The following is a 72,089-nucleotide window of genomic DNA, read 5'->3' on the forward strand; positions in this document are numbered from 1 at the left end:
ATTTATTAGCACGTCATTTAAAGAGTAAATCTCAAAATATTGGGCAATTATATAGTTTATGGTCCTTCGCATTTTATTCTAGGAAATGTAGTTTAACAACTTGCGCCATCTGAACAATAATTATAACAGAAATAGCAAGACTACAATCCTTTCAATATGTAAACCTTGCCATGTAGCTATACACAATCAAATTGTGCAGATTACATATCATTAGTTCCACAACACTTATGAATTTTCTTTTTTTTTTATAACAAAATATTGAATTTCTATTACTTCAAACTGTAAACTCATTACAAAAAAAACCCATGTCAAAAACTAGAAGCCTGCTTCAACTACATATAATCACAAACTTTGTCAGCACAACGCCTTAATTTATGAGTAACTTGATCTGCCTCCCTACTAGTCCATTGAATCTTTCTAATTTACACTTGTTAAAGTTAGGCATAAAACAGGTAATAAACTCCTAGTTGAACGTTAACAAAGTGTTGCAAGATTCTAAATAAATATGATACATTGAAATAATAAACTAAAATACACCGACCTAAAAATGAAAACAAGAGTGTGATTGTCTTGAATAGAGTACAAATTGTTAGGGCTGGAAATTAGCCTTAACAACCCGGATAGAGGTATGTTTAGGATTGGTTTGTAGTTTAAAAGAATAATTTGAACTTGGCTTGTGTTTGAAAATTTTTAAAAAGAAAATAATCAAGTTTGGTTTGAATACAATCAGAACTCATTTGATAACTTATAGTTTCTAGTCTGTTTTTCCAAAATTTTGAAGATAAAAGTTGCACAATCTTCTAAACTTACAAGTTAGAATAAACTGTCAATTTGTCTGCTAATCAATGATCATTCACCCCAATTTGTTGCTTTTTTCCCCTTAATTTTTGGACTCTAATATTCAAGAAATCTATTAGAATAAATTAGGGATGTGATTAAAATCAATTATGCCTATTGATGAGACAAAAGTATGATGTGCTTGATCAAAGATAAGCAATTACAATGAATCAGAGATGTGATTAAAATCAATTATGCTTATCCATGAAACAAGAGTGTTAGATGCTTGTTACAAGATAAGCAATATAAGGGAAGAAAAGAAGTGGAGTTAAGGAAGGAAACTATAGGTATATTTTTATGAAATTTACTTGTCCTACATGTTCCTGAATTATCGAGTCAAACAACATTAAAATCATGATTGATTAGTTAATATTTTCAAATTTGAAATCATGTTGATACTATTAGTTTGAACAAGTTTGATGCGAATCGAGTTTAAGCCGAGTATCAAGCTGTTTGATTCAATTTACAGCCCTAGAATTGTGTTAATGCTTCAAGTACTTCAACCTATAGTCGTACGAGGCCAATCACATCTCATGGCCAATAAGTATGTTTATTTTTAAGATATTGCTAGTCTAGATATGTTTTGAGTCAATTATATAGTTGGCAATTTGGACTAGTTCAACTTTTCAACCTTATGTAGCATAAATAAACATTTTTTTGAGGGACATAAATAAAGAATTAAAATGAGTATTGGTTTGTTAGTTTGGCTCTGATTTTTGGATTAGCTCAATTTATATAAATTTAACAAAATTTAGAGTGAGGTGTAGGTTAATGCACAAAAATAAATGGATTTGCATACTAGCAAAAACTAGTTCATTAGTAGTAATAATTGATAGTCAAAGGAAACTATGTAGTGAATATCAATTTTTTGTTAGAATCATAATAATTATATGAAGTGCCAATAATTGTCAAACACAATATAAAGTTAATAAAATCAGACAATATTAAATTTTTAAAATGGAAAAATTAATGTATACTAACAATAAAATAGGAAAGTGAGATCATGAAAAATATGTTAATATTGTATCTTCTTATACAATTACTTACCAAATTACTTAAGTATAGAATCATGGATATTATGATACGGCTCATAGTTTCATTAAATTGACTTGAAAGACTAGTAATAAATACATTAATTGATTCTTTTACCTTCTCCAACGTAAATATGAATATCACCTTTTAATTTTTTTTTTAGGAAAGCACAATTATGGTTATTGAAACAAATATTGAAGATTTTGCCAATTTGAAATTTCACAAAGATATTTTTCCTTTTATGAACAGTTGTATCTCAAATTTTCACTATATATATGTGTGTGTGAAAAAGTGTATGATTTCATCACATTATACATATATTTTTACACACAAAAAGAAAACTTTCGAAATAGCAATACAATCTAAAGGAAGTCATGAAGAACCATTCTCTTGTTGCTGCTACAATTCTTATGTTCTTCATCACGTTCGGTAATACATCTCATAAGTGTCCCTTTCTTAGCTTTCTTTCTTGTTTCATCAATAGTGGTAGAACTATACTTTATACTGAAACAATTATTCTTCTTATTTCTTTAAGAGTTGCTAATAAGTTACAATGCAAGATAAAAGGAACATACAATACGTACAAGGAAAAAAAATGTATACAGCTATTGACTTTTATAAAGTTTTTGCACACATTTTAACTTTTTAGCAATAACAATTCCTTCCTCTGGGCCAAATCATTTCTCAATAAAATATCCTTATTCCTTTAATCAAGAATTATATTACAATTTCTCAATTTTCAAACATACTCAACACCACTTCCAAAAAAAAATAATAAATTTAGACGCAATTCTAAGTATAGATTTTAACTCTTGTTTTAAGATGTCTATGTATAACCATTTTTCATTTTATTTTCCTATAGGCTATGGGTCAATTTCAATGGTTGATGGAAAAAGACAATTCCGAAGGCATCTACATTAGTGGAGGCTGCACCAGTGGCTTTTGCATTTCAACGTGTCTGCAGCGACGTGGCGGTAGAAAAAGAGATGTTGCCGATGGAATATGCACAGACAATGACATTTTTTTTTTTTGTCAGCAACGATACATTTGTATAACCTACTCTATCCTAATCTAGGGGAACCTAAGAAGGCTGTGGTAGAGGCTAGTGGGTATACAGATTCAACTAAACCAAGGGAGTACTATAGCACAACCCTTAGATTTTTTTCGCTGTTGGTGAGGGTTCAAGGAGGGATTTAAGTCCCTGGTGGCCACTGAGCCATTGGCCCAGTGGTTCACAGACAATGACACTTGCACTTGCTTTTATTGTTGTGGACATGGTTGTGTTTAAATTATCAGAAATTTGGGAGGGGGCAGCAATGGGGATAGAGTGCAAGTGAGAGACCCGAATTCGTGACTTTTTATTTACACTACGCATAAAATAGATCGGATTAATTTTTTATGCAATGACTGTATAGTATTTTTTACACTAGCACACTTATGAGTATATGTCACATATGTATGATTTGAATTCATGTTCCGTGGCAGACGATCCAAACCTGCTAGTATTTAAAAAAAAGTTATATGTTGTCAGTGTATAAAAAATTATTCTAAGAAATTTTATATTGAACTACATCTATGTAGCTTTTATTCGAATAAATGATGCATTTGTATAAAGTAATTATCTTCTTATTAGTATGTGTGCAAATGGGTTGAATTTTACAATCCGCATCCGCATCCGCATTTATTGAGTCTAAAATGTGGATATATATCCACTTATTAGGTCAAAAATGCAGATATCCAATATATATTTGGAATTTTAAAAAATTAGGTTTGTCTAACTTTTTTTTAGACAAATATAGATAAAATTAACTCGTTAAAATCACTCGGCAATAAAGAGTATCATTTAAAAGACATCATGCTAAATTAACTACACATTTTACAATTTTGCTAATTAAATATAGTAACCAAATTCTTTAAGCGAAAAAAAGTCAAATAAACTACAAACAACATATCAAGAGGCCTAATATTTTCGTCAGTAAAAGTATCCTTATGTATATAAATATTCAAATACTTTGATATCTTAAAAATTACACTAAACCCCAATATATAAGTATGGATTGGAAATCTGTGGATATCCCAAAATGAACCTCATATTCGACTCACATATGATATCTCACTTAATTGGATCACATGGGAGTTGGAACCGTGGATCTTCGGATATATAGGCCCTTATTTATCGGCATTATGGGTTTGTTTGGATTGTAAGTTATTTGAGATATTTTTACTGTAGCACTTTTTGTGATGTGATGTATGTGAGATAAAAAGGTAATTGGGAAGGTAAAAATGTGTATTGAAAATTGTAATGATGATATAAGCAAATATATTTGGGAAAATAATGGCCAATCCAAATTATTTATCTTTGTTCTTTTTCAATTTATCATATACAACGAGATAAAAGTTCTAATATTACGTATCAACTGTACCAAAGTGGTTTTAAAAAATTGTGAACCACTCTATGACAAAAAAAGGTTCTAATATTACGTGTCAACTGCATCAAAGTGGTTTTAAAAAATTTAAACTACTCTATAAAATAAATATTAGATGTGAGATACTTATATAATTGTTATGACATTTTTGTTAGTGCAAATGGAAAGACTCCGACTCTGAGCTCTCACTTACACTCACTTCTTTCGAATCACCCAACCCATCTCTCCCCCCTATAATTGTAATGATTGAAGAATGAAAAATTACAACAAAAAAAAAAGGCAATGTATGTTTGCCTAAATTGAAAATGGTATTACACCAAATTCAACGATTTCGACTTCTCCATAATATATTTTTAAATGTAGTATTTGAACAAGATAAATTACAGATATCACAGTTGGTTAATATATTACATGAAGGTGAACTATGAAAAAGAAGGAAAGTATCTCTTCTTTGAAATTGATCGGTAAACTTTACCTGTATTTCTAATTTGGTTCCAATTGACACTACTTCACAATTCATTGGCCCATTATCAAAAAAAGAAAATTATTGGCCCAAATTGAAAAATCGAGGCCCTTTCGACTATAACGGACAAAAAGAAAACATAAACGGAAAAGGATTACAAAAAAAAGTTCTATAAAGAATAATTATTCCTTCCCCGACGACACTACCATTAGCTTTTTTTTTTTCCCTCAAAAACTCTTCCCGAATTCTGTCCAAGAAACTGAGCAACTGCGGCCCTCTCCACCACCATCATCATCCTCTCCAGATTATCTTCATAAGCATCCACCGGCCGGCAGACGCCTCCGGTAGCCGGTAAGCTCCTGGCTTCATATAGGATATCTCTAGAGTTGTAATGTGAGCTAGTATAAAAGTTGTATATATTGTCCGCCTGGTTGCCGATTGTGTATGCTAGTTTTTACGTTGATCAGGAGCTTTACTTACCTGAATTTAATAGAAAAGGAAAAAGTGGTTTTTGGATTCTAAAAGGTTGAATAATGTTCAGTACTTGCCACTTGGTGGGTTTTTCTTGTTTTGTGGGATTGAGTTAAACTGTTCATTGATGATCAAAAGTTAAGGCTTTCCTTAATTCTTGTGGATGTTAACATGAATTAGTTGAAATTAATAATGTCTGAAACAGGGTAAAGAATGGGATAAAACCTATTTAAATGTAAGTCAATTTCTTGACTTGATTGATCTCATATAGCTAATTATCGAACTGCTATTGCCCAACTTTGACAGACTGTTATTTTTTCCTTTTTTGTCGCTTATTTGTGTTCCCTCCAAAGACAGTAGACTTTTTAGTAGCAGAATGATGGTTTTATGTTTGCTGGAGTTAAACAACAGGATAAGAACTAATCTTCAAGTACAAACTTGCCCCGTTAATGAAATCTCTAAATATTTTGTCCAGGTTGTATCGTGGTTGGATTCGTAGATAGTTGCTTTTTGAAAAGCAGAGTTTTAATCCCTATTTGAGGAAGGTAGCATACAAGCATTATGGATCACGAGTCCAAAGGTAGAACATGGATTGGGAACATATACCACAAGTTTGAGGCTATCTGCCAGGACGTTGATGATTTTGTGACTAAGGTACTGCTTTCCTTTATTTTTTTTATTTGCCATGTTGAATTTTTTGTAATTGCTTTCATGTAAAAATTATAACAATGATTATGGCTATTGATAATGGAGGTCTTAGAGTAGCCTGATTCAGCATTGACATCATGTCTCATGCTCGAGGAGGACTGGAGCATGTGGTCTAATGTTCTAATTGTTCTAGATTCCCTGTTTCATATGCTACAGATGATTATCTATATGAAGATCTTTCTGATTGTTGAATTGCTTGCTCTTGCAGGACAATGCTAAATATGTAAAGAATCAAGTGCAAACAGTTGGTGAAAGCATGAGAACATTATATTCTAATGTGGTGCTTGATTTTCAATCTTCTTTGGAGGATATTAAACAAGCTAAAGTTCAGTCGGGGACCATTGCACAAAATAATGCTCTAGGGAACAATACTAAATATATACTAGCTGACAAAGATAAGCAGAGACATGCCAGTGAAAGGGGATCATCTAAGGAGCAGGATAAAGTTGATTTTGGAAGTTGTGATCCAGATGAAGTGGACCATCTGGGACAGCTCAGCCCTCCACCTTCTGCAGATTTTTCCCAAGTAGTAGAAAAGGACTTGCACAGGAGAGAAATGAGTGATGCTGCTTTCCACAATAAAATAGAGATGGTTCTTGAGGAGAATGTCAAAAGAGAGGATTATTTACCAACTAGTAACTTGAATTATCCTACAGATGAAAATTCATCTGAATTACCATTATATTGGAGGGAGCAGCATCAACCAACTGATAATTTGGAGTTTCCTGTTGATAATTATTTATATGGGCCATTAGACACTTTTAATGAAGGAGATCAGAGAAAGAGCTTCCAGGCTGAGTTTTCTCCAAAGGTTTTAGTTGAGGATGTGGAGCTTAGAACATCTGGGGAGGACTATATGAAATGCAATGGTACAGATGTTTCTGAAGAAACAGAAACTTACTTGGTTTTTGAACAAGATGGTGAAAATGCAATCAGCAAGGAGTCAAAGATATGTGCTGAAGACAATGACACAGTTCAGGAGCGTCCAGCCTCTGAGCATGCAACTTCTTCTGAGGCTAAGAATTTGTGGGAGTTATTATGGACACAGGAGCAGCCAGATTGTTATGATTCTTATGCTTTGAAAGACAGAAGTACACCCATGAGATGTTCAACTGATGATGATAAAAAATCTAGTGATCTGGGGAAATGTTCTCCAGAAATTTTGGTTCCTAATAATGTGCTTGGAATTGATCCAGTTGAACATTTAGCAGATAGTAATGCAGATCCTGCTGAGGAAGCAGTAAAAAACCTGGCTTTAGATCATAATGGCTCTGTAGGATCCACAAAACATGGTATGGGTCTTGAAGAGAATGGCAGAAAGGAGAATCTGGTGGTTGATGACAGAAGTTACTCTAGTTATGGAAGTTCATTCGATTTTTCATCACATCCAAGGGAGAAGCATTCTAAGGCTGCGGACTCAAATTCTCTGCTGGATAAAGGTTTGTGTGAATCATTACATGCTTCCATGAATGATGAATATTGGCCAACCATTCAGGCAAAGTCATCACCAGAAACTTCACTTAATGATGAAGGGCTCAGAGCTTCTGAAGAAGAAGAGGGAGAATGTAATAGGCCGTCTTGTTCTAATGAAACTGAAACTGAATCTGACTTTTCTTTAGATGGATACTGCTCATGCATGTCCTCTAATTTCGATGTTGAGGAGAATGGCTTTGGGGAGAAACATGCAGCTCCAGAAGTTTTAGGGTGTCCTGGACATAATAGTATATTTGAGTCATACTTATGTTCAAGCAAGCTGCAAGTGGAAAATGACGACTTCAGTTCTCAAAATGGTGAAAGTTCACCTGGATTGTCACCAATTTCTAGGAAAGAAGACCATATAATTACAAACTCTGCCAATTTTTCACCCATTAGTTCAGTTAATGATGCTGGGGTTAGAGCCTTCCTGAAGAATGAGACAATATGCAATTCACTTTCAGATGTTTTGAGCACCAACCTATCATCTGAACTGGTTTCTTCAGATACTTGTTGGGAGCTTGAAGTAGCTCAGACAGAATCTTCAAATTATACTGCATCAACCGAACTTTTGGATCTGCTAGAACTTCCACAGGCAAATTCTAGTCAGAAAATAGAGGAAGTCTGTTTTGATGACACTGATTCCACTGATTGTTCGTCAGCACTCTCCAGCATTTCCTGTGCATCCTTCTCTGGTTTGACCTCTGGTAACACAGCTGTAAGTGGGATGCCTGCTTTCCCTATGACTACCTATCAACAACCCTTCACAGGTGCTTATTTAGAAACTGGTGTCTTTGTATATGATTGAAATGTGTTCAAACTATTTATATTTTTGTTCAATTTTCATAATTCTATTCTAAGAAAAGGGGGGGGGGGGGGTCTTGGTTCAAAGGGTGGATGGAAAGGAAGTATTTAGCTTTTTATGCCCATAACTGCTAATATTTACATCGTCTGAATGGCTTGTCTGTTGTTCTTTTCAACAAGAAGGAACATTGTCCAGTTGGAACACTGTCATGCTTTTAGACAAATGCTTTACGAGAATGATACATAACACATGGTTCCTGACTTTGGAATGGCTTTAACAGGGATCTTTGATGACTCTGTTAATGATATTGATGATGCCGAAATGGAGACAATCGATCTGTCTGATGAAGTAAAAGTTGAGGACAGTTGTGTTGTCATGGATAATGAAATACTCCATGCTGTCTCATGCAGACCAAGAAAATTTAGATCATTCAAGGTTCTCTCTCTCTCTCTCTCTCTGTATGTGTGTGTTTGTGTGTGCGCATTAGGTGGTATATGTGGATGCATCATGAGGGGTAGTGTGGTGTTTTTTGTTGATGCCCATCAAATACTTTAAATTTTATGATTGCATCTTGTCATGGCTCATAGTATTAGTTACATATTTGAAAAGTGCACTGTTTTGATTACTCTTGTTTGGCCTTGTTGTCGTGCATGCCTGTACAAGAGTAGTTAAAGTAAATTGTACCTGAGCTAAAGTTTATTCGAGAATTCCTTCTAAGCATTTAGCTGAGTATGATTTGGAATGATCGCTGCTTGAACTTTGGTGATAAGCAAACTAATGTTATGTATTGCTGAAGTTTATTTTGACCTTTGTGGTATAGATGATAGATTGCCTTTCTCAAATGAGTACCTGCCATAATGATCAGTGTCATAATTGTTATGATCATAACAGCCCAAGAAACAAACTTTTCTGCCTTGTGAAAGGTAGAAAGTCTTTCATAGCTAGGAATAGTTAGTCTTGTACATGTAGGGATTTGTCTGGCTCTCCATATTTTTTGTACTATTGGTATTGCAGTATCGTTATCACCTCTTGAGCATGTGACGATAGGCTTCATGCTTTTGGATTGGATATTCGAGCACAACTGATCCTTCTTCACTTCATCTTTTGTTTCTTCCCTTTCTCAGAAACTGATTCAGGAGGCTTTTGCTTCGAGAAGGAGATTAATCAAGGAGTATGAGCAGTTGTCAATTCGATTTGGTGACATTGAGGCAGATACCAGCTTCCATTCAGAGCTGTTTCTTTCACCTTACATGCCATCTGCATCAAGACCTTCACAAGCACATGATTTGGGTGAGTCAGAGTGGGAGCTTCTGTAAGGTTCATTGATCCTTGGTTGCAACTATGCAGCCAAATGTGCTCTACACATTTCTTCCCTAGGCAGGTCTCTGTAATGAATCTCAAGCTGTCCTACGTCAATAAGGGGGTTCAGATTCTTTTAAAGTCTGCTGAAGCAACTAAAAGTAAATAACACAATCATACATTTTCTCCAAACCATGAGCTGATGGTTTTTCTTGCAATAGCCCAGCATTGACAACGCCTGAATCATATAAATGAAAATGTACGATTTTTGGCAGTAATTGGTAATCTTTTTTGAATTGGGCATTCAAATTGAGCAAGGTTTAAGTACTTTTTTAACATCGAAGTTAGAATGGGCTACTAATTGAAGTGCATCAGATGAAAATTAGAGCAAAAAGATGAACCGCCATTGTAAATGCAGCCTATATGGGATCCATGCCGCATCCTACAGCAAAAACATACACATTTTCTGCTACAGCATTGCATGCATCTCAACACTGATTTGCAGAAATTTGTAAGTTTTATCATGTTGGACTTGTAGTCTGCTATCCAAGTCACATTCTCATTCCTAGCATAACAGAGAAGGCTCTCGATCGAATATTCCTGAAAAGATGGATATTGCTCATTAGTTATTCCTAGATATCAAAAGGTTAAAGTTGGCATATCTAAGAAGATGATCAATACTGTGTCAACCATTCAAGACAGAAGAATTTGAGGATAAATCCCGCAATCATTGATTCATTGCTACAATCCCTGCAAAAGCATTGCATAGCAAATCTTATTCTATGCATCTGGGATGCCTGGCACCAAAGACTGAAGTATGATCTTCTTTTCTGTGCTTTGATAATCCCAGTTCTACAATGAAAATCACGAAAAAACAGTAGTATATAACTGGTGTTTTGGTAAAAAAGGATGAAATAATAACTGATCTATGTTACAAATTGGGCAAGATTGTTAAAGGGCCTACCACAATACCAAGCCAACCTGTTCAAGTGGCCTAAAATCTGTTGGTTAGGCTTTCAAGTTTGAACACTACGGATCTTCAGTAAACTAAAACTCACCATATATGTGTTGGGGACAAGGTCACAAAAAAGACCTTTTCTTTGTCAGGGTTGATTCTGGCCTCCATCCATTTTGCTAGGTTTCCATAGCCAATTTATATGCACTGGTCCGATAAAATTCTCTGACATTGTCCAGAGATCCATAACTAAACAAAAATGGTCATAGAAATGTATACGCTGAAATCCATCTGCAGCTATATTAACTCTAGAAAACTGAGGTGAATCAACTGAATAAGAAATATGGAGTACTTAAAGTTGCATTAATCACAGTTTTGTACGAATATGTCAATTTCCTCCCAATCTTTTCTGTTCTTATCTATGGAATCAAGCTTGACCATACGTTTTAGTATAGTGTGATTCGTTGCATGATCTGAAATAGGCTCAAAAATGAAGGGATTCCAGTAGTTCATTAGTCCTCGATTGATGATGCAATAAGCTCCTGGAATCAGATGCCAAATGAACTTGACTTGGGCTGGAATGTTGGCTACAAATTATAAAACGACTTTAAACAAATTAAATTAACCAAATCTTTTCAAGGCATGCCAGGCTTTTTATTTATATTCATCCCATAAAATCCATTGTTGGTTGGTAATGAAATGGATAGACAATTCAGTATTTGAAATGGTTACTGTTGATTATGTCTCAGCATTATTCAATTAGATTGAAAACCGAAATACTTATAATTAAATTTGAATGAGCCTGATCTGTCATTGATTGGTAACTTAGTTCATGCTATTAGAGCACTCATGACTACTTTTGATTTTATAAGTGTTAATTATGTGAGGAGGACCAACAATGTTCCTACCCACATTGTGTCTAAAATGTCTTTGTCTCTTGAGGGAAGTAGAGTTTGGTTTGTGGACTTTCCCAAGGCTGTTACGGACGCTGCTCTTCAAGATTTATTTAGCATGAATGGAGGTATTTGATTTTTCCAAAAAAAAATTTGAATGATCCATTTGAACTTTTCTTTCTTACTTTCTCTTCTTTTTGTAAGTGATGGATTACTTTAAGGGATAATTTTAGAAACCTCCCCTGAGATTTCCGACAGTCTCACTCACCTCCTCTGAACTTTGCAAACTATCAGCTACCTCCCCTAAAACTAAGTAGAGTGTATCAAATCTCACCCAATTCAAATGCACAAACAATTTTAAATATGTATCAGGAGAGAGAAAAACACTTCATCCCACATCTACCCTCAACATTATCATTAGTGATGGCCTTATTTGGCACTTGAGTTTTTTGTCAAGTCTGTCTGCTACAAGTTTTTTGAAAACTTCAACTACAGTAACCTCAAAAAATTTCTCAAAGTTTTTAAACTATACACTTCAAAATATTCAAAAATTTACACACTTCAAACAATTTTAAAAAACTTTTGTAGTAAACTATAGTAAAATTTTAGACAAACACCCAAAAAACTCATTTGCCAAACGGGGCTTAAATTTTTGTTAAACAGTACAAATCATCTAACAACAATGAAATTTCAGGGGGTGTATCTGAAATTGATGGAAAAGGCAAGGTACGTATTGCATTTTGGAAAGTAGAAGCCAATAGCTCTTTGTGCATAGCTAAACCAACAATAAAGAGCAAATAGTAGATAAGTTGGTTAATCATTCACTATTAGTTTTGCATCCAAATTATAGTTAAGTTGGTTAATCATTCACATTACTCATTTAACTAATTCTGTCAAAATAGTTTCGAAATATATCATAAGTTATGAGGGTATATCTGTCAATTCATCATCAATGATATCACAAATAGAGCCCAATAACCTGACGGGGGAGGTATCTGATATTTTGTAAAGTTAGGAGGAGGTGAGTGAGACCATCAGAAACCTTAGGGGAGGTTTCTGCAATTATCCCTTACTTTAATGAGTGCTTCGACTGCTAGAATAATAGGACATGAGAGTCAACTCCACGTCCCGGTGGTTAGAATACCGGCACGTATTAATTCCACTACTTTGGACTAAATATGGGATTTGACTCCCCTTTAGTTATCCCAGCGGAAAACCTGGTTTTATGTTTTTTTTTTTTTTGTTTAACGGGAAAATGTAGGATAGGGGTGTTCACACTAGAGGTGGCAATTTAGATTGAAATCCATCTATCCATCAATATAATCCATAATTAAACGAATTTAGATTATCCATTTATGGTATTGGTTTTAAATGATTGACCCAAGTAAAACCATTAAATTAAATGGATTTATATGGATTATCCACAAAAATCACATATATCCATTTCCCTAAAAACCAAATAAAAGAAACGGATAGATCCCTCTAACTAGAACCAACTGGGAATGAAGGACCACATGTGACAGCTGTTGAATGAAGGATTGAGTGGGAAAATCTTAACAACTTAAACATAACTAATTTCCAACGCCCTTTGCACGCTAAAGACTTGGGGCATGTGGTTGTTAATTGATATCTCAGATGCTGTAGAATTATTAACGGAAACTTGCAGAATAGATCCACGTCAAATTAATGAAGGTGAGAAAAAAAGTGATTAGGACGTCCAGAAATTCACGATTTAGACTAGTCCAAGATTATTGTGTTTATAAATACTCCCGCTTTTTCTCAAAGCTATTCATATTACAAGAAATGGTAATACAAAAACAAAGTAACCAAAATATTTAAATGGATTATAAATGGATAATTGGATTTTATTTAATCCATTTAGATCCATCCATTTAGATCCATTTATTAAATGGATCTATATGGATTGGATAAATTTCATCCACCATCCATTAAGTCAAAACTAATTATGAACCATTTATCCATACTGCCACCTCTAGTTCACACTGTGGAAAAGAGTAGCCGGCCGATCCAATTTGGATCTGTAATCGGATATCAGTAAAATGGAATTCAGAAAAACGGATTAAGATCCAATCTTAAAATTGAAATTCGATTACCGAATTCCAAAATGAGTTACCGAATTTCATATTTTAATTAAATATTTTATATATTTCATGCCTACTAATATAGCATATTATAGATTAATGTATTAATCAATAATTTTATAAGTTATAATTTATGCTTATAAACAAATATGTGGCCTAAAAGTATATTAGTTAACAAATTAATAACTTTACATTGTTAGTTACAAATTAAATACTCTTAACTAATCTATATTAGAAAAACAATCTAGAACTTTGGATAGTTTACCGAAATACCAACTATCCGGCCCAAATCCAATTACCAAATAAAAGTTTGGATGGTAATTGGACATTGACCTTGTTGAAAAAAATTGAATATTTTTTCTCTATGGTGGGATTTGTGGGGAGAGGGGGGCTCAGGAAGTTTAGATCCAGGGATCTTAACATGCAAAAACCTAGTTAGATAAAACTGTAAATGAACTGAGCCCTTAACAATAGTTTGGGCTCAATTAGTTAAGGGCTCAATTCGATTTTCATTTTAAACGAGTTCAATTCGAGTTCAACTTTTAATGAGTTTGAGTTTGAATTTGAACAAGAGTTAGGATTTAATTAAAGTACTTCATCAAGTTTAAACTTGCATATATTAGTTTCGTTATAGGTCAAATAATTTTTTTTTACATATTTATTAATATTTTGTATAAGCTTATGTATTTACTATTTTGTTATATGAATATTATATATGTATTATTGATAAAATAATAATAAAAATTAGAAAATTAAAAAAAAATTAACTCTTGAGTTGAACTCGAAACTATTAAATATTAAATCAAATCGAACTCAAACGTCAAATTTAAGCTCATATCAAATTTGAGTTTGAATTTGAGCTTGAAGCCAAAAATTAGGATCAAGCCTAGCAGCTCAAAAGTTTGATACGATTTGATTCGTTTCCTTAAAAAAAATAAAGGTCGGTTAAGAGTGAGATAGTTGCCTTTGTTGTAAAAAGCAAGTACATAAACATCTATAATCTATACTATATATAAAGTTTGAGGAAGGGGCTTAGGATTAACATTTATCATCACTTTATGAACTTCTTTTTTCATCCTTATAAACACTACTTGTACTTTAACCACCTATAACTACTCATGACTAATTTTACTTTTAATTATTTAAATATATGTTTTCAACATAACTACCCCAAACATTATAACTACCAATATAAAATTATTTTATGACAAATATTTGAAAGATTAAAGTTTGTTTCAGTAATAAAAATTTTATTTACAATATATGATTACAAATGTTATGTATTTTTTTATTGCATGCATATTGGGTGTGCAATAAACACTATATGACTATAAATTTTATTTAGAATATATGACTATAAATATTATGTATTTTTTTATTGCACACATATTGGGAATGCATCAAACACTATAAAAGGTAGGTTTAGTTTCCTTAAAAGTTCGATATGATTTGATTCATTTCCTTAAAAAAATAAAGGTAGGATAAGAGTAAGACAGTTGCTTTTGTTGTTAAAGCAAGTACATAAACATCTATAATCTTTACAATGATAAAGCCTGCGTAGTTATTTAACTTAGTATTGACTTTGTTTGTTTTCAAACTCACCTTTATCTCTATTATCCATTAACCTTATTTCTATTATTCATAGTTATTAAACCCGACCTGGGGAGGAACCCGATAAAAGAAGGGGGTCAACGGATTACTGGTTCAACCAATGGGTCACTAAATATACTTAAATATTATATTTCATAATTTTTAATATAGTTGAAACTATAATAAACTATGTCATAGTAAATACTCAGTTAGTCCAATTTATTTTAAAATCATTAATTCTTATAAGAATTAACAAAATCTAAATTTAATTAGCAATCCATCAAATTTCAAATATAAAATTTTATCTAAGTGTAGTTATCTAGTTTACTTACGAATTTTAAGTGCAAAAAGTTATTAAAAATAATATTTGTCTTTAAAATGAATTGTGTAATATGCTATTTTTTAAATCCATTCATAACTTATAGAATTTGGGGAATAATAAAATATTATCAAAAGATTCCAAACAAATTTTGTTTTGAAGAAATAAAATAAGAATAAAAATCTAATATATAATATAAGCACAAAATGATTTGCTGGTTCAGTGGCGAGCGCGCTTCACTCTTGTGGTTGAGGTTCGAGGTTTGATTCTCTATTGCAACATCTTCTAAAAATTTTTAACACAACAACCGGGTTCTTACAAAACCGTTCGATTCAACCGAGTTGACTGGTTGAACTGCCAGTCCGTTGACAAGACAACGGTTTCTTGCACAAATGATCCAATTAACAATCCAACCCAATTTTATAGCCGGTTCACCGGGTTGATCGGTTGAACCATCAGGTCGGATCGGATTTAATAACTATGCTATTATCAGCTGACACACAAATGTTACTCAACCAAAACTAACTTGCTCCGATTCTCAAGTTCTCCCTCACCAACAGTTTTTTTGCTTCCAATTGTACATACTTCTGTATAATACACTTTTTATTACATATTACATAAAATAGTTATATTGACTTGCACTATTTTATGATTCATTCAATTAAAAATAATTTTTACAAGTCCTCGAACATCTGAAAATGTAAGCGTGATGGGCCTTGTCCACCTTTATCTACTCACATTAAAATACGGTCTTGAGTTTAAGGATAGCCTAATATATATACTATCTATATTATATATAAAGCTTGATTGCTTAAAAAAGAAGTTTGGGGTTAACTCCAAACATTTACCGTCACTTTATAAACTTTCTTTGAAAACTACTTTTACTTTAGTTACGTATAACTACCCATGATTATTTTTACCTATTTAAACATATGTTTTCAACATAACTATGCCTAAATATATTATAACTACCAATTATTTTTTTGATTGCACACACATTGAGTGTGCATTGAGCACTGAAGAACGGATTTGGAGTTTACATTGGGTTAACACTTTATGAATTTTCTTTTTTGCCCTTATAAAAACTACTTTAACTACCTATAACTACCCATAACTATTTTTACTTTTAACTATTTAAGTGTATGCTTTCATCATAAATACCCCTAGACATTACAACTACCAATATAAAATTATTTTATGAAAAATATTTAAAAGATTAAAGTTTGCTTCAATAATAAAAATTTTATTTAAAACATATTAACATAAATATTATGTATTTTTTGATTGCACACGCATTGGATGTGCATTTGAGCACTAGTATATATAAAGGGAGAGCATTAGATTTGGTGTAATTTTTTTGTTACTTTTTACATTTCCAATTTTACCCCTACAATCACTTAATTATACCTTTACCATCTGATTACATATTGCCCATATTATTAACCATTGTTACCACAACTGATTTTCAACCATAACTACCCACAAACATTGTAAGCACCAAGTTTGGGAGGGGTTCAATCTATACCCCCTACGGACTAAATACAGACCTCATACATATATTAGACAATAATGGCCTTGCTTTTAAGTTTATTTGACATTTCTTATAATGTAAAGAAACATATATTTACATAGCAAAAATAGAAAAACAAATGCTTGCATTGAAGTAGAGATTATTTTCAAACATTTTACAAGTGCATAAGAATATTAATTTCTAATTTAAAATCAATTTAGCAATCTAGAACTTTTCAATTACTAATAATGATGTAAATAACAATGTCTATATATATATATATATATATATTTCAATTCTGTAAAATTAAAATATAAATAGTTTTTAAGGTGGAATTGGTAATCTTATTGACCTAATATACAAACATCTCCATTTGGTCACATTTATTATGTGTGAGTGTAAAAAAAAAAAAGTTTAACCAAATAAAGTTAGTAGGTCATAATAGAAAAGAGGAAAATTTTAAAGCAACTTTAAAGAAAAATGAATGTTGAAGAAAAGAAAAAAATAATAGAAATTTCTATAAAACTCACAATAAAGATTAGGGTGTGAATATTTTCCTTTAGAAAAGATATTATTATAAAATATTTTAATTTGATGTTGAAAAGGTACTGGCACAAGTGTCTAACACATGTATAAGGTGTGGATTTAGGATGGAGGGGGGGTGGATTATCCCATCTTAATTAATATTCTATTAAAAAACTTTAAAAGATCAAAGTCTATTTTTTTATGTATGAAACTTTCATGCTAAATTCTTCTATATAAAAACTTTAAAAGATCAAAGTCTATTGTTTTTGTGTCCTTGAGTAAGAAAAGGATGCGACCCCTTCTGGCTACTACTACACTAACCCATGCTTCCCCCTTCTAGGACTTTATTTTGATATAAATAAGAACTAAAAGAAAAACAAATTCAGGACAAAAATATTGATCACTATCATCTTGCTTTTTGTCACACATATGAGAGAGGTCTGGTCAATTGAAGAGAGTTCCAGCTGCGGCAATTATTAACAAAAATACACTCAAAATAAATGTTGAGTTATATGTTTTATATAAGTGTGGAACATAATCTGACATTAAACTCCATTACAACGTGCAACTAATTGAACTAGCAAGTTAATTAAGGGCATTAAATTGTAGGCATGGTGCTATTAAACGCGTTTATACAGTTGGATGTTGTCAGTTTGTACTTCTGAGTAATGTCCCTTTGGCTCTAAGATTAGTAGATTAGGTAATACTCACTTCTCTTGTTTTGTTAAATGTTGTCTTTATTGATTGATTCTGTTGTGGGTAACAAATATGATACTCCCTCCGTCCCACTTTGACAGTCTTGTTTTCCTTTCTCATCTGTCCCAAATTGTAGTCCACTTTCCAATTGAAAAATGTAGCTGTATTTTAATTTTTCTAAAATACCCTTATTCAATGTAAATTATTGTTACTATAAATCTACTACATTTAATGAGAGTTGACTCTTTTTTTACCATGAATTCAAGTTCTCATAAAGTTGTACTCTATTTAATGTGAGGATATTTTAGGAAAATAGCAATCTAAATTTACTTTTTCAACAAAATTAACTACTTTTTCTTAAACTGTGTGAAAAAAGAAACATGATTATCAAAATGGGACGGAGGGAGTAGTATGTCTTTAATTCTTCGAGCTTTCCTAACGTGTGTGGCCAGTGAGCATTTGTTAGTATATTTGAATCATACTAAATCTGCGATATGAATGCATATGTTAACAATTATTATTTTACCGTACATTTATATACTTATCCTATCTAATTTTATTTTTTTTCAAATTTCAACATGAACTCTATATAGTCTATAGGCACAGAGACTTTCTATACAACAAAGAAATTTTCATAATAGATGAGGCAACTATAATAAAACCTTTCAACATAAAATTTTTATGACACAATACACATTCACATAGCTTCTCTTCAATTGTGAATTATGATCATGTATAACAAAAATTTTTTTGCCCAAAACAAAGAAAAAGAAAAAATGTTCAAATCAAAATCATGAGACTTTCTTTTTGTTTTTCTGGTTCAAATCATGAGACTTTCAAGCTTCTAAAAGACACAAGACATAAGAACAAATGGAATTGAATTCTCAGCCCAGAGTTAATCCTTCCAGATGACTCCGATTTTGGCTGATATTTTGGCTGAAGATGGAGAAAGCTACTTTTTGAAATAAAAGTAACTCCTCTTAAAATTTATATATGCTTTTCAAACCGATATATATTTCTTCACACGTTTACCAAATTAGATGCGGGAAGAATACCTTTTGCCTATGATAAATTACTAAGTATGTTTGCAAAAAAATGAAAACCATGCGGTTTTTAACCATCTAATTAAGTTTAGAGTAGACCTCGTGAATTATACGTACTTTCATAAGGTTATAAATGCAATCACAAGCTAATACAAAATTTATACGCACATTTTTTTTTCTAGATATGTTGTATTATAATCGCACATCACTTTGTGTTGATAGGGCAGAATTATTTTCCTTCAACAAAACAAAAAGAAGGGATGATCAGTTAATCATTACACGTAATTCACATAAATGGACTGTTATATACTCCCTCTATCTCAATTTAATAGTCATGTTTTCTTTTTTCATTCATTTCAAATTATAATCTACTTTTAAATTGAAGAATATAGTAAACTTTTGATTTTTCTAAAATACCCTTATTTAATATACTTCGTTATTAGCAAATATAGCCTACCTTATTTAATACAATCAACTTTTTCACGAATATTGCTTTGTTATATATTCCCTCCGTCCCACTTTAATAGTCCCGTTTTCCTTTTTCGTCTGTCCCAAATTAAAGTCCACTTTCCAATTGAAGAATGTAGTTGTATTTTAATTTTTCTAAAATACCTTTATTCAATGTAAGTTATTGTTACTATAAACTTACCTCATTTAATGAGAATTGATTCTTTTTTACCATCAATTCAAGTTCCTATAAAGTTGTACTCTAATTAATGTGAGGGTATTTTACGAAAATAGCTACCTAAATTGATTGTTCCAGCAAAGTTAACTATTTTTCTTAAACTATGTGAAAAAAAAAATAGAGCTATCAAAGTGGGGCGGATGGAGTATCTTGAATGGTGCAATTAATGTAAAGATATAGTAATTAGTGATACTCCTAATATTAATATAAGGGTATTTTAGGAATACATTGGGTTAGATTTACTTTTTCAATAAAATTAACTAATATTTCTTAAACTGTGTGAGAAAAAAAAATCAAAATTATTAAAATAGGATGAAGGGAGCACGTGAAACTTTTGAGTATCTTGTCTTAACAAATAGACTTGCAACGTTAATCTTGTCGACCACCTTGATGCTCAAGGATTTGAAATGAATGTAAGAAATCAGATGTCGTGCAATAATTTAGATGATAAATATGACAAGACAAGAAATAAATGTGTTAAATACGTTAAATATGGCAATAACAGAAAAGGAGCGCTAACAAATATTAGGAGTATGTAATTACTTTTCTAACTGCTAACTACTTTGTCTTAAAAGCACTTATGATGATTGCTGATTCACCAGACTAAGCACTTCTGTATTTGGTACAGATCATTACTCAAAGAAGTCCTCTGAAAATGCCAAGACAGAGTTGTATTTAATCTGCTTCCTATAAAATCAATTTCCGCTCTAAGGATAGTAATCAATGGTTTTCATGTTTTCTGAACTATTTTTTGGGCTTCCAACGCAACTGTCCCAAACCATGCCTGCCTGCTTGCTTGCTTTCAAAAGGCAAACCTAAGCAGTATGAGTTTTAGTTCCCTTGAAGAAGATTATGATCCAAAGGTTGCCACGTTTATTGAATAGTTATGGACCATTTGTCATTAGGCAAGTGCACCAGAGTTAATGACAGCCACATGATCACAACTACAGAATTGAATGTTATCTTACTATCTTTGATTGGAAGTGTCAATTGTTACTGGTTGATTAGCTTTACCTGCAGGCTGCAATCAATTGATTTAGGCCAAATTGTTTCATCTTTGCATAAATTTAGTAAAATTTTATTTGCACCTCCCTTTTCTTATTTGCACTTCTACTATCATTTTTTATTATATAATTTTTATTTGTTAGACAATATGATATAACAAATGGTGGGAGCTATCATTTTTATTATATAGTTTTCATTTATTAGACTATATGATATAATAAATGGTGGGAATGCAAATAATAAAATATAGAGCACAAAGGACATTTCCTAAATTTAATATATTATTTATAAAAAGACTACTATTCTTTAATAATTCTAGGAAAATTTCGTGAAAAAAGAAAAGAATAATTACTACGTCTAACCCGACAAAAGAGTTGGTCAATGAGTCAGTGGTTTATCAGTGAATCAACTGGTTGAACCAATAGGTCCAATGATATAATAAAAGAATATACTTAAATTATTAAAAATACTATAAAGCAAATAAACTAGTCCACTAAACACAATAAAGGCATTATATAAATAAAAAAAACACACACACACACACACACAATAAAGGCACATGATCCAGTAGTCGCTACTTACTTTGTAAGTTTTAGCATTCTACCAATGTGTTCGAGCCTCACTAGCCCAACATTGGAAATTTTTCAAAATTTATTAGGTCACAGTGAAAACTAGTCGAATTTCTAATTTTTGCTGGTTAAACCTATGATCCTTAACTTGTCAACAAGTTTCTTTTTTATCCAATCAAACTAGCAACCCAACTCGGTTAAGCGGTCGGCTTATAGGATTGACCCGAAGAGGGAATTCTTTTTAACAATAATTAAACAGAATATGTTGGTCACTGTTGCTCAATAGAAATCTTCGGTTACATAGAACGGTTAAGTTCATTTATTTTACTTAACCAATGTGGTAGACTAAAGTATCTGAGCTTTCTACATTGTGCTCAAATAGTAGAAAATAAGAGCCAGCCAAGTACATATACAGTAACTATATAGGATTCTTTGGGTGCTCTTCTTAATACTTTTAGGCAGATTGAGCTATCGTTTGGATTAGCTGTTTTTGAAAAATTTTACTGTAACAGTGTATTTAAAAAATTTTTACTATAAAATTTTTTGAAATATTTGAAATATTGTATGGATGAGATGTTTTTTGAATTATTGTCGTGTATTGCTATAGCATTATATTTAAAAAACTTGTTTTTGAAAAAATTGTCAATCCAAACAGAGTTATATAGTGAAAGTTGCTTTATCTCTCACAGGGTCCATACACAAGAAGTTTTGAATTGGGGAGGAAAATAAAAAGATAAGAACCAACTACTTGTGCATGATTTAACATCGCCTTCATTTTCTCCACCTAACTCTTTTAATGTATTCTTGCGGGCTGGTCCGAAAAGCCACAATCAATTTGGAGTCACATCTGTTTTGTCACTTCACTTTCCTGCACTTGTCCATTTAACGACAGTTCGTTCTTAATAACTAGAGAAAACCCTGTGGAAAATTACATGCATCCCACTAACGAAATTTGATATTTCCTCTTCTTGGGGGGGCCTTCACATCTGCGAATTCGGACCGATTATAGAGATGGATATACAAATGTTACATCATAAATAAACATCAAACTTGAAGAGACAGTAGCTTGAATTGAAATGACCAAATTGTGGATAAGCTACATCAATTTTTGCTATTACCTGCATTACAACTACTTCAATAAATTTGGGGTCCCAATTGAAATGTTTTGTATTTTTGTTCAACTTACAAAGGTCGACATCTTTCACAATTATGCAATAATGGCTTGGGAATTTTATCAAAGAATTTTATCCATGTCAACTTCTTTAAAAAATCAGAACCCTGAACCTTTTTTTTTTAAGATTAAATTCACTTTGAACCCTTAATATTTCTATGAAATCTCAAAAAGTTACATCAAGAATCTTTACTTGAGAGAATTGAAATTGGCATTTCATTCAAGGGATGCAACACTTAACTTTTTTATACAAGAATTTCATCATGGCAGTGCAATAGGACGGACACACAGCCATTGCTGATGGCCCTGCTGTACTTTTCGTGAAGAAAATGGCCCAGCTGTTCTTGTCTCTTTGGGTTTTTTTGTCCATTCAAACTGCTGTATAATCACTTATGTAGATTAATATAATTACCTTTATAACTAGGTGTCACGGGTGAGGAAAAAGTTCTCATCACGGTCACGTTCTGCTTAATTGTAGACCTAAATTAACCATCAGGGTTCACGGGCTTTGCTAACTCAAAATTTTCTACACATCTCACATCTCGATCTGTAGCCTGTGCACAGACGAGCACAAGACAAAATATCAAGGAGAATTTTATGTAAAGGGAGCATTAAAAACCTTCCTAACCTAGGTAGGCTCAATTGGAATTTGCGAAAGAGTTAGGAAGTGAGTAGAAAGGTATCTCACATGGCAGCTCAAATTTGGAAGGAAGATGATAATAATGTTTACAAGAACGAGTTATGTAGCTGAAGAAAAGGAGAAGTTTTAATGCAGCCTGGACCAAACGAACTACTAGATTTGCTAACTGGTTGGTCCGAACCTTGATAAAATTTCTCAAAAAAGAAGTATTACATTGATTGCGGATTCCGTTTAATCAATTTTGTTTCCTTTAAAAGCTCATTGGATATTATTGATTGTACTATATACTTGCAGGACATCAGACATATCACTAGCAAGAAATAAAGAACTTAGTTGTGTTTGGCTCTCCATGAGAGTTAAAATTGTTTGACACAGAAATGTAAATGAAACGTTAAATTGCAGATATTTTTAATTGAACTGGATTTGGACCTGCATCAAAGATTTTATTGTGCCAAGGGTTTCAATTACGGACAAGGGCTTTTGGTTTCATAATTCATCTACTTTTGTTTTTTAACAAGGGAGTCTGCAACAGCAATCCGAGAATGCGCATTGGATAAATCCCGCCCTATATAATAGCCTACCAACTATACAGAGGGATAAAACGCACTAGAGAAGCCCCGTGCGATGAACAGATATTCTAGGAGAGATTCGATCTCAAATTAGTAGAAAGACATGATACTAACTCAGACCATCTCCACCAACTCTACCATCTGTACCATATTTCATCTACTTTACTAGCTTGGCCGTTAATCTAGATTCCATAAATGTGCATTAAACCATATGTACCTCTGCATTGCGACTATTGAATGATTTGGACAAGTGCTGGCAAACTTATCATGGACAACAGTTTCTTTACAGATTTTTCATGCTATCTGGCCATGGTCACACATTTATGTGCACTGGACGGTTCTGATCTGTTTAGTTTGGCACGATTCTTATACATATAATTTTTCTTCTGCAAATATATGATGTTACTGTATTGAATATATGTCAAATATTTAATTCATGTATACTAATTTTTCTTTAGATGAAATATATTGTGATTGTAAATAATGTAAATCATACATCAACCACATAAAACTGGGAGAAAACACAATCGTACTGGCCGTTATCCCTCGAAGCAATCGAATTATACCATTTACTTGATGATATTGCAGCCTAATCAAACTTATACTACATGGGGTAATGTGAGATTTGTCCACCACAAACTTTGTTCGCAATTATTGTTAATTAACACCACTCATCAATAAACCAACTGTGCAAATTAATTTGTAGACTTTCTGGTGTAATAACCACAATAAACAAAAAAAATTTATAATAACAATAATAATCTGATCCACCAGCTTTGTCTGCTTGTCTTGCTGTCTTAATCCTCATTAAAGAACTATCAACTTGTCAAGAACAAAGCATAAAAGGCATGGGGCATCTTTCCATGCCACCCTCTTCTTCCACCTTCTTCTCCTATTTTCTGTCCCTCATTAATGGATCCAACATATGTCCCTCGTTCAGTCCCATGCATGTTGGTCTTACTCTTGATGTTCTTCAGCACTTTCTGTAACGCAGATTTGAATAAGGACAGAGAAAAATGTGCAAACCAGCTCGTAGGTTTAGCAGGTTGTCTTCCTTATGTTGGCGGTGATGCGAAATCTCCTACCATTGATTGTTGCAGTGGACTCAAAGGTGTCCTGCAGCATAGCAGGGAATGCTTATGTATCTTGGTTAAGGATCGAAATGATCCTAACCTTGGTCTTAAGATTAATGCTACCTTAGCACTTAGCCTTCCTGACAAATGTCATGCACCAGCTAATGTCTCAGAATGCCCAGGTATGTATTACGTAGTATTATTTAGGTTCATAATTTTCATTTTTTATTTTTTTAGTAGGGGAGGAATGAAGTTTAAGAAGTGAAAAGGGGATTTAAATCCAAGACCTCTAATTCTTAAGGTCTCAATTTTAGTTATTAGATTAAATCCTCTACAACTAACTTACACTCGTACAAACATTAAACTCCATAAAAAAGTGAAAAAAGTGTGAATAAGATGTTATAATTATGATTTAAGGTAGCTCCCCAGTACATGTAGTACAGAGCATGGATTTGATCTCCAGATTATGAAACTAGTGAAAAATGAGGCAAATTTGACTATGATTGCATTTTGGATGAAACTGGACATTTTAGAAATTTGACTACGATTTGAACCCTCACCCCCACAAAAAAAAAAATTTTTGAAAATTTTTCCAGAGCATGAATGTTGGTTTTTTCATGTAATCATGCGGTGTTCTGTCTTTCCCAGCCCTGCTACACTTGGCACCTAATTCGCCTGATGCTAAGGTATTTGAGGATTTTGCAAAGAATGGAAACGGCTCTGCAACTGCTGAAGGTAAGAAAACATATAATAAGTACAGAAATTCTACACAAGTTGGATGCCACTATCAAGATTATCTATTCTAAAAATCCCTTTTGTGTTTTTGTATATACTTACTTGTATAGTTGTTCAACCTTTTCCAATTTGTTTGTGGTTTTAGCAGGAGGAAGTTCCAGTACTGACAAGGGATCAACTGGTGCTGCTATTAAGAGTGATGGAGGAAAAGGGATCAGGCGGTTAAGAATTGAGATGGTTTTAGGGCTCTTGATCATTGTGGTTCTTGATGTGATCTTACCCAATTTTTAGTGTTTGTTGATCAATAGGATTCCATCAACATACATAGTTGCTTTCACATTTTCTTTCCCTGTTTCCCTTTGTATCCCCACCCCTTTTCTTTGTGCTGTCTTGGTCCAGTGTGAAAAGGCATATACCAATTTTTCCATGCCAATATGTAATGGAAATTTCTACAATTAAAGAGGTTTGTATGATGAAATCTTATAGGTAATCTTCATTTGATGTACAAATTTCAATCGGTTTCTAAGACTTCCATTGCCAAAACAAGGAAATGCATTGTTAAACACTCTAAAATCTAAATACTATGTTGTGTTTGGTAGTATAATACTGAATTGTCTTAATCTTGCAATTTGGGTCCTTTTTTTTTATTTGTAAAGTGGTCCAACCGATGGGCATTTGCAATTTGATAATACCAATTTGACAAGATAAACATGGGAATAGTAAATGGAGAACTTGCTGAATTTTATTATTCAATTAACTTTATATATACTACTAGTATATACACTTTCACCGTTTGATACTTGACAACTAATCTGAATTTTAAATTAAAATTCAAATTTTGCATAGTTATTAGGCATCCAACCGTAATGATGTATATACTATTAGTGTATATAAGGTTAACTCTTTTATATTTCTTCAACTTTTAATTTTTACTCACAAAATTCAAAGAGATGCATTTCTACCATGGATTGTTACCAGCCAATTTGGCAGAGGTAGGATTTCGCAATTAGGGAAGCGAATTTGAAGATAAAAAATTTATAGATAAGTTATATTACAATATGAAGTTAATTTAAACTTTCATACAATTGCTTTTAACAAATATATTGTCAATCTGAAATGTGCATTAGAAATTAATAGAGTTTAGCCCCCCAAAAAAAAACTTTCAATGTTTTAATTCTGTCATAATATGTGCCACGAAATTTTAAAGACGAATTCTTTGCATAAATTTAACACGATTTAAATGCACTTTTTCTTGCTTTGGCATATGGCTTTCAAATGGGACAAATTTAATGTTTAGTAAATAATATAGTATCAATCAAACTTATTTTAGATGTTATAAGTTAAAATATACAATAGTAGTCAATAAATTTGTTCAAAACTAGTCTCTCATTTTTTTGTGGTGGATCCAAAAAAGTTTGGGTAATTTTAGTTTCGGTCACCTTACAAGTCAAGAAAAAACCTCCAGGACCATAGGTCTCTTATGAGAGTATTTACAAATTACTTAAGAACGCAATCTTCATATCAACAGCGATATTCAAACAGATAACCTTTTTAGAAAAAGTGATATCTCTATACCAATTGAGTCAACATACTTTGACAATATATCTCCTGTTATTTCTTATTCCTACAATATGTAAATGAGCAAATACAAAGCACAAAATAATTCGTATACGTATAGTTTTATTGCTTAATTATACTTTAAAAAATTTAATTTTGTAATTCCATTTGATCTTAAAGAATGTTGATAAGAAGTAAAAGCACATTGATGCCACTACACAGATGATTGTAGCAAATAAAAACTGTCAAATGCTTTTTTTTTTGGAAAAAAATTACCAAAATTGCTCTAAATAGTAGGATGATATTTATGGATAAAATAAAAAGGAATAAAAAGCTACAAAAAGGTATTTTAAATATATCCAAACAGGACAATGGACTCATAACCTTTTGAGGAAAAGTCATCAAAAGGAAAGGGGTGGCAAACTAAGAAGTTTTATGAAAATTACATGAAAATGTATAGGTTAAAATCATACATTGCAGAAGATAGAGGGGCAATAGCCATTATTACTGTAATTTATGAAACTGGTCCCCCGCCACCATCACGTCAGTCAAACTCTTCAGTCTTCATGCCGTTGAACTCCTTTTACGCTGTTACAACTTACAAGGCACTGAGCTTTCATGGAAACAAACACACGTGAGGAGGGCTTTTATGGAAACAAACACACGAGGAAGGCAAAGGGCAGGGATGGTTGCCATTTGCCAAGGCAAATCTCTCATGTGGCATTTGGTTCGTACATCAGAATCGGATTCGAATTCGGAATCAGATATCCTGAGTTTGGAATAAGATTATTCATTCCAATACATTTGTTTGGTTCAAGTACTTGTGTATCATTACTATAGTTGATGTTTGGTTCATCGACTCTTTCGGAATGGAATATAATAAATATATTGTAAACCACATCGTAAATGATAGTTATTGGCTCTTTATAAATGGGATATAAGAAATTTTTACTAATTAAATATATTAGTATAAATGTATTAATACATTTAGTTTAACTAACTAATAATTTCTATTAGTAAACATGTATAATTATTAGTATAATTGATAATATTAAATATATTACATAAATTAATATACATTATATAATACATATAACAAATAATAATATTATTATAAGTTTGTAACTAATTAAATTAAAAATTATATATATAATTAAATATAAATATACAAATGTTATAATATAAATATAAATATATAATTATATAATATATACAAATATTAATTATACAAATATTTTATATAAATATAATATTATATTTATATAAAATATTTGTATAATTAATATTTGTATATATTATATAATTATATAACTTATTAATATTACATACATGTATATATTATAATTATATGCACATGTAATATACATTTATAAATATACATATATATTATAAATATATTATTATATTATAATAATAAATTTATAATATATATTATATAAGTATAATTATATTTAACTAAATAATTGTAATATATAATTATATAATATAATAATATCATTATTATAAGTTTGTAACTAACTAAATTAAATATTATATATATAATTAATTATAATTATTCAAATGTTATAATATAAATATATAATTATAATTATATAATATATAAATATTAATTATACTAATATTTTATATAAATATAATGCATATTAATATTATATTTAGTTATTATTATATATTATTATATTTAAAATAATAAATATAATTATAATTATATAATTTATTAGTATTATATACATGTATATATTATAATTATATGCGCATATAATATACATTTATAAATATATTATTATATAATATTAATAAATTTATAAAATATATTATATAAGTATATTTTATTTAACTAAATAATTATAATATATATTTATATAATATACTAATATTATAATAAAATATATAATTATAATAAAATATTATAATTATAATATATTATATATATGTATATATTATAATATAAATACAAATATAAATATATATAATATATTAATTATACTAAATATTATGTAATTATGAGATTTTGGAATCACACTTGGGTTTTAGCCAAAACCCACCCTTTTACTAAAAAATGGAGGGATGCCAGAAATCATTCCAAAATTTCAATTCCCATACCAGTGAACCAAACACCAATTATGGAGTTCATTCCATTACTTCATTCCGATACCCTTTTACCAAACGCTCTCAAACAATCTATGGTCCGGATTCAATCATTAATACAAATTTTGAAAATGTACGACTCATATTCCGGTACATAATTATGATATAATTGACATGTACAATCCTACGTGAACAGTAATTAATTATAATATGACTGTTACGAAACTATACAATTGATTTGTGATGAATTATAACATGTTCGAAAAGCGTTACTGTAAATGATTGTATCGACAATTTGTTATGCCCCTCCCCCCCCCCGTTTGAGGATCCGAGACACCTGTGGCTATAGGTGCAACCTGACTGTATTGTGAATAGCTCTAGATTGTGTAGTTGCAATCACTCGATCTGTTTTGTAAGTTTCCAAATCTTAAAATTTTGAAATCGGAAAATTCAACCCTAATTGACTTAGCACTTGTACGATAAATATAAATTAAAAAATGACTAACATTCTGATTTTTAGGAGTTGTATATCTATCGTTGTTGTACAAATGTATCATATTTTTAAAATCGCTTTTGGTAAATAAACTCTTTGAAATCAACAATTTTATTGGGCGGATAGGAATGTTTGACGCAAAACGTAGCTGCAAGTATACCCAAACCTTTTATTCCCAAAAGTGTGACGCCCCCACTTCTCCCAAGGGCGAACCCAAGGGTATCCGCGGAACGCCTGCCCAACTCTCGCCAGGTCTCAAGACAATTCAAATCGAACTTATCGATACATACCAAATACCACAAGTCAAAATGAAGAAAAATCGCTTCCTTAACTAAATATTCAAATCTTACATCATGTTCACAAAAAATACATCAAGTCCCAAAATACAACTATTAAAAGTCGACTAAACATTTACAACCCAGATTCCAATCAAAAGTATAATCTAGTCGGTTTTTCCAAAATCTTCCAATCCAACCTGTTAAGGAAAACAAACTAATGGGATGAGCCAATACTCAGTGAGACCAAGAAACACACATGCAAACACATAATCCAAGTAGCCACAAATTACATAGTAAGTAAAGTTATAAAGTTAGAATAATTTACATTTCGAATAGGAAAAATAAACAGAAACAATTCAAGATACTGTAGCTCTCAGGAGCTAAATTCCACGTAGTCGAGTCGAAGTCTTGATCACATCTCACGTTGACACTCCGTCAACCACATAAGTATCAAATCTGTAGATACACCACTTTTCTTCGAATCCCGTCACCGTTACACCCCCTTACCGGGCCCGCTCATCAAATTTTTGATTATACTCGAGTATATCATGGCAATACTACATGAGTAATGCCGAGCAAGATCTCTCCAATAGATCATGCTCTACGAATATCTCATGGTTTGCTAAGCTTATCGATCAAGTCCATGCTGGCTCGATTCGCAAAGTTAGCCAACGAGTTTGGGCGTCCTCCGAATACGAATACAAATACAAATACGAATATAAGTCGATGAGCAACGCTCAAATCGACGATTCCAAATAGGAATCATAAATACGGATCACATATACGAATCACATCCACATTACCATGTACAAGTCGGATATGAATTCACATAGCAAAATTCGAATATAATTTCATTTGAAAGAGAACAAGTGCGGTGAAGTACACACTCGTCTCAAAATTTGAAATTCATATGACGGATAAGAAACAGTTAACCACTTTAGCAACAAATTCATGCACTTGGCACTCACCAATCAAAATATGAGAATGAGTGCGTAAACAAGCCTTTAGGTGGTCCCCTTGAAATCCTCGTGAATGTCTCCTTGAGTTCCTGAGCAAACAATAGTTATCTATTACACACTTATCACTTATAAACCCCAATTATCAAAGGAGATTGTACTAGGGTACAATCTAAGAAAATCTCATAAAGATGAGCCTTAATTTTTCGTAAATCGAGGCTCAAAGATAGGGTTTTAAGACACAAGAGCAATCAAGTTTTCATCTTTGAAATCAAGTATAAAACGTTCAAGTAATATCGAAGGAATAAGGAGAATTCGAAAAACTCCATTTCCTTAAGATTCGGAAATTTTAGTTTTGATATGAGATCTTTGAAAAATTGTATCTCACTCTCTACAAGTCCAAAATTAGAAAACTTGGTACCGTTGGAAACTATTTCCAAAGTACTAAAAGTTCCTAGAATACACTTTTCCATGATTCCAAACGGAAGATATTCAAAATTTTGCTCAAAGTTTCTGTTCTAGACTATCGAGGCAGTTTCGGGGTTAGTTTTTTGCCAACTTTGAAAATTCAAAAAAATTCACAGAATTGGACCTAGCCTCTGAAATTTGGAACTCTATTAGAGTTGTAATCCAAGTTTAAAATGGAACAAGTGGGGCGAGAATTGAAGTTTTGAGAACCGAGATATGGTAGCTCAAAGTTACCCAAATTTCCTTGTTAAACAAGGGTTTTCCAAAATCAAGTCATGAACTTTGGAAGTTTAGTTGAATAGCAAAATGGATTCGGAATGGCACCAAAATTAGCAGTATAATACTACCATATAAGGATATTTCTCTGCCAAATTTCTTGGATAAATAAGCACGAAAAGTTGATTAACCAAATCACTAAAGTTCCAAAATTTCCAAGGCCAATCTGCCTTGTGAGTTCCGTTTTCCGTTTTCAAAACGTTTGGCTTACAAAGTACCTCAAACACGGTCCATTTGCATAGAAAATGTCTAAGAGGCATCCAAAACAAAATTTGCAGGTGATTAACACCAAGAATTTCGAGTACAAGTCCCAAACCAAGATTAGTTAAGGATTTAGCCCAAAATGAGGAATTTCCTCATTGAGTCAGTTTCAAACTTTGGTCACAACTCACTCAATTGAACTTGGAATTGAGTGTGGTTGGTGGAATTGGAAAAACATTCATAAAGCTACAATTTCTCAGAAGAAACCATTTTCAAAATCTATCCACAACTAGCCTACATTTGAGCATCAAGTTGTAGTTCATGTTCTACCCTGTAGTGAACCAACGAAACAGGACAGCAATTTTCAAACGAATGATTTGGCTCACTCAGGTGGAACCTGAATGTGCATTTTATACCAATGGAAATCTTGGAATGTCTAGTTTCTAGTTCCACAAACGGTACTCAATTTCGATATCGGAGCAAAAAGTTATAACCAAAACAAGATGACTGCATGGGCAGTGACGGGAACCAATTCCAGATTTCTAAGCTTCCGAAATTCCAACATTTGGGTGACCAAATCAAGTTATTTTTCAATGAAACTTTTTACACACTCAATATAACATGTAAACAACATAAACAAGCCATAAGAACCTCAAAATTTCGCACCAAAGTGCTCGAACAAGGCAGGGGTAAAATAGTCACTTTTGGTTATTGCACCATCCTTGAGTTTCTATCAACAACCCAACATTAATCCACTAGTTTAGACACTAAATAAACATTATTACCATCAAAACACCACAAATCAGTCCATTTATCCAAGGTGGGAGTTCATAGAGCCCATACAACTATTTTTCCACCATAAACAAGCTACCCATGAACATGCATGAGTATATAAGGGCACTAGAACTTCCATAAATTAAGTTTTAAAGGTTAGATCGTTGCTTACTTGTTTAGATGAACCAAACAGAAATTTCGGTCCACTAATGCTCAAGAAAACCCGCGGATTGCAGCTTCTTTTCTTAGCTAGATGTAATCTCCAAGTGTTAGGCTAAGTGTGGTTAAATTTTGGTGGAGTTTGGTGATGTTTTGTTGAAGAAATGAAGATGGAATTTGAAGAGCTTTGAGTTGTTTCTTTTGTTCCCTTGGCCGGCTGTTCTTGGAGTGAGGAGAGAGAGTGGTTTGATCAAATGAAGCTTCCAAAAGAAGCTTTAGTGTGTGGTCCAAAGTTGCCCAAAAGTCAACTCTCCCTCGCGCACGCGCGCTCATTTTGTGCTCGATTTCTCTCGAGTTTATTTCATTAGTGCACTAAACCTCTAATGCACTTATATTCATATAAATATTATTCACTCTTAATTGTCCCAAAATAAGGTCTAAAGTCCCTCAATTAAATCGTGCGTGTGAAAACGCGTATTTCCAATTTAAGCGCAATAAAGTGAAATCTCCAAGAAATTCTTATAATAATGGTACTAATAACTATCACTTGATTACTTAAGCACAAAAATACCTATATCAAGACCACTGTGCAAGCCTCTAATTTTCCAAGCTTATTGTATCCTTGAATCGATTATTGACTCCAATCGCGTATTCGCTATTTTCACTTAATGAGCTTTCAAAAATTAAATTTTGAAACAAGTCACTTTAAAAATATAATTAAGCTATAGATCCATGTATTTAGGTCTAAAAAGGTTAGAAAATAATATTCGGAGTAAATGGGCATTCAAATATTTAAATAAGCTTGTAATAGGAGGTTAAAATAGGAAATTTTGCGAGTCCTCGCATGAATCGAGTTTTAATTCCTCAAATCTCTAATTGCTTTGTATCATTGCGTCTTTCGGAAAACTGTCGACGCGCGAGCTGTATATGCTTAACTAAAACCCATTCACCTCTAATTTCCTCAATTAACCTTTCTTAATCTACTATTGATCATTCTTAATTCTCCAAGATAAATGCACTCTCAGTTCAAATATAGCCTCGAAAAACGTGTACTCGTTGTCCCGAACTAAACGAGTTTTCGAAAAGTAAATTTTCTTAACAAAACGCTTTAAAAACATAAGAGAGGCGTTTTTCCATATAAATGGATTTTAAATAGTCGAATTAAATAATTCGGAGAAAAGGAGTGAATAACTATTTAAATAAACCAGTGATATTCAATAAAATAAGAATTTGTTTTGGGTCCTCACAAAAAGTCAATTTGATTGATCGCAAAAATCCAATGGTACAATATAGTAGCTTGATTGGATTATATATTTTTGACTATGTGTCGCCCCTTTTTTTTGAAAAATAAAATAAATCTAATATTTAAGTGTTAGAAAAATGAATTTCTTGATTTGAAAAATGAGTTCTTTATTTTATAGAATAAACAAAAGAAAAAGGGCCTAAAATGGGACTTAAGAAGAGCGACGGTTTTGATCCGAAATAATAGTCTAAAAAGGATTTTTAGGAAAAATAGGAGTCGCCACTTGGTATTGAGTTAAAGTGTACCAAGTCACACAAAAATATATTTTTAAATAATAAAAAATAAACAAAACCCATTTTAGACGACTCCAAGTCTTCAAAAAACAAGAGAAAAGAGTTCGGGAGTCACAGTTGAAAAAAGGGAAGACAAAGATTTGATCTAAGGCACCCTTTCAACCTAACCAAGGCTAGTTGCGTGATTTAGTAAAAAAATTTTCTTAATCTAACCTATAAAACTTATCACATTTGGATGTTTCTACATAAATGCAAATCTAAACCTAAAGGACATTGAGAGGGTCGAAATATCTCTTCAAACTTTAATCGGCGCAAATCATATTAATTGTGATGTCGAAAAGTGATTCTTAGAAGAGGTCACAAATATGCAAAAATGAGACTCAAAGAAAAGAAGAATTATAATATAAATATATGTGACCTAAAAGAGAGAAATGCAATATAACAGATAAGGGGAACTAAAATTCGTGACTCAATTTTCCTTTTTATAGAGGAGATACGAGCATGTTAAGGTTAAAAAGCCATACTCGTCTATTTTCCATATTGGAAGGGTGATTCCCCTAATCTCATCAAGCAAATGAACTAACCTACTTCTAATTTCCTAAATAAAATGCAAGTCTAAATGTCATGTTTCGCACACATAGAGGTAAGAGAGATAATATATAGAGGAAATAACATGCAAGATGAGACAAAGACCCTAAAAATGAAAAAATATGCATGAAATGCAATGAATGTCACGCAAAAAAGTGTGAATCTAGCGCGAAAACGATCTAAAGGGTCTTGCATTGAACTAACCTATTTCTACAAGTTTTCACTAGTGTTGGACTAGTAAGAAATCAGGGAGAAAATCACAACTAACGTTGGACTAGTGCGGTGATATCATGCATTTATTATAACTAAATAAATCATATAAAGCATAATTAAAACAAGTAAACACATAATACACATAGAGCATATAGCACATAAGCATAATATCTATATGCAAAACCCTAATGAAAATGAATAAACATATGAACACACAAGCATGCAAGCACACAAGCAAATACACGCAAATAAAAGTTTAACTATTACATTCGGGGCCCTAATTACAATCTAAGAAAGGGAATTTAAAAAATAATAACCTAACTATTACATTTATCCAACTAAATACATTTTTGGCAAAATTAAAACCTATCTATTACATAAGCTAGCTAAATACATGTCTTGAACACTTATCTATTACAATTTGACATTTTAATGCCTCTCAAATAATCACCAAAAATTAAATAAATGAAACTTAAAATGAATAAAGATAAATAATAATAAATAAAAGAAAAACAATCAAAACATGCAATTGCACATAACAACACATTGGAGCACATAAGACGATTTAAAATAATAAAAGAATGTACCTTCCTTGAAGTGGTGATTAGATGGGGTGAAATTTGTCCTATTTATACTCCAAAATCAACAAAATGGTCAAGGCACCAATTTAATTATAAAGAAATGGAAATAATCATGAAATCTACCAATTAAAGCACTTAAATGAAGTATAATTAATAATTAAAGAAGAACAGTAGCTTGTATTTATGAAATCAAAACTGTTAGAGATCTAATTACAAAATTAAGAAAGATTTAGGGTTAAATTACAATTATTATAAAGATTAGGGGTAAAAATCAAAGGAAAAATAAAGTTCAGGGATCAAAATGCAATTAAAAGAAGGACATAAATGAAATACATCAAAAGGTTGTAGGATCAAAATATAATTATACAAAAGCATAGGGACTGGACTGAAATTGTTGTTATCAGATTGCTTGATAAAAAGACCGTTGGGCCATTTCTTTTAATTTCTTTGGGTTAAGAATTCCTAAGCCCAATAAAAAGTCCAATAAAAACAAGCAGGCTAGCCCATTGTTTTCACCAATCAAGCCCAACCAAAAGGAGGGGACTTCACCTTCTGAAGCCCATGTGAACAACCCAGAAAAAATAATCACGACCCATGTGCTAAAACCCAGACAAAATAACCAAATCCAACTTTCTCTATTTTACTGAAACCCAACAAATTAATAAGCTAACTAAAATTTTTAACGTCTAATTTCATCCCAAAATCCATAATTAATTTGTCTAAAAATCTATTTAAAATATGAAAAAGAGAATTAGGATTTAAAAGGAGCAAAATTGATTTATTGCAGGAGTTTTTGGGCCATAATAAAATTATTTAAAAGTTTGGGGATAAAAAACCCAAATGTCCAGATTGTTCATGCAAAGCTTCGAAGGCTTCTGCAACTCCTGGGTTCATCAGATGCAATCTTCTTTTCATCCAAACGCAACTAATGTCTCAACCAATCAAAATTTGGACCAAAGTAACAAGATCATCAAGCCTTCTTTTTCACTTTTCAATATAAAACTTTGACATCTAAACACAAAGATTCAGAATAAGAGCATGCGATGTGCTCACTTTCTTTCCATTTCATCTCACACAAACAACACCTCAACCAAACACCAAGATTTCGGATCAAAACAACCAAACGATGCAACTCCCAACATCAACCAAATCAAATACTGTAATTTATCCCAGGATTATAGCAGAAAATCTGAGTTAATGACCACCAGGGATAAAGTAAATAAAGCAGCAAAAGAAGAAGACAAAATGCAGCAGGGATTTCATGAATCTAGTATAGATCTATGCTCATGTAACAAGAAGAAGGATAAAAGGGACTACCTTTTGAGCTTCAAGGAGTGAAATGAACAAGGAAAAGTTGGAAAAATCGCTTTCGAATGCAAGGTTCAAAGCAGCTACGGTGACCCAGGAAAATCCAAGAGCTGCTGGAGTAGTAATTTCGAGCCCGGATTAGGTAATCTTAGAGGCATTTTGCTCGCAATTTTTGTGAACAAAGTTCATCCCTCTACTGTCGTAGATTATGTATCAATAAATAAATCCTCTAAAAAACAAATTATGGGTTTGGATTTTGCTCACCAATTAGGCCAGAGGCTCAACCCTGGCTCAAGTTTTTCCAGAAAATTTCTGCACTTTTTTCTTCTTTTCTCCCTCTGCTTTTCTCTCTTTTTCTCTCTTTCTTTCTTGCTCCACCGTCCCTCATTTTTTTTTTCCTCCGTCCCTCCTTAGGGCAGAGTTTTTGGAGCCTTTTTATAGCAACAAACCCCCCCAAAACCTAACATCTAAGGTGCAAATTTTGCTGCACTTTTCTTGATGATTTCTGAGCCATTAGATGGCTTTTGTCCTGAGATTTTCTTGGTGTTTGGATCAATGCCAAGTGGTCCTATACTAGAGTCATCGAATGGAGGGGAAAATGCAAGAAAAATGCATGTAAATGGCCAAGAAATGGCCTCTGCAAATCAGGTACAAAGCCATCTCCATGGCTTCTGGTACGAAGCTATGGAAGAAGCCATGGAGATGCCGCGCGCGTGCAGTGAGGCTCCACCCCTTTTTTTATACAAAAATTTGATTTTGTTATTTCTTTTCTTTTCTTGTTTTTCTAATTTTCTTTTCTGCCTAATTTTTCTATAATGAATTGGAAAAAGATGATTCCGTTAAGAAAATGAACGAAATAAACTAAAGTAAGATTTACAACAAAAACAACTAAATAGTAATAAAAATGAAGAAAATAAAGTAAAATTAAATTAAATATATAAAAATTAAATGGTAATTTTTTTTTCTTGGTAAAATTTTGGTGTCTGCAGACTTTGATTGTTCTTAATAGATTTAGGTTAAAGGATTTAGCCCATGTTAAATTTAAGAAACTATTAATTCACTTCTAGGGTATTCTAATGAGAGTTTTCTTCTCTCTTAAGCCATTTTAGTGAGAGTTTTGTTTAGTTATTTTTTCTTAGATCTATATGTTTTTGGGTCTTATTGTCAAATCTCAATATTAGTTTTGAATTTGAACCAGTTGTTTAGCAGATCTAAGAGAATAGACATGCATAGATATCTGTGGAGTAGTTCATTCAATTGGTCATATTTGATGATTTGTGATTGGCAGTGTGATCTTTTATATTTTATAGCTCTGTTAAACTGAATGATTTTTCAGATCAAATATATGTGTGACATGTTTAATGTATTTTCTGCTATTAGTGCAGTTTACTTTGTCATGTAAACTGTGCTGAATAATTTCCATAATTTATTAATAATATTGACTTCTGTTTAAATAAAAAAAAAATCCACTTCAAACTTAAACTGCATATGCTTCATCTATTAGTTCTTTTTATCTTTGAAAATAAAGATTACGTTAGGAGTAAATAAGAATGACTTAAGAGTCAGATTGCCAATATCCCAAGTTTAGTACGGGAAAGAAGGTTGGTGAAAATGCATCCTCTCATATTTCTGTTCTTTTCTTTCTTCCAGCACAATATTTTTTTTTATTGAACTATTGAGTAGCTGCAAAAGAATAGTGGGATAGTTAAACTCTGTCAGTATCTGAGTTTGATGCAGAGGCACAAACTATGGAGAGACCTCTGTAGTATAACGGACTTTATAATTTCTGACCAAGGAAGAAAACATTTGTGTCTCACATCACGGGATATATTTCCAAAAATTATGCTGGTGATGAGTTTTCTTCTGTTCACATCTCCCACTTCATTCTTCACTCGCAACCTATCAAAAATGTAAATTTTTAATTTGGGTATTCATTAGTACACTTAATTATACATAATTTATTATGTATATTTATTGTTTTCCTTACATTTAAACACTTTACCAGATTAACTTTTCCCGTACCAATGAGGCATTGGGCTCAAATTCTCGTTCCCTTCTCGTTTCTTAAATTTTATTCCTCTCCTGCTGGAAATTTTTTTTTAAAAAAAAGATTAATTTTTACTATTTTTAAAAAATAAACATATAAGGTCTATCTTAACTATTATCGGTTTAGTATTCGGTAATTCATGTTTCAATTTTGGGTGTTAAATAGACTTCGTGAATTGAGTTTGTGACAAAGTAGAGGTAACTTTGAGATGCTTCATACCAAGTTTAGCCTACCAAAGCTCAAAAGACAATTTAGCAAACACACGACACAAGTTGCATGTGTGTTTTGAAAACTAAAATAGAAATAACTATGCAATAGTTTATAATGCTGAAGCCCTAATTTCACAATTTAATAGTAATTTATTCAGAAAGCCATTAGGCTTTAAAACACGGAACAAATGCGGGTTTTTTTTTTTTTTTGGGGGAGGGGGGGGGGGTTGGGTGAGCCTCCAAATCTTGAAACCCAAAAAACTAGCCCACCAAAAAGGCCACCGAGGCCCAAATAAATACATCGGATTGATGTAGTCTATGAAGCCCACTTTAGGGCTTGGGTTAACCCACTTAAGCCTCGTGCAAGAAAGACTTGATCGGTGTATTAATCTTGATATTTGTTATCTCTACGTGATACATACGCTTAACTTTCTCTCCACCGTTCTTCCTCCATAGGAGAAAGATAAGGCCAAGATCTTTCTTTCTTTTCTTATGTTATTGTTTTACATTTAATCTTTTCTAAGATGTACTAGTGAGAGCTTTCTCTCTCTTAGTGTTTAATCATTAATGATGAAAGTCTTCTTTTCTCCTAATTTATCCTAGTGAGACTTTTGTTATTTTTTTCTCGGACGAGAGAGCTTTTCAGATCTTTATGTTAAATCTAGAATTTCATGGGTTTTCTTGTCGGATTTCAACATCAATTTTGAACTTGAATTAGTTGAACAGCAGATCTAAGGAAATAAACATGTACAAATATTTATCGAGCAACTCATGCAATTGGAATAATTTATGATTCACAGTATAATTTTTTTTATTTTGTAACTCTATTAATTTTAATAATTCACATATATTTGTGACATGTTCTATGTATATTTTACCATTAATGTAATTTTTTTTGTCAAACAAATAGTGCTAAATGATGTCTAACTAGTTTATAATAATATTCACTTCTATTTTACCCAAAAAAAAAAAAAAAAACCTATACGGAGTTCACTTTAAATCTTTATCATTTGTGGGCATCTTTGGTCGGCCTGACCAACCACCACGAGGATGACATGACCAAACTTTAAGTACAATTGACCAATCAGTTGAAAGCAACGGAGGGAATCAATCGTCTTGGTCCGTTGGATTTCTTGAATCTTACTTGCGTTAAATTGCAAATGTAGGACCGAATGTACATGTTTCACATGCAAAACTGACACAGCAAATCACAGAGAAAACGTAATAATGGGTCGTGGATGCGGGACCCTGATAAGAGACTGGTACTTGGATTAAAGGGTTGATTCGAAAGCTCGGCCACACCAACAATCTGATTGCAGAAAGTTGGGCCATCAGAGATGGACTGGAAATCGCAATATCATTGAATAGCCAATATTTGATTGTTGAATGCGACTGCGAAGTTGTTCTTGACATGCTAAACACTACAATCCCTGAAGGTCAAGACCTTGCTCCTATCTTAAATGGATTGCAGGTACATTTTTTTGCCAGCAACGATATATTGTATAACATATTCTATCCTAATCTAGGAAAAGGGGAAGTCTAAGGAGGCTTGTGTTAGAGGCTAGTGAGTATACAGATCCAACTAGACTAAGAGAGTGCTATGACACTACTCTTAGATTTTTTTTTTTTTATTTTTTTATGTAGGTGAGGCTTGATGTAGGTGAGGTTTCAAGCGTCACCTACAGACCAATGAGGGACTTGGCCGCTGAACTGAGCTCAGTGTACCTTCTTTCTAATTTCCAGCAATTGCAAGTAAAGCACATCTACGGAGAGGTGAATAGAGGAGCAGATGCACTAGCAAAGTTGGGTGAAAAGCTTTTGTGTCCCTTTTCACTTCTAGATTCCTGTCATCTTAACTTAAGATCTATTTTGTTTGATGATTTGAGGGGAGTCTGTTTTCCCCGGATACATTGCTAAGTTGTAACCTTTCATTTTTATTTTTTTATTTTATGCAAGTCTTTCCTAAAAAAAAAGAGAAAACGTATTTTAGCATATACGCAAGCCAAAATGAAGAGAATTATTGGGTCATTTGAATATTTAGGTTTTACCCATTTTTGTATCCAATTATTCTCTAACCATTTTTTTTAGTTTTCTCTGTTTTTCTTCATCTTCCAGCAATTTTTATATTTTTTAATAAAAAGTATATATTTTGTATTCATATGGAGTAACTTTGCTTAGTGGATTTTAATTGTTACATCGTATAATCATTAACGTTACAAGAAACAGAATATCCAATCATGATAAAATTGAATATACTAATTTTCTAAAATAAATATGAATTAAATAGTAACAATAATTTTTATATCTTTTTTCACAAATTATTTATGGTTGCCCAAGTTCAACAACTAATGAAAATTAAAAAAATTAACAAAAAGTTAAAAAAAAATTCCCATGCATCAGCACAAGTCAGAAGACTAGTTGAATGTGAAAGTTTTATCGTATGGAATTAGGAATTTGATGATTTTTCAAAATAAAAGATATTTAGATTTATAATCTATCAATTATTTTAGTTTATATATAATTAATAAATTATAAACCTAAATACCTCTCAAATAATTCAAACAATCTAGAGAGAATATGACAGGTAAATCTTTCATCAAATCCATCCATCCAAACGCATAATTGCCCCATATACACGAAATTGCTAAAATGGGACCAAAGAAGATCATTATCGTACCTCTAATGTCTAATCAGCGTCCTTTCCTTAAAACCAAGAGACGTAGGCTCAAGAAAGAAAATATCACAAAAGTCACCCACCCTCCCCAATATTTGTTCCCCATTTTCAACCAACTTTGCAGAAATTTCAAATTTGGAGGCTGCGTAGAGCTCCAAAAAGTCCTACCTACTGCCACTAATACTTTGATCTATCTTGGTAAGACAAAGTGATGATTGATTGGATAGGGTATTATTTAAAATATTATTTGAAATAATTACTGTAGCACTTTTTGTAATGTGATGTATGTAAAATAAAAAAATAGTTGAAAATATAAAAAGGTGGGTTAAAAAATGTATTTATGATACAAGCGAAATATTATTTGGAATAAGTTTTGTATCTAAACACTCTGTGTTTGCCCCCTTATGTTAAATTTCCAATTGTCAATATATTCTCTTAAAATTCATGCATCGAGTGAAATAATCTTAGGTTTCTTTGGTACCAAGAACATATCAAACTCAGATAAGCTTTTTTAACAACACTTACATATATATTACTAAAAATACTTTTTCAGCACGTCAAACTCGAGCAAAATGCTTGTTACTAAACCCCATAAATCAGTAATTTATTGCAGAGAGTGAAGATACGTGGAATTATATATGGGGTTAATCACAAAAACTCTGTTTAATATTTAACCAGTTTTGCACTTTATCTTCTATTGTTATTTTTTCTCGCTTTATCTTTTAAATCGTTAGTTAACTCTAACCTTGTGTAACAGAAATGCTAAAAAGATATCTATACTTCTCCTAGGGGAAACCTCCAATAGATTTCCTTAAAGTATAGCGTGTTTTGTACTTTACCCTCCAATATTATTTTTCTCTTAATTAATTTGTTTGCCCTTAAAACCATTTGAGATAGATAATATTTAAAATATCAGCATCCCTGATATAATAATGCAAATTATTGTATACTTATGGATATAGGTCTTGTTAAATTTATCTCCATAATTATAGGTTTTCAGATAGAGGAAAATATCCCACTCATTTTACATGATAAGGGAAAAAACCAAAAATTGTTAGTGAAAAAATAAAAAATAAACTATAAAACATTATTAAAGGTCTATGGATTGGATTTGTTTGGATTCAAGATTATTTGAAAATTTTTAAAAATTAAACTATTGTAATCATTTTTATGATTTGATGTTTGTGAAATAAAAAGTAGTTGAAAAAATAAAAAGATGATTGAGAAACGTGCTTATGATGCAACAAAATATTTTTTCAGAAAGATTTAGCAATCCAAACAATTTCTAATAGCATCCAATCATGCTATATTAAAAAAATGATCTCAAAAACTTTTAAGTCCAAATCAACTGTGTGTGTGTTTTTTTTAAATCTTTTTTAAGTATTTGCAGCAAAAAAAAAAAACTCCCATATAAAGAAAATATATAACTATTAAAAGAAAAGTGCAAACACATGCACACTCATAATGAGAAACTGATAATATTTGAGATTTTTTTAGACTCTTAATAACAATTTCACATGTTATATTTTTAATAACTATTTTTGTTATTTTCCCATTATTATGTAAAATTAGCAAGTTATTTCTCTCAATTTAAAAAAAGTATAATTATGGGATGAAACTTAATTAGGACCATATCTATGAATATATTATTTTTCCATTACTATGTCGGGGACATTGATTTTTCAGATATTATTTGTTCTGGATGTTATAAAATATAAGAGTTGACTAATAATTTTAGTGACAAACAGACAAATTAGAAAAACATGATGTTGGACGATAAAAGTGCAAAATAAAACTAAGGGAATTGCTGCATTTAACTATTCAAGGTATAAGTATCTTTTTGTTTTTACCATTATACAACATTAACTTACGGGGAGTTTTTGTAATTAACCCTTGTATATATGATTCAAAAAGAAAAAAATAGTTTTCTAAATAAGTATGTCAAATTCATTAACATAAATAGATAATTTAAGTTTTTCTTCTAGTTTTAGAATACCAAAAAAAAAAAAGAACAAGAAAAAAGAAGTCCATCTCATCCCAATTCCATCCATTTGCATTATCCCTTTGTCCTTTCTTGATATTGGTTTGCGTGTCACCCTTTTGTCATCTCTCTAGTCTCAAAATTTTTAACACAGAATCAGCCAAAGAATTTATTACATTTAATAAGAAGAGCTCAAAAGACCCAACAGAGAAGGGCACAAGATGTATTGTCTACTGTATGAGGAACACCTTAACGGATTAGCTGAAACACATCCCTCGAGAATAAATCAAATAAATACTCCCTCCGTCCCACTTTGATAGTTCTTTTTTTCACACAGTTTAAAAAAAATAATTAATTTTGCTAAAAAAATAAATTTAGATTACTAATTTCCTAAAATACTCTCATATTAAATATGGTACAACTTTATGGGAACTTGAATTGATGGTAAAAAAAGAATCAACTCTCATTAAATGGGGTAAGTTTATAGTAATAACTATTTACATTGAATAAGGGTATTTTAAGAAAATTAAAATATAACTACATTTTTCAATTGGAAAGTGGACTATAATTTGGAACAGATGAAAAAGAAATACAGGACTATCAAAATGGGATGGAGGGAGTATATAAATCTATCTCAAAAATATGAAAAAGCCATGTGATTTCTAATTAAAGAAAGAAATCCGATGTGTTAGACATATATAAAAAGTTACCATATCAAACATTCATGCTTTTCCTTTTGTTAAATAATGGCAAATCACAAATAAAATAATCTAATGCTGTATTATTTTTAATTCTTTGGGGATCCGACTTTATATTTATATTATGATTAATTTATAGAAGTTTTATTGCATACTAGACATGTTCTGAAGAACCAAAATTCAAGAGTCTATTTAATTATTGAATTTTTAATTCTTTCATTTAAAATGTTTGTGAGATGAAAAATATAATTAAAGAACGTGTATAAAAGTAATTTTTTTTTAAAAAAAATCATGCTGAGATTAAATTTTCCAAAATAAAAAAAGAAAATAAAAAAGAGAAAGATCTCTGACCAGATAAAAAATAGAAAGACCCCTGACCAGATAAATCATGGTCCAAGTACATCGGATATTGCATAAAAAATTCCATGTCCCAAACTTTTCCCCACAAACAGCGCTTCTACAGGACCTATGAAGTCAAAAGGCAAAAGTTTCAACTGAAGATCTGTAACCTGCCAAAATACTCCTCTGTACCATCATCTTGAAGAATTAGAACAAAGCCAGAAAAACAAGAACCCAAGAAAGAACAAAAAAATCATGGGTTTGATTCCAAAATCTGAGCTTTGTAACCTTCCATTAACACTACTGCTAATCCTGTTGTTTTCATCAGTAATTTTCTCAGTTTCTGGAGAGGCATCAGAACCCACAGCTTATGAAATCCTCCAAAAGTATGGTCTCCCAATTGGGCTTTTACCAGACTCAGTAACATCCTACAGTCTTTCTGAAGATGGGGCTTTTGAAGTTCATCTGGAAAAGCCCTGTTATGTTCAGTTTGATTATCTGATTTATTATGAAAAGAAAATTACTGGGCAGCTCAGTATTGGGGCCATAACTGAGTTAAAAGGCGTTCAAGTTAGACGATTTCTGTTTTGGTTCGATGTTGATGAGATCAAAGTTGATTTGCCTCCTTCTGATAATATCTATTTTACTGTTGGGTTTATAAACAAGAAACTTGATGTGGATCAGTTTGAAACTGTTCATTCTTGCAGAGACGAGACGGCTTTGTGCGGACAGTCCTTGAGGAATGTTTTTCAGGTATCGTTCTTTCTTGGGGTCAGCTTAAATTTATTGACTTTTCTAGGTATTGGTGACTTTGACTGAATGTGTTCTACTCTCACTATTGTGATACAGCTGCATAAAAGTTTTGATTTTTTTAATGGATATGCATAGAGTTTTGATCTTTTTAGTGATTTAATCTGAACTTCACTATATTTTCTGTTGTTGATGATATTCTTGATTTTATAGGTATAGACCGTGCTGTTTGAGGATTGTAGAAGTTTGTTTCTGGTTTTGTTTGCTAGTTGGCTATAGATTATGGGCTTTCATTGGTGATGATTCGGTCAAATTTGGACGTGACTAGTGTATGACTATTTTGGTTCAATTTGAAACTGAAATAATGTAATTTTTCCTCCGGTGGCGTTAAAATTTTATGAGCCTAGAAGGACTAGATCACCAGAGAGAAGGTTGTAAGGTGATTAGGGGGGCAGGCGTTTTTCATGTATATTTGGAGTATGTAGATGTGAAGTGTCACAAGTGATGCTAGTCAGATTCTTCTGTTGGATTTGGCGCACATTTGTTGTATGTGGGTGAGATGCAATAATTTTCTTCCCCCTGTTCTAGCTTCTGACTGGCTTGATGGAGAGATATTTAGCTAGTCTGTCCTTACTGATAGGTTAATCCTGGTTTCCCATGTTTCAACTGGTCTTCTGCAATTAAGCACATCTCGAAGTGAAAATAAATATGTGATGAATGTAGATCTAGGCTTTATACAACATTTAAGCTAGTGGTAGTCAGCAAAGAAATATTTGACCTCTCTGTAGATATAATCGAATTTGTTTCGTGAGTTGTTGAAGTTGAAGCAGATTCAAAGAGATTTTGCTATTTAATGTATGTAATGAGTTTACTTGTGTGGAGTTAATTCCCCTTTTCGGCAGTTAGCCTTTTATCCGGCATGAAAGAAGCATCTCCAGAGGAAGGGAGTTTTCATCTTTACTGCATTTTACAATCAAGTTTGAGTGTCATGTTTGGGAAGCAAATAACTGAATAGGACAAGCAAATTAGGACCAAATTCTGTTTGTCTTAATGTGGTCGCTTATAGAAAGATCAAAATGAAGCAATTATTATGGTGTGTTTTTTGTATGACACGGCAGATAACTCTTGAGTCAACAAATATGGGCTTATACTTGACAGACACTATCTAGGACACGAACTGTTGCGAAAACAATATCTATGGAATATGAGAAGAGTAAATGTTGAGCCTATTTTAGGATGGCGACTAAAATGTTCTAGTCCTTGGATTTGAGCAGCTTTTACAGAGATAATCCCTCACTGGAGTAGCTATGCTGATCAGTTTACTTGTGTGGAGTTCTTTCCTCTTTTTGGTAACGCAATTAATCCTTTGGACTGATATGATACAGATATCGGTTGAGAAAGGGGCATTGTGCCTTAAACAAATAGAATTCGACAGAGGGCATTTTCTCTGTGCAGGTACATCCTATCTGGTATTTCTGACAGATGAAGTCAACAAAGATACATTTTTATGGGCTTTGTGCTCACAATAATCTGTTGAGTTAGATAGCTAGCCAAATTGAGCTCTTAAGATTGCTTGCCATTTTCTCTATCCACTGACCTTGTAATTGAAACCCAAATTATTTCTACTAGGACTGCCCTCTCAGTATACTTTAAAATTTAGGGTCCTATCTTGGGGTAAGGAAATAATACCAATAAGGCTAAATTTTGAAAAATATTTGTATAATCATCTTTTTTGAAATTATAGTACATCTTGAGAAATGGCTCTATCTACAATGGTGGATTGCTGCAAAATTTGTAAAACATTCACAGATGGTACAAATAAATGCTTCATTAATTAGCCGAGGTGGCCTTGGTGTAGTGGCTAAGGTTGAGGCCCTAGGAATCAGAGGTTTTGGATTCAAATCCCCCTTCTCCCTCCTTGCTTCTTAAATCCATCCCTCCCCTCTTGGAAAAAATTTTAAAAAATGGTCCATTAATTAGAATTAGTTGGACTTAAAGTCTCAGTGTTGCTTGTACCAAGACAACCATGAAATGTCGCTCTCAAGTTTTCTGAAAGTGACTGGATGGAAGAATCAGTAACCGCATAGAGCTGTTGACCAACATATGACAGACTCTTTTTCCTTTCTCATTTTCATAAGAAGTATAGCAGACATTCTAGGCTAGGATTGATTGAGATGGTTTGAAAATGGTTGTCTCTTAAAAACTCGGTTAGGCCACAACTTGTGTGGCACCAAGTCGCATACTGATTAGAGGTTACTGACAGTAGTACTGGCAGGCTAGGTTTAGGTGACTCAGCTGAAGCTTTCGGACATGTTGCTTATGCTCTCACTTAAAATGTTCACCCGAGACCAAGGTTCTCTTAGCTTCTTCACATTCGACTTGCTCTTGTTAATGTGGATTATTATATTATAAAGCATGCTTTTGCATGGAAAACCTACTATTTTAAGTTTGTCTTCTAAGTATGTGGTGGCATCATATTTTATCTCGCTGTAATCTTTCTACTTTGTTTATGTAATCTCTCCGTTGTTGCCTCTTATCCAATATCTTTGTTGAAGTATGACTCTGACTAGTCTAGAAGGTTTACCCTTTTGACAGATTATACTTCATGATCTAGATGAACACTGGGATAAGTCTTTTTCCTTTGTTATTTCCCTTTTACATATTTTTGAAGAAATAGCAAATCATCGTGGACATTCGATTCTCTCTCACTTATCAATTATGGCTGGTTAATTTTCAATCGTTTCTTTCCGAAAGGCTTCTTCCATCTGCAGCTATGAATTCAAAAACTGTGAAGATCTGACTTGATTCGACTGTGTTGATTTTGGACACTCATACTTTAGCTTTCAGATTGTAATTGTTTTGCCTACTAAACCTTGGCTCTGGGTTATTGGTTCTTACTTGATGTTTAATGTTTTGTTTTTCAAACTAAAGATTATCAGTCAATGCAACAGAAAAAGAGGCACCCTTGCTAAGGAAATCATTTCTTACTTTAGGTGAAACTTCCTTGAATTATTGCGTTTTAAAGCAGAAATATGTTCTTTAGTTAGTCAGCATAATTCTCATCATAAAATCTGTAAATCATCATTTCGCCTTCCTAGACTATAATACTGCTACCTTGAGGCTCTCTTTGTATTAAGCGCTACTCTTATATATGTATGTTTTTTGATACACCTTCACACTTGCCATAAATTTCTTTTTCACATTCAGGTAAGATGCTCTCTCTCTCTTTCTTGATAGTGTCAGTGTTTGTAAGCAGCTAGTTCTGTGCTCAATCTAACAGATACTAATATGGTTTCATTTTCTGTTTTTCGTGTCATAGCTGCCAACTCCTGTAGATGATGTCCCGCTGCTCATAACTGAGTAGATGGTTGAAGATACTGAGCAGTCGCTGGAGGTACCCTGTCGGCATATCCTTTTTACAGTCTTAAGCCCATCAGGATTTCCACTATTGGCTGTGGTGGAAGATGTACTATCTGGTTAGAATATTAAGAACCTAATTGTAGATATATATATATATATATATGTAAGCGTATTTCCTAGCTGACGTTCTTGGTGAACTCGCAAGGGAAAAATAAAGTCTCAAGTGTACCTAAGATGAGTTCCCTGTAAGGCTCATCAACCAGAAGTGTTCCAAAAAACTATCTATAGATACTTGTGGAGCTAATGGTATTGTTATGTTCTAGTCTAAATGCTTGTTCTTGCTAAAACTCGTAATGAAATGTTATTTGATGCATTGGCTTTAGTGAGATGATGAGCACTAACAGGTAATTTCAAAGCTGAAGATTATACTTACACAGCTATGGGATTAAGTTTCATGCAATGGCCTTAATGCTTTTGATGAGTGCATCTGAATTTCTGGAATTTGGTGACCCTTCTAGTTCTTTTGCCTTGAAGGCAATTCCTTCATGGCTAGCTCTGAGACTTGCTGCAGATGTGATCAGTTGGGGATGCCCAACAACAAGAAGAATAAGGAATCATCTGAGTGGATCTCATTGGCATTTAAGTTTATGTGGAGTAATTTACCAGTATCTCCCTTCTGATTGAGCATCTGAGCCATGATCCCTTTCACAACAAATGGAGGAATGAAAAAACAAAGATTGAACAATGGAAGCTAAAATATTTGCATTTTCTTCTAAACAACATATGAAGCTTCCTTTCCCTTCCCTGTGATTGTTGGAAATAATTGATAATGCAGGTTGTAGTTTTATGAATTTTAAGGTTCATATCAATCAGGGTACACTCTTTGATGTGTTATACAGATAAAACACAATATTTGTAATTGTGTTTACAATTTGCAGACACAATTATAGGGGACAATGTATATATTAACAAAATAAAGATATACATTTATCAAAACAACATTTAAAGGTAGAACAAATGTTCGACACTTCATTATCCATCAATTCCATCTATACAATTTCAACTAAATTTCTCCCATGAAATGTACTCTATAATCATAACTGGAAACCATCTTATGCTTAGAATGAGATAATTACTCCTCCTAAATTTTTATTTCAAAAAAAAAAAAGAAAAAAAGATGTATGGACATGACCAAATGGAGAAAAATACTAAATTGTTCTTCTACCCAAAAGAAAAAAATTATAAAAGAAACCAATTTCCATTTCGATTGGACCTTTTTAGAGCTTATAGGAGTTTTTTTTTTTTTTTTTTTTTTTTAAATAGAAGTCACCTTGTAATAATTTTTGAAATGTTATGTACTCCATTTAGGGTTACGGTGCATTTAAAAAAAATACTTTTAAACATTGAAAGTATTTTTAAAATGCTTGATAACTAATTTTTTATAATTTAAAGAGCCAGTTGTTGGTAATTTAAAAATATTTTTGTTAAAAATACCCGTGTCAGAAGCGCTTTTTTTTTTTTTAGGAATTAAAACAAAAAACATAAAAGTAGTTTCAAGGGATATTCCCTAAAAGGAAAAAGTTTTCCAAAAAAGATAATAATCTCAGAATTTTCACTATAAATAAGTGAAGTATACAACTCCAGTGTATCATCAAAGAACGAACAATTGATCATCAAAACATTGGCCATGGCATTTTCTTCACAACTGCAATTTCTACTACTCTTTAGTCTTCTTCTTCTTCCCAACCGCCCTCAAGACCTCAGTCCCGGATGTCCATGACTTCCTCCCAAAGGGTCTCATCCCAGAAAATGTCGAGCCCTATTCTCTTGATTTGGAAGACAACACCTTCACTATTGAACTCATTCGCCATTGCTGTGTTCAGTTCACTAACTTGGTTTACTATGACAGAATTATAACTGGAAGGTTGGGTAAAAGGGCAGGTTTCTAATGTTCTTGGAATTTAGGTGAAGAAGCACTTCCCGTGGCTTCCTATTACTGCCATCCAAGTTGATGAAAGCTCAAAAGGGATGTAATGAAATGCAGAATGCTAGACTAAAGAAGATACGTAATAGAAAGAAGGAAGTAAGAAGGCGTGGAATCCAGAAGCTGAAGGCGTGACTTAGAGGATTTACTTCAGCAAAAGCGCGAAAGTAAAACCACGCCTTTGCTGGGTTTTCATCTGCCTAACAGAAAGCCAGGAAGCGCGGCAACTTGCAGCCACTTGCAGACGCAATTGAAACACGCGATTGATCCTTATTAGGTGCTGTTAGAAGTTGTTAGGAGCTGATAACTATATAAAGTAGGCCTAATTGCTTTGTAGAGTAGTTTTTGAATCATTTCCATTCCAGATTGGTTGTAACAGTCTGAGGAGCAATCCTCAGAGTTTCCCTCTCAAATTTTCCTTCAGTTCTTACACCTTCTTAGCTAAATTCATCATCTCTGTTCTTGTATTTTGTATTTCTCGGATTCATTAATGAAATTGAGCTCAGTTCAATCACTGTTTCATTGATTCACTGTTAATTAGCTCTCTATTCGAATTGTTCTTTCTAGTTTTCTCCAAAGCTCTGGCTTCTCTGGTTTCTGATCCATAACAGTGGTATCAGAGCTAGCTACGAGCCATTGGAAATATATATATATATATAAAAAATGTCTAAAAGCCAAGACGAAATGAGGAAGGAGATCACTGAGCTAGGAAGTGTGGTTAGAACTTTTGCTAACAGGAGTGATGGTCTGGAGCAAGCTGTCAGGGTCATGGAGCACAGGCAGGAGAATACTGAAAAGGCACTCAAAAACCTGGACCAGAAGTATGAGGGCATGATGAACATGATGGCACAAATGTTAGCAAAATTAAACGACAAGGGGAAAGATGTGGAAGGCAACAGCTCAGAATCCAGCTTAGTGCATAAGGAGGATAACAGGAGGAAGGAGGAGCAGAAGGGAGCTACGGATAGATCTGAATCACAGGGTCACAGGTCCTTCGCCAGGCTACCTAAGGTAGATCTGCCTTCATTCTCTGGGGAAAATCCTAGGGAATGGATCAGGAAAGCCAATAAGTACTTCAAAATTAATGGAGTGGAGGAGGAAATGAAGCCTGAGGTTGCAGAACTCTACCTTAGGGACAAGGCAGATATCTGGTTTCATGGTGTATTCAATGGAAGGGAGGATATTTCATGGGAGGAGCTCTGCAATGCACTTTGTGAGAGGTTTGAAGATGGCTCCCCTGAGGAAGCTATAGAAGAGTTCAACAAACTGATGCATACAGGATCAGTAGCTGACTACTTGGAGAAATTCGAAATGCTCAAAGCTCTGGTAATGCCTTCCCTCCCTCATTAGCAAGATTGCTATTACAAAACATGTTTTCTAAGTGGATTAAAAGAGGAAATAGTAACTATGATAAAACTGGCCAAACCTAAAACACTGGCAGATGCTGTAGAAGCTGCCAAACTGCAGGAGAGAAACCTGAGAGCATTGCAGAAAATCCACAAAGCCCCTTCCTATAACCCCAGCTACCAGAAACCCCTGTTTAAAGCCTCACATCACCCTAAATTCCCTGACAAAATCCCAAGCTACCCCAAACTACCTGATAAACAGATCCCCAAAACTTCCAATAGCCACTATAGTACTCAGAACCAATTCAAAAGGCTCACACCAGCAGAGCTTAACCTTAGGAGGGAAAAAGGGACTTTGCTTCAAATGTGCTGAGCCATATACTTTTGGTCATGTCTGTAAACAATCCCATCTAAATTTGTTAGTTATGGAGGAAGAGGAGATACCAACTACTGAGGAAGAAAGGGGAGACAAGGGGGAGACTGAGGTATTCTGTGACTGTATTGAAGGAGAATTAGAAAATGAGCATATAGAAGTCTCCATCCATGCCTTGGCAGGAGGGAGTGAGCACAAAACTATCAGGATAAAAGGAATAATTAAAGGGAAGACCATTACTGCACTGGTCGACAGTGGCAGCACACATTGCTTCATGGATGAACAAATGGCTAAGGTCCTGAATTTGGAAACTAAAGGAGGGGCTCTGTCAGTTAAGGTGGCCAATGGGGAAAGGCTGCAGTCTAGGAGCATCACCAAGCCTGTGACATGGAAGATGCAGGGATATGAGTTCCAGCATCATTTCAATACTCTGAGGCTAGGGGGTGCGATATGATACTAGGAGTTGATTGGTTAGCTAGATACAGTCCAACGGAGTTTGACTTCAGAGGACTAAGTATGAGGTTCAAAAGGGGAAAGCAGCAGGTTGAACTAAAGGGGGAGGGCAATGCAGTACAGTTGAAGCTAATAAGGGGGAGTAGACTATACAAGTGGACCAGAAAACAGGCATATGGAATCCTGGCTCAAGTGAGGGCAGTAGAAGACAAGGAGCCAGACTCTGAGCCAACACCACCAGAAATGGAGGAGTTACTGCAGAGGTTTGGAGATGTATTTCAGGAACCTCAAGGACTACCCCCTGAGAGGAGCCAGGATCACTGCATCACCCTCAAAGAAGGAGCAAAGCCATTCCAAATGAGGCCCTATAGGTGTCCTTACATCCAGAAGTCTGAGATTGAGAAGCTAGTTCAAGAAATGCTGCAATCTGGGATCATCCAGCTGAGTAGCAGTCCTTTTGCTTCACCAGTACTTCTGGTCAAGAAGAAGGATGGCTCATGGAGATTCTGTGTAGATTACAGACAGCTGAACGACCTCACAGTCAAGAATAAGTTCCCTATGCCCCTTATTGATGAGCTGCTGGATGAACTGCATGGATTCCAGTACTACTCCAAAATTGACCTCAGGGCAGGATACTTCCAAATAAGAGTACGTGAGGAAGACATTCCCAAAACAGCATTCAGGACACATCAAGGACTATATGAATTTAAGGTCATGCCATTTGGCTTGACCAATGCTCCCGCAACCTTCCAGGGCCTGATGAACCAGGTATTTCAGAAACAACTAAGAAAGCATGTATTGGTATTTTTTGATGATATACTTATTTACAGCCAAACTCTAGAAGAACATATCAACCATGTTACTGAGGTCCTGGAGACCCTGAAGCAACACCAACTCTATGCAACAGAGAGTAAATGCTCTTTTGCTCAGAAGCAAGTGGAGTATCTAGGCCATATTATTTCAGCAGAAGGGGTAAGAGCGGATCCCAGGAAAATTGACAGCATGATGCAGTGGCCAAGACCAGGAAACATCAAACAGCTGAAGGGATTCCTTGGTCTAACTGGTTACTACAGGAAGTTTGTCAAAGGGTATGGTGCTATTGCAAAGCCCTTAACTACTCTCCTCAGGAAAGATGGCTACAAATGGGGAGAGGAAGCTGAGGATGCTTTCCAGAAGCTAAAGTTAGCTATGTGCAGTACTCCTGTACTCGCCCTTCCAGACTTCACCCAACCCTTTGTGATAGAGATTGATGCTTGCTATGGAGGGATAGGGGCTGTCCTGATGCAGAACAAGAGGCCATTGGCCTTTCTCAGCCAAAGCCTGGGACAGAAGAATCTGGGAATGTCAATTTATGAGAAGGAACTACTGGCTTTAATCACAGCAGTCACTAAGTCGAGGCACTACTTGGAGGGGCACCATTTCCTCATCAACACTGACCACCAAAGCTTGAAATACCTACTGGAGCAGAGGATCACTACCCCCCTCCAGCAGAAGTGGCTGACTAAGCTGATGGGACTAAGTTATGAGATATGCTACAAGAAGGGGAAGGACAACATAGTGGCTGATGCACTCTCCAGAAGGGGAAACGAGGGACCTGAGTGTGCAGCAACTACAAGAGTTATACCAGAATGGATGAAAGAGGTAATGGAAAGCTACATTGGTGATAGCTAGGCTCAGGATCTCATCAGGGAAATGCTAGCATCCACAGAACAGAATTCAGCATACAACTATCAGAGTGGAATCCTGAGATATAGAGGAAGGGTGGTAGTAGGACAGGGAGGAGAAATAAGGAAGAAACTCATTACTGCACTTCATAACTCCCAGTTAGGAGGACATTCAGGCATCCAGGCCAGCTGGATGCGAGCCAAACAGCTATTTTATTGGCCAGGTATGTTCAAGGAAATCAAGGCAACAATATTACAGTGTGACACTTGCAGGAAATGTAAGGATGAACGTGTGGCTTATCCAGGTCTGCTCCAACCTCTCCCAATCCCACAACACTCTTGGAGTCATGTCACCATAGATTTCATAGAAGGACTGCCCAATTCAGAAGGGAAGGACACCATCCTAGTTGTAGTGGACAGGTTTACCAAGTATGCTCACTTTATGAGCTTATCTCACCCTTTTGATGCCCCAAAAATAGCTAGAATTTTCCTGGATCATGTCAGTAAGCTACATGGCATTCCACAAAGTATGATCTCAGACAGGGATAAGGTCTTTGTTAGCCAATTCTGGACTGAGCTATTCACACTATTGGGAGCAGGGTTAAACCTGAGTACAGCCTATCACCCCCAAACAGATGGTCAAACGGAAAGAGTAAACCAAGTACTAGAAATGTATCTCAGGTGTATGACTCACCTGGAACCAAAAAAGTGGAACTCCTGGTTATCCTTGGCAGAATGGTGGTATAATACCACTTTCCACTCTGCTGTACAGATGAGCCCTTTTGAGGCTTTGTATGGAACCAAGCCTCCTCAGCTAGCACTTGGACCATATTTACAAACAAAGGTGGCAACAGTGGAGGACTACATAAGAGAAAGGAAGAAAATGGACGAGCTATTGCAACATAACCTGAAAGCTGCCCAGGAGCGAATGAAGAAATATGCTGATGAGCATAGGAGTGAAAGGGAATTCCAAGTTGGAGACTGGGTATATTTGAGGTTACAACCTTACAGACAGTCATCCGTGATGATCAGGAACAACACCAAATTATCTGCTAAGTACTTTGGCCCCTACTGTATAGAGGAAAGGATCGGAGAAGTGGCCTACAGGCTCAGGCTACCTACTACATCAAAGATCCACCCTGTGTTTCATGTATCTTTGCTTAAAAAGAAGCTAGGAGATCTGACCACACCTATCCTGCAACTACCAGACACTGATGAAAGCCTGAGGCTCTGTTGAGCAGGAGGACGATCAAGAGAAAGAATGCAGCTGTAACTCAATGGCTTATCTAGTGGTGGGGGACTGATCCTGCAGAAGCAACTTGGGAGGATGCTGCGCAGATAAGGGAGAAGTTTCCACAATTCCGACCTTGAGGACAAAGGCCTTATGAGGGGAAGGTATTGTAATGAAATGCAGAATGCTAGACTAAAGAAGATACGTAATAGAAAGAAGGAAGTAAGAAGGCGTGGAATCCAGAAGCTGAAGGCGTGACTTAGAGGATTTACTTCAGCAAAAGCGCGAAAGTAAAACCACGCCTTTGCTGGGTTTTCATCTGCCTAACAGAAAGCCAGGAAGCGCGGCAACTTGCAGCCACTTGCAGACGCAATTGGAACACGCGATTGATCCTTATTAGGTGCTGTTAGAAGTTGTTAGGAGCTGATAACTATATAAAGTAGGCCTAATTGCTTTGTAGAGTAGTTTTTGAATCATTTCCATTCCAGATTGGTTGTAACAGTCTGAGGAGCAATCCTCAGAGTTTCCCTCTCAAATTTTCCTTCAGTTCTTACACCTTCTTAGCTAAATTCATCATCTCTGTTCTTGTATTTTGTATTTCTCGGATTCATTAATGAAATTGAGCTCAGTTCAATCACTGTTTCATTGATTCACTGTTAATTAGCTCTCTATTCGAATTGTTCTTTCTAGTTTTCTCCAAAGCTCTGGCTTCTCTGGTTTCTGATCCATAACAGTGGTATCAGAACTAGCTACGAGCCATTGGAAATATATATATATATATAAAAAATGTCTAAAAGCCAAGACGAAATGAGGAAGGAGATCACTGAGCTAGGAAGTGTGGTTAGAACTTTTGCTAACAGGAGTGATGGTCTGGAGCAAGCTGTCAGGGTCATGGAGCACAGGCAGGAGAATACTGAAAAGGCACTCAAAAACCTGGACCAGAAGTATGAGGGCATGATGAACATGATGGCACAAATGTTAGCAAAATTAAACGACAAGGGGAAAGATGTGGAAGGCAACAGCTCAGAATCCAGCTTAGTGCATAAGGAGGATAACAGGAGGAAGGAGGAGCAGAAGGGAGCTACGGATAGATCTGAATCACAGGGTCACAGGTCCTTCGCCAGGCTACCTAAGGTAGATCTGCCTTCATTCTCTGGGGAAAATCCTAGGGAATGGATCAGGAAAGCCAATAAGTACTTCAAAATTAATGGAGTGGAGGAGGAAATGAAGCCTGAGGTTGCAGAACTCTACCTTAGGGACAAGGCAGATATCTGGTTTCATGGTGTATTCAATGGAAGGGAGGATATTTCATGGGAGGAGCTCTGCAATGCACTTTGTGAGAGGTTTGAAGATGGCTCCCCTGAGGAAGCTATAGAAGAGTTCAACAAACTGATGCATACAGGATCAGTAGCTGACTACTTGGAGAAATTCGAAATGCTCAAAGCTCTGGTAATGCCTTCCCTCCCTCATTAGCAAGATTGCTATTACAAAACATGTTTTCTAAGTGGATTAAAAGAGGAAATAGTAACTATGATAAAACTGGCCAAACCTAAAACACTGGCAGATGCTGTAGAAGCTGCCAAACTGCAGGAGAGAAACCTGAGAGCATTGCAGAAAATCCACAAAGCCCCTTCCTATAACCCCAGCTACCAGAAACCCCTGTTTAAAGCCTCACATCACCCTAAATTCCCTGACAAAATCCCAAGCTACCCCAAACTACCTGATAAACAGATCCCCAAAACTTCCAATAGCCACTATAGTACTCAGAACCAATTCAAAAGGCTCACACCAGCAGAGCTTAACCTTAGGAGGGAAAAAGGGACTTTGCTTCAAATGTGCTGAGCCATATACTTTTGGTCATGTCTGTAAACAATCCCATCTAAATTTGTTAGTTATGGAGGAAGAGGAGATACCAACTACTGAGGAAGAAAGGGGAGACAAGGGGGAGACTGAGGTATTCTGTGACTGTATTGAAGGAGAATTAGAAAATGAGCATATAGAAGTCTCCATCCATGCCTTGGCAGGAGGGAGTGAGCACAAAACTATCAGGATAAAAGGAATAATTAAAGGGAAGACCATTACTGCACTGGTCGACAGTGGCAGCACACATTGCTTCATGGATGAACAAATGGCTAAGGTCCTGAATTTGGAAACTAAAGGAGGGGCTCTGTCAGTTAAGGTGGCCAATGGGGAAAGGCTGCAGTCTAGGAGCATCACCAAGCCTGTGACATGGAAGATGCAGGGATATGAGTTCCAGCATCATTTCAATACTCTGAGGCTAGGGGGTGCGATATGATACTAGGAGTTGATTGGTTAGCTAGATACAGTCCAACGGAGTTTGACTTCAGAGGACTAAGTATGAGGTTCAAAAGGGGAAAGCAGCAGGTTGAACTAAAGGGGGAGGGCAATGCAGTACAGTTGAAGCTAATAAGGGGGAGTAGACTATACAAGTGGACCAGAAAACAGGCATATGGAATCCTGGCTCAAGTGAGGGCAGTAGAAGACAAGGAGCCAGACTCTGAGCCAACACCACCAGAAATGGAGGAGTTACTGCAGAGGTTTGGAGATGTATTTCAGGAACCTCAAGGACTACCCCCTGAGAGGAGCCAGGATCACTGCATCACCCTCAAAGAAGGAGCAAAGCCATTCCAAATGAGGCCCTATAGGTGTCCTTACATCCAGAAGTCTGAGATTGAGAAGCTAGTTCAAGAAATGCTGCAATCTGGGATCATCCAGCTGAGTAGCAGTCCTTTTGCTTCACCAGTACTTCTGGTCAAGAAGAAGGATGGCTCATGGAGATTCTGTGTAGATTACAGACAGCTGAACGACCTCACAGTCAAGAATAAGTTCCCTATGCCCCTTATTGATGAGCTGCTGGATGAACTGCATGGATTCCAGTACTACTCCAAAATTGACCTCAGGGCAGGATACTTCCAAATAAGAGTACGTGAGGAAGACATTCCCAAAACAGCATTCAGGACACATCAAGGACTATATGAATTTAAGGTCATGCCATTTGGCTTGACCAATGCTCCCGCAACCTTCCAGGGCCTGATGAACCAGGTATTTCAGAAACAACTAAGAAAGCATGTATTGGTATTTTTTGATGATATACTTATTTACAGCCAAACTCTAGAAGAACATATCAACCATGTTACTGAGGTCCTGGAGACCCTGAAGCAACACCAACTCTATGCAACAGAGAGTAAATGCTCTTTTGCTCAGAAGCAAGTGGAGTATCTAGGCCATATTATTTCAGCAGAAGGGGTAAGAGCGGATCCCAGGAAAATTGACAGCATGATGCAGTGGCCAAGACCAGGAAACATCAAACAGCTGAAGGGATTCCTTGGTCTAACTGGTTACTACAGGAAGTTTGTCAAAGGGTATGGTGCTATTGCAAAGCCCTTAACTACTCTCCTCAGGAAAGATGGCTACAAATGGGGAGAGGAAGCTGAGGATGCTTTCCAGAAGCTAAAGTTAGCTATGTGCAGTACTCCTGTACTCGCCCTTCCAGACTTCACCCAACCCTTTGTGATAGAGATTGATGCTTGCTATGGAGGGATAGGGGCTGTCCTGATGCAGAACAAGAGGCCATTGGCCTTTCTCAGCCAAAGCCTGGGACAGAAGAATCTGGGAATGTCAATTTATGAGAAGGAACTACTGGCTTTAATCACAGCAGTCACTAAGTCGAGGCACTACTTGGAGGGGCACCATTTCCTCATCAACACTGACCACCAAAGCTTGAAATACCTACTGGAGCAGAGGATCACTACCCCCCTCCAGCAGAAGTGGCTGACTAAGCTGATGGGACTAAGTTATGAGATATGCTACAAGAAGGGGAAGGACAACATAGTGGCTGATGCACTCTCCAGAAGGGGAAACGAGGGACCTGAGTGTGCAGCAACTACAAGAGTTATACCAGAATGGATGAAAGAGGTAATGGAAAGCTACATTGGTGATAGCTAGGCTCAGGATCTCATCAGGGAAATGCTAGCATCCACAGAACAGAATTCAGCATACAACTATCAGAGTGGAATCCTGAGATATAGAGGAAGGGTGGTAGTAGGACAGGGAGGAGAAATAAGGAAGAAACTCATTACTGCACTTCATAACTCCCAGTTAGGAGGACATTCAGGCATCCAGGCCAGCTGGATGCGAGCCAAACAGCTATTTTATTGGCCAGGTATGTTCAAGGAAATCAAGGCAACAATATTACAGTGTGACACTTGCAGGAAATGTAAGGATGAACGTGTGGCTTATCCAGGTCTGCTCCAACCTCTCCCAATCCCACAACACTCTTGGAGTCATGTCACCATAGATTTCATAGAAGGACTGCCCAATTCAGAAGGGAAGGACACCATCCTAGTTGTAGTGGACAGGTTTACCAAGTATGCTCACTTTATGAGCTTATCTCACCCTTTTGATGCCCCAAAAATAGCTAGAATTTTCCTGGATCATGTCAGTAAGCTACATGGCATTCCACAAAGTATGATCTCAGACAGGGATAAGGTCTTTGTTAGCCAATTCTGGACTGAGCTATTCACACTATTGGGAGCAGGGTTAAACCTGAGTACAGCCTATCACCCCCAAACAGATGGTCAAACGGAAAGAGTAAACCAAGTACTAGAAATGTATCTCAGGTGTATGACTCACCTGGAACCAAAAAAGTGGAACTCCTGGTTATCCTTGGCAGAATGGTGGTATAATACCACTTTCCACTCTGCTGTACAGATGAGCCCTTTTGAGGCTTTGTATGGAACCAAGCCTCCTCAGCTAGCACTTGGACCATATTTACAAACAAAGGTGGCAACAGTGGAGGACTACATAAGAGAAAGGAAGAAAATGGACGAGCTATTGCAACATAACCTGAAAGCTGCCCAGGAGCGAATGAAGAAATATGCTGATGAGCATAGGAGTGAAAGGGAATTCCAAGTTGGAGACTGGGTATATTTGAGGTTACAACCTTACAGACAGTCATCCGTGATGATCAGGAACAACACCAAATTATCTGCTAAGTACTTTGGCCCCTACTGTATAGAGGAAAGGATCGGAGAAGTGGCCTACAGGCTCAGGCTACCTACTACATCAAAGATCCACCCTGTGTTTCATGTATCTTTGCTTAAAAAGAAGCTAGGAGATCTGACCACACCTATCCTGCAACTACCAGACACTGATGAAAGCCTGAGGCTCTGTTGAGCAGGAGGACGATCAAGAGAAAGAATGCAGCTGTAACTCAATGGCTTATCTAGTGGTGGGGGACTGATCCTGCAGAAGCAACTTGGGAGGATGCTGCGCAGATAAGGGAGAAGTTTCCACAATTCCGACCTTGAGGACAAAGGCCTTATGAGGGGAAGGTATTGTAATGAAATGCAGAATGCTAGACTAAAGAAGATACGTAATAGAAAGAAGGAAGTAAGAAGGCGTGGAATCCAGAAGCTGAAGGCGTGACTTAGAGGATTTACTTCAGCAAAAGCGCGAAAGTAAAACCACGCCTTTGCTGGGTTTTCATCTGCCTAACAGAAAGCCAGGAAGCGCGGCAACTTGCAGCCACTTGCAGACGCAATTGGAACACGCGATTGATCCTTATTAGGTGCTGTTAGAAGTTGTTAGGAGCTGATAACTATATAAAGTAGGCCTAATTGCTTTGTAGAGTAGTTTTTGAATCATTTCCATTCCAGATTGGTTGTAACAGTCTGAGGAGCAATCCTCAGAGTTTCCCTCTCAAATTTTCCTTCAGTTCTTACACCTTCTTAGCTAAATTCATCATCTCTGTTCTTGTATTTTGTATTTCTCGGATTCATTAATGAAATTGAGCTCAGTTCAATCACTGTTTCATTGATTCACTGTTAATTAGCTCTCTATTCGAATTGTTCTTTCTAGTTTTCTCCAAAGCTCTGGCTTCTCTGGTTTCTGATCCATAACAGTGGTATCAGAACTAGCTACGAGCCATTGGAAATATATATATATATATAAAAAATGTCTAAAAGCCAAGACGAAATGAGGAAGGAGATCACTGAGCTAGGAAGTGTGGTTAGAACTTTTGCTAACAGGAGTGATGGTCTGGAGCAAGCTGTCAGGGTCATGGAGCACAGGCAGGAGAATACTGAAAAGGCACTCAAAAACCTGGACCAGAAGTATGAGGGCATGATGAACATGATGGCACAAATGTTAGCAAAATTAAACGACAAGGGGAAAGATGTGGAAGGCAACAGCTCAGAATCCAGCTTAGTGCATAAGGAGGATAACAGGAGGAAGGAGGAGCAGAAGGGAGCTACGGATAGATCTGAATCACAGGGTCACAGGTCCTTCGCCAGGCTACCTAAGGTAGATCTGCCTTCATTCTCTGGGGAAAATCCTAGGGAATGGATCAGGAAAGCCAATAAGTACTTCAAAATTAATGGAGTGGAGGAGGAAATGAAGCCTGAGGTTGCAGAACTCTACCTTAGGGACAAGGCAGATATCTGGTTTCATGGTGTATTCAATGGAAGGGAGGATATTTCATGGGAGGAGCTCTGCAATGCACTTTGTGAGAGGTTTGAAGATGGCTCCCCTGAGGAAGCTATAGAAGAGTTCAACAAACTGATGCATACAGGATCAGTAGCTGACTACTTGGAGAAATTCGAAATGCTCAAAGCTCTGGTAATGCCTTCCCTCCCTCATTAGCAAGATTGCTATTACAAAACATGTTTTCTAAGTGGATTAAAAGAGGAAATAGTAACTATGATAAAACTGGCCAAACCTAAAACACTGGCAGATGCTGTAGAAGCTGCCAAACTGCAGGAGAGAAACCTGAGAGCATTGCAGAAAATCCACAAAGCCCCTTCCTATAACCCCAGCTACCAGAAACCCCTGTTTAAAGCCTCACATCACCCTAAATTCCCTGACAAAATCCCAAGCTACCCCAAACTACCTGATAAACAGATCCCCAAAACTTCCAATAGCCACTATAGTACTCAGAACCAATTCAAAAGGCTCACACCAGCAGAGCTTAACCTTAGGAGGGAAAAAGGGACTTTGCTTCAAATGTGCTGAGCCATATACTTTTGGTCATGTCTGTAAACAATCCCATCTAAATTTGTTAGTTATGGAGGAAGAGGAGATACCAACTACTGAGGAAGAAAGGGGAGACAAGGGGGAGACTGAGGTATTCTGTGACTGTATTGAAGGAGAATTAGAAAATGAGCATATAGAAGTCTCCATCCATGCCTTGGCAGGAGGGAGTGAGCACAAAACTATCAGGATAAAAGGAATAATTAAAGGGAAGACCATTACTGCACTGGTCGACAGTGGCAGCACACATTGCTTCATGGATGAACAAATGGCTAAGGTCCTGAATTTGGAAACTAAAGGAGGGGCTCTGTCAGTTAAGGTGGCCAATGGGGAAAGGCTGCAGTCTAGGAGCATCACCAAGCCTGTGACATGGAAGATGCAGGGATATGAGTTCCAGCATCATTTCAATACTCTGAGGCTAGGGGGTGCGATATGATACTAGGAGTTGATTGGTTAGCTAGATACAGTCCAACGGAGTTTGACTTCAGAGGACTAAGTATGAGGTTCAAAAGGGGAAAGCAGCAGGTTGAACTAAAGGGGGAGGGCAATGCAGTACAGTTGAAGCTAATAAGGGGGAGTAGACTATACAAGTGGACCAGAAAACAGGCATATGGAATCCTGGCTCAAGTGAGGGCAGTAGAAGACAAGGAGCCAGACTCTGAGCCAACACCACCAGAAATGGAGGAGTTACTGCAGAGGTTTGGAGATGTATTTCAGGAACCTCAAGGACTACCCCCTGAGAGGAGCCAGGATCACTGCATCACCCTCAAAGAAGGAGCAAAGCCATTCCAAATGAGGCCCTATAGGTGTCCTTACATCCAGAAGTCTGAGATTGAGAAGCTAGTTCAAGAAATGCTGCAATCTGGGATCATCCAGCTGAGTAGCAGTCCTTTTGCTTCACCAGTACTTCTGGTCAAGAAGAAGGATGGCTCATGGAGATTCTGTGTAGATTACAGACAGCTGAACGACCTCACAGTCAAGAATAAGTTCCCTATGCCCCTTATTGATGAGCTGCTGGATGAACTGCATGGATTCCAGTACTACTCCAAAATTGACCTCAGGGCAGGATACTTCCAAATAAGAGTACGTGAGGAAGACATTCCCAAAACAGCATTCAGGACACATCAAGGACTATATGAATTTAAGGTCATGCCATTTGGCTTGACCAATGCTCCCGCAACCTTCCAGGGCCTGATGAACCAGGTATTTCAGAAACAACTAAGAAAGCATGTATTGGTATTTTTTGATGATATACTTATTTACAGCCAAACTCTAGAAGAACATATCAACCATGTTACTGAGGTCCTGGAGACCCTGAAGCAACACCAACTCTATGCAACAGAGAGTAAATGCTCTTTTGCTCAGAAGCAAGTGGAGTATCTAGGCCATATTATTTCAGCAGAAGGGGTAAGAGCGGATCCCAGGAAAATTGACAGCATGATGCAGTGGCCAAGACCAGGAAACATCAAACAGCTGAAGGGATTCCTTGGTCTAACTGGTTACTACAGGAAGTTTGTCAAAGGGTATGGTGCTATTGCAAAGCCCTTAACTACTCTCCTCAGGAAAGATGGCTACAAATGGGGAGAGGAAGCTGAGGATGCTTTCCAGAAGCTAAAGTTAGCTATGTGCAGTACTCCTGTACTCGCCCTTCCAGACTTCACCCAACCCTTTGTGATAGAGATTGATGCTTGCTATGGAGGGATAGGGGCTGTCCTGATGCAGAACAAGAGGCCATTGGCCTTTCTCAGCCAAAGCCTGGGACAGAAGAATCTGGGAATGTCAATTTATGAGAAGGAACTACTGGCTTTAATCACAGCAGTCACTAAGTCGAGGCACTACTTGGAGGGGCACCATTTCCTCATCAACACTGACCACCAAAGCTTGAAATACCTACTGGAGCAGAGGATCACTACCCCCCTCCAGCAGAAGTGGCTGACTAAGCTGATGGGACTAAGTTATGAGATATGCTACAAGAAGGGGAAGGACAACATAGTGGCTGATGCACTCTCCAGAAGGGGAAACGAGGGACCTGAGTGTGCAGCAACTACAAGAGTTATACCAGAATGGATGAAAGAGGTAATGGAAAGCTACATTGGTGATAGCTAGGCTCAGGATCTCATCAGGGAAATGCTAGCATCCACAGAACAGAATTCAGCATACAACTATCAGAGTGGAATCCTGAGATATAGAGGAAGGGTGGTAGTAGGACAGGGAGGAGAAATAAGGAAGAAACTCATTACTGCACTTCATAACTCCCAGTTAGGAGGACATTCAGGCATCCAGGCCAGCTGGATGCGAGCCAAACAGCTATTTTATTGGCCAGGTATGTTCAAGGAAATCAAGGCAACAATATTACAGTGTGACACTTGCAGGAAATGTAAGGATGAACGTGTGGCTTATCCAGGTCTGCTCCAACCTCTCCCAATCCCACAACACTCTTGGAGTCATGTCACCATAGATTTCATAGAAGGACTGCCCAATTCAGAAGGGAAGGACACCATCCTAGTTGTAGTGGACAGGTTTACCAAGTATGCTCACTTTATGAGCTTATCTCACCCTTTTGATGCCCCAAAAATAGCTAGAATTTTCCTGGATCATGTCAGTAAGCTACATGGCATTCCACAAAGTATGATCTCAGACAGGGATAAGGTCTTTGTTAGCCAATTCTGGACTGAGCTATTCACACTATTGGGAGCAGGGTTAAACCTGAGTACAGCCTATCACCCCCAAACAGATGGTCAAACGGAAAGAGTAAACCAAGTACTAGAAATGTATCTCAGGTGTATGACTCACCTGGAACCAAAAAAGTGGAACTCCTGGTTATCCTTGGCAGAATGGTGGTATAATACCACTTTCCACTCTGCTGTACAGATGAGCCCTTTTGAGGCTTTGTATGGAACCAAGCCTCCTCAGCTAGCACTTGGACCATATTTACAAACAAAGGTGGCAACAGTGGAGGACTACATAAGAGAAAGGAAGAAAATGGACGAGCTATTGCAACATAACCTGAAAGCTGCCCAGGAGCGAATGAAGAAATATGCTGATGAGCATAGGAGTGAAAGGGAATTCCAAGTTGGAGACTGGGTATATTTGAGGTTACAACCTTACAGACAGTCATCCGTGATGATCAGGAACAACACCAAATTATCTGCTAAGTACTTTGGCCCCTACTGTATAGAGGAAAGGATCGGAGAAGTGGCCTACAGGCTCAGGCTACCTACTACATCAAAGATCCACCCTGTGTTTCATGTATCTTTGCTTAAAAAGAAGCTAGGAGATCTGACCACACCTATCCTGCAACTACCAGACACTGATGAAAGCCTGAGGCTCTGTTGAGCAGGAGGACGATCAAGAGAAAGAATGCAGCTGTAACTCAATGGCTTATCTAGTGGTGGGGGACTGATCCTGCAGAAGCAACTTGGGAGGATGCTGCGCAGATAAGGGAGAAGTTTCCACAATTCCGACCTTGAGGACAAAGGCCTTATGAGGGGAAGGTATTGTAATGAAATGCAGAATGCTAGACTAAAGAAGATACGTAATAGAAAGAAGGAAGTAAGAAGGCGTGGAATCCAGAAGCTGAAGGCGTGACTTAGAGGATTTACTTCAGCAAAAGCGCGAAAGTAAAACCACGCCTTTGCTGGGTTTTCATCTGCCTAACAGAAAGCCAGGAAGCGCGGCAACTTGCAGCCACTTGCAGACGCAATTGGAACACGCGATTGATCCTTATTAGGTGCTGTTAGAAGTTGTTAGGAGCTGATAACTATATAAAGTAGGCCTAATTGCTTTGTAGAGTAGTTTTTGAATCATTTCCATTCCAGATTGGTTGTAACAGTCTGAGGAGCAATCCTCAGAGTTTCCCTCTCAAATTTTCCTTCAGTTCTTACACCTTCTTAGCTAAATTCATCATCTCTGTTCTTGTATTTTGTATTTCTCGGATTCATTAATGAAATTGAGCTCAGTTCAATCACTGTTTCATTGATTCACTGTTAATTAGCTCTCTATTCGAATTGTTCTTTCTAGTTTTCTCCAAAGCTCTGGCTTCTCTGGTTTCTGATCCATAACAGTGGTATCAGAACTAGCTACGAGCCATTGGAAATATATATATATATATAAAAAATGTCTAAAAGCCAAGACGAAATGAGGAAGGAGATCACTGAGCTAGGAAGTGTGGTTAGAACTTTTGCTAACAGGAGTGATGGTCTGGAGCAAGCTGTCAGGGTCATGGAGCACAGGCAGGAGAATACTGAAAAGGCACTCAAAAACCTGGACCAGAAGTATGAGGGCATGATGAACATGATGGCACAAATGTTAGCAAAATTAAACGACAAGGGGAAAGATGTGGAAGGCAACAGCTCAGAATCCAGCTTAGTGCATAAGGAGGATAACAGGAGGAAGGAGGAGCAGAAGGGAGCTACGGATAGATCTGAATCACAGGGTCACAGGTCCTTCGCCAGGCTACCTAAGGTAGATCTGCCTTCATTCTCTGGGGAAAATCCTAGGGAATGGATCAGGAAAGCCAATAAGTACTTCAAAATTAATGGAGTGGAGGAGGAAATGAAGCCTGAGGTTGCAGAACTCTACCTTAGGGACAAGGCAGATATCTGGTTTCATGGTGTATTCAATGGAAGGGAGGATATTTCATGGGAGGAGCTCTGCAATGCACTTTGTGAGAGGTTTGAAGATGGCTCCCCTGAGGAAGCTATAGAAGAGTTCAACAAACTGATGCATACAGGATCAGTAGCTGACTACTTGGAGAAATTCGAAATGCTCAAAGCTCTGGTAATGCCTTCCCTCCCTCATTAGCAAGATTGCTATTACAAAACATGTTTTCTAAGTGGATTAAAAGAGGAAATAGTAACTATGATAAAACTGGCCAAACCTAAAACACTGGCAGATGCTGTAGAAGCTGCCAAACTGCAGGAGAGAAACCTGAGAGCATTGCAGAAAATCCACAAAGCCCCTTCCTATAACCCCAGCTACCAGAAACCCCTGTTTAAAGCCTCACATCACCCTAAATTCCCTGACAAAATCCCAAGCTACCCCAAACTACCTGATAAACAGATCCCCAAAACTTCCAATAGCCACTATAGTACTCAGAACCAATTCAAAAGGCTCACACCAGCAGAGCTTAACCTTAGGAGGGAAAAAGGGACTTTGCTTCAAATGTGCTGAGCCATATACTTTTGGTCATGTCTGTAAACAATCCCATCTAAATTTGTTAGTTATGGAGGAAGAGGAGATACCAACTACTGAGGAAGAAAGGGGAGACAAGGGGGAGACTGAGGTATTCTGTGACTGTATTGAAGGAGAATTAGAAAATGAGCATATAGAAGTCTCCATCCATGCCTTGGCAGGAGGGAGTGAGCACAAAACTATCAGGATAAAAGGAATAATTAAAGGGAAGACCATTACTGCACTGGTCGACAGTGGCAGCACACATTGCTTCATGGATGAACAAATGGCTAAGGTCCTGAATTTGGAAACTAAAGGAGGGGCTCTGTCAGTTAAGGTGGCCAATGGGGAAAGGCTGCAGTCTAGGAGCATCACCAAGCCTGTGACATGGAAGATGCAGGGATATGAGTTCCAGCATCATTTCAATACTCTGAGGCTAGGGGGTGCGATATGATACTAGGAGTTGATTGGTTAGCTAGATACAGTCCAACGGAGTTTGACTTCAGAGGACTAAGTATGAGGTTCAAAAGGGGAAAGCAGCAGGTTGAACTAAAGGGGGAGGGCAATGCAGTACAGTTGAAGCTAATAAGGGGGAGTAGACTATACAAGTGGACCAGAAAACAGGCATATGGAATCCTGGCTCAAGTGAGGGCAGTAGAAGACAAGGAGCCAGACTCTGAGCCAACACCACCAGAAATGGAGGAGTTACTGCAGAGGTTTGGAGATGTATTTCAGGAACCTCAAGGACTACCCCCTGAGAGGAGCCAGGATCACTGCATCACCCTCAAAGAAGGAGCAAAGCCATTCCAAATGAGGCCCTATAGGTGTCCTTACATCCAGAAGTCTGAGATTGAGAAGCTAGTTCAAGAAATGCTGCAATCTGGGATCATCCAGCTGAGTAGCAGTCCTTTTGCTTCACCAGTACTTCTGGTCAAGAAGAAGGATGGCTCATGGAGATTCTGTGTAGATTACAGACAGCTGAACGACCTCACAGTCAAGAATAAGTTCCCTATGCCCCTTATTGATGAGCTGCTGGATGAACTGCATGGATTCCAGTACTACTCCAAAATTGACCTCAGGGCAGGATACTTCCAAATAAGAGTACGTGAGGAAGACATTCCCAAAACAGCATTCAGGACACATCAAGGACTATATGAATTTAAGGTCATGCCATTTGGCTTGACCAATGCTCCCGCAACCTTCCAGGGCCTGATGAACCAGGTATTTCAGAAACAACTAAGAAAGCATGTATTGGTATTTTTTGATGATATACTTATTTACAGCCAAACTCTAGAAGAACATATCAACCATGTTACTGAGGTCCTGGAGACCCTGAAGCAACACCAACTCTATGCAACAGAGAGTAAATGCTCTTTTGCTCAGAAGCAAGTGGAGTATCTAGGCCATATTATTTCAGCAGAAGGGGTAAGAGCGGATCCCAGGAAAATTGACAGCATGATGCAGTGGCCAAGACCAGGAAACATCAAACAGCTGAAGGGATTCCTTGGTCTAACTGGTTACTACAGGAAGTTTGTCAAAGGGTATGGTGCTATTGCAAAGCCCTTAACTACTCTCCTCAGGAAAGATGGCTACAAATGGGGAGAGGAAGCTGAGGATGCTTTCCAGAAGCTAAAGTTAGCTATGTGCAGTACTCCTGTACTCGCCCTTCCAGACTTCACCCAACCCTTTGTGATAGAGATTGATGCTTGCTATGGAGGGATAGGGGCTGTCCTGATGCAGAACAAGAGGCCATTGGCCTTTCTCAGCCAAAGCCTGGGACAGAAGAATCTGGGAATGTCAATTTATGAGAAGGAACTACTGGCTTTAATCACAGCAGTCACTAAGTCGAGGCACTACTTGGAGGGGCACCATTTCCTCATCAACACTGACCACCAAAGCTTGAAATACCTACTGGAGCAGAGGATCACTACCCCCCTCCAGCAGAAGTGGCTGACTAAGCTGATGGGACTAAGTTATGAGATATGCTACAAGAAGGGGAAGGACAACATAGTGGCTGATGCACTCTCCAGAAGGGGAAACGAGGGACCTGAGTGTGCAGCAACTACAAGAGTTATACCAGAATGGATGAAAGAGGTAATGGAAAGCTACATTGGTGATAGCTAGGCTCAGGATCTCATCAGGGAAATGCTAGCATCCACAGAACAGAATTCAGCATACAACTATCAGAGTGGAATCCTGAGATATAGAGGAAGGGTGGTAGTAGGACAGGGAGGAGAAATAAGGAAGAAACTCATTACTGCACTTCATAACTCCCAGTTAGGAGGACATTCAGGCATCCAGGCCAGCTGGATGCGAGCCAAACAGCTATTTTATTGGCCAGGTATGTTCAAGGAAATCAAGGCAACAATATTACAGTGTGACACTTGCAGGAAATGTAAGGATGAACGTGTGGCTTATCCAGGTCTGCTCCAACCTCTCCCAATCCCACAACACTCTTGGAGTCATGTCACCATAGATTTCATAGAAGGACTGCCCAATTCAGAAGGGAAGGACACCATCCTAGTTGTAGTGGACAGGTTTACCAAGTATGCTCACTTTATGAGCTTATCTCACCCTTTTGATGCCCCAAAAATAGCTAGAATTTTCCTGGATCATGTCAGTAAGCTACATGGCATTCCACAAAGTATGATCTCAGACAGGGATAAGGTCTTTGTTAGCCAATTCTGGACTGAGCTATTCACACTATTGGGAGCAGGGTTAAACCTGAGTACAGCCTATCACCCCCAAACAGATGGTCAAACGGAAAGAGTAAACCAAGTACTAGAAATGTATCTCAGGTGTATGACTCACCTGGAACCAAAAAAGTGGAACTCCTGGTTATCCTTGGCAGAATGGTGGTATAATACCACTTTCCACTCTGCTGTACAGATGAGCCCTTTTGAGGCTTTGTATGGAACCAAGCCTCCTCAGCTAGCACTTGGACCATATTTACAAACAAAGGTGGCAACAGTGGAGGACTACATAAGAGAAAGGAAGAAAATGGACGAGCTATTGCAACATAACCTGAAAGCTGCCCAGGAGCGAATGAAGAAATATGCTGATGAGCATAGGAGTGAAAGGGAATTCCAAGTTGGAGACTGGGTATATTTGAGGTTACAACCTTACAGACAGTCATCCGTGATGATCAGGAACAACACCAAATTATCTGCTAAGTACTTTGGCCCCTACTGTATAGAGGAAAGGATCGGAGAAGTGGCCTACAGGCTCAGGCTACCTACTACATCAAAGATCCACCCTGTGTTTCATGTATCTTTGCTTAAAAAGAAGCTAGGAGATCTGACCACACCTATCCTGCAACTACCAGACACTGATGAAAGCCTGAGGCTCTGTTGAGCAGGAGGACGATCAAGAGAAAGAATGCAGCTGTAACTCAATGGCTTATCTAGTGGTGGGGGACTGATCCTGCAGAAGCAACTTGGGAGGATGCTGCGCAGATAAGGGAGAAGTTTCCACAATTCCGACCTTGAGGACAAAGGCCTTATGAGGGGAAGGTATTGTAATGAAATGCAGAATGCTAGACTAAAGAAGATACGTAATAGAAAGAAGGAAGTAAGAAGGCGTGGAATCCAGAAGCTGAAGGCGTGACTTAGAGGATTTACTTCAGCAAAAGCGCGAAAGTAAAACCACGCCTTTGCTGGGTTTTCATCTGCCTAACAGAAAGCCAGGA

The 72,089-nt window shown here is 35.8% G+C and overlaps 3 protein-coding genes across 5 annotated transcripts; all 3 read left to right on the forward strand.

Moving 5' to 3' along the window:
* The first annotated feature begins 4,962 nt into the window (after nt 1-4,962).
* On the forward strand, nt 4,963-9,706 carry LOC113700445 (uncharacterized). Of its 2 annotated transcripts, XM_072046832.1 has the most exons (5): nt 4,963-5,109; nt 5,705-5,883; nt 6,146-8,180; nt 8,496-8,650; nt 9,340-9,706. In XM_072046832.1, the coding sequence occupies exons 2-5, from the start codon at nt 5,791-5,793 to the stop codon at nt 9,529-9,531; spliced, it is 2,475 nt and encodes an 824-aa protein (XP_071902933.1). In that variant the 5' UTR covers nt 4,963-5,109; nt 5,705-5,790; the 3' UTR covers nt 9,532-9,706. The 2 variants fall into 2 exon arrangements, with proteins under 2 accessions (XP_071902933.1, XP_071902974.1); XM_072046873.1 differs by lacking the exon at nt 9,340-9,706 and having other exon boundaries at nt 4,971-5,109; nt 6,146-8,128; nt 8,496-8,644.
* A 14,927-nt stretch (nt 9,707-24,633) lies between these two features.
* On the forward strand, nt 24,634-26,072 carry LOC113700516 (non-specific lipid transfer protein GPI-anchored 14). Of its 2 annotated transcripts, none has more exons than XM_027221072.2 (3): nt 24,634-25,041; nt 25,508-25,594; nt 25,743-26,072. In XM_027221072.2, the coding sequence occupies exons 1-3, from the start codon at nt 24,699-24,701 to the stop codon at nt 25,883-25,885; spliced, it is 573 nt and encodes a 190-aa protein (XP_027076873.1). In that variant the 5' UTR covers nt 24,634-24,698; the 3' UTR covers nt 25,886-26,072. The 2 variants fall into 2 exon arrangements, with proteins under 2 accessions (XP_027076873.1, XP_027076824.1); XM_027221023.2 differs by having other exon boundaries at nt 24,650-25,041; nt 25,740-26,072.
* Nucleotides 26,073-45,080: 19,008 nt separating this feature from the next.
* Nucleotides 45,081-49,501, forward strand: LOC113700664 (uncharacterized). The gene is made up of 2 exons (XM_072047048.1): nt 45,081-45,771; nt 49,088-49,501. Exons 1-2 carry the CDS (start codon nt 45,274-45,276, stop codon nt 49,130-49,132), a joined length of 543 nt encoding a protein of 180 aa, XP_071903149.1. The 5' UTR covers nt 45,081-45,273; the 3' UTR covers nt 49,133-49,501.
* The last annotated feature ends 22,588 nt before the right edge of the window (nt 49,502-72,089 follow it).

This window comes from Coffea arabica, chromosome 1c (genome assembly GCF_036785885.1).
Source record: "Coffea arabica cultivar ET-39 chromosome 1c, Coffea Arabica ET-39 HiFi, whole genome shotgun sequence".
NCBI lineage: Eukaryota > Viridiplantae > Streptophyta > Magnoliopsida > Gentianales > Rubiaceae > Coffea > Coffea arabica.

Bases quoted from the DNA above. Each gene is read 5' to 3' on its own strand.
- LOC113700445 (XM_072046832.1), top strand. From the start codon at position 5,791: ATGGATCACGAGTCCAAAGGTAGAACATGGATTGGGAACATATACCAC. The intron at 5,884-6,145 runs GTACTGCTTTCC...TTGCTCTTGCAG, and splicing joins TTGATGATTTTGTGACTAAG to GACAATGCTAAATATGTAAA. The intron at 8,651-9,339 runs GTTCTCTCTCTC...TCCCTTTCTCAG, and splicing joins GAAAATTTAGATCATTCAAG to AAACTGATTCAGGAGGCTTT.
- LOC113700516 (XM_027221023.2), top strand. From the start codon at position 24,699: ATGGATCCAACATATGTCCCTCGTTCAGTCCCATGCATGTTGGTCTTA. The intron at 25,042-25,507 runs GTATGTATTACG...TGTCTTTCCCAG, and splicing joins TAATGTCTCAGAATGCCCAG to CCCTGCTACACTTGGCACCT. The intron at 25,595-25,739 runs GTAAGAAAACAT...TTGTGGTTTTAG, and splicing joins CGGCTCTGCAACTGCTGAAG to CAGGAGGAAGTTCCAGTACT.
- LOC113700664 (XM_072047048.1), top strand. From the start codon at position 45,274: ATGGGTTTGATTCCAAAATCTGAGCTTTGTAACCTTCCATTAACACTA. The intron at 45,772-49,087 runs GTATCGTTCTTT...TTCGTGTCATAG, and splicing joins CCTTGAGGAATGTTTTTCAG to CTGCCAACTCCTGTAGATGA.